At 36.1% G+C, this 72,089-nt stretch overlaps 2 long non-coding RNA genes across 2 annotated transcripts; both read left to right on the top strand.

Moving 5' to 3' along the window:
• The first annotated feature begins 12,462 nt into the window (after positions 1-12,462).
• On the top strand, positions 12,463-13,559 carry LOC115922711. Its single transcript, XR_004063570.1, has 2 exons — positions 12,463-12,548; positions 13,048-13,559. It is a non-coding gene; the product is annotated as an uncharacterized LOC115922711 (long non-coding RNA).
• Positions 13,560-31,195: 17,636 nt separating this feature from the next.
• On the top strand, positions 31,196-59,493 carry LOC105438039. Its single transcript, XR_970810.2, has 4 exons — positions 31,196-31,771; positions 34,235-34,500; positions 48,338-48,392; positions 59,080-59,493. It is a non-coding gene; the product is annotated as an uncharacterized LOC105438039 (long non-coding RNA).
• The last annotated feature ends 12,596 nt before the right edge of the window (positions 59,494-72,089 follow it).

The following is a 72,089-nucleotide window of genomic DNA, read 5'->3' as shown; positions in this document are numbered from 1 at the left end:
AACATAATTGGTGCCTCCCTACCCCGAAAAACAAACAAACAAAAACAAATGATAAATAAGACCGCCAAATCTTTGATTCCTTTTCTTAAGAAAGATTATCCTAACTTCCGTCCATTCCTTTTAGTTGTAAAAAATATGTATTTTAAAAGATTTATAATTGCTATTAGCTACATGTATTTTGGGGAGACACTTTTTCACTACACGGACACCTTTTCATGAGACATGGATGTACGTAAGACGCATGTAAGATGCCTAGCTTATGTCCAAATCACCGATTAATAGAGATCTTATTGCTGAAGAGGGAGAAGTGACTGAAGACATAAAATGGGGAGGGGGGAAATATTTTGAGAAAGCTTGTGAAAGACAAGGGTAGGTCGAGATGGACGGGGAAAGTATAACTGAAGAGGAGAGGTGACTGGAAAAATAAAATGGGGGGAGGGAATATTTTGAGAAAGCTTGTGAAAGACAAGGGTAGGTTGAGATGGAGGTGGGAGTTAATAGAAGAAGGGAGAAGGTAAAGAGAATATTCGGGAAGAGGTCGATTAAGAGTATTGGAAGATGGATGGGAGGATGGGAAAGCATAGTGGAGGAAGAGATAAGGGAAGGAGAATGCTCGGAACAAGCTTGAGAGATATAGATAGGAGAAGATAGAGAAAATACATAGAAAATGTGAGATAATGAAAGAAAAGAGAAAGTTCGTAAAGAGTGAACATTGTTTTAGTCTTATTAAGAGAGGGGATCATTGATGTTTGATTTTTTTTTAATAACAATTACAAGAAAGTAATATCTACATGATGAAAACTCACGAAAATGTTAAAATACGTTTGTTTCTATAAATGAACGTTAGATATACCATGTACTAAATATCAACATGTGTCATTGAATATTTATCTCATATCTGAATCCATGCTTCTGCATGAAACAACAAAACAAATGAAACGATTAAAAACACTATAAACTACATTCTAATATTTAAAAAAAATATATAATCCAAGCACAAAGCCCCCGTCCTACTTTTTTCTGTGACCATTTATTCTCTGACGTGCACCATAGAAGGGCAACACGTGACAACTCTTTCAAGTAATTGTTCCAAAATGTCGGCTTCTCCTCCTTCTATCCTTGAGCATCCTCCGCCCCTTCTTCTTTCTTTCCTACTCTCCGGAGGGTTTTCAGAAAGAAATTAGCTCGAGCAACCACCGTTCTTCGCGCGCGCCCCTAACATTCGAACAACAGGGCATCAAGGTCGCGAAATGAATCGCCAGCTTCCAATTAGTTGAATGAAGTTGTATGGATAGGATGGTCGCCACTTTAGACCTTAAAGATTGATTCAGAAAATATCTGTGATAAAAAAAATTGCGAAGATGCGCGGGGCGCGGAGAAATCGGTAATTGGAGAACACTTTAATTGGGAGATTACACTGTTTCCCCAATGCCTCTCTGTTGTTTGATAGACGCGTATCAATGCGCTGTCTTCTACGCCAATTTGGCCAATTAACGATAATACCAATATTCACAGATCGCGCTTTGATGTGCAGTGCGCTAGGCACATGCACTTCATTTCTTGTTTTATTCTTAGCTTAATTATGAAAACAAGAAAACCCTTTTCTCTGTATTTATGTCTTTCTCTCTCTGTCCCTGTCTCTATTTCTGAATTTTCTATTCTCTTTATCTCTCCCTACTGTCTTCTGTATTCACTTCATATTGCACTTGAACTATATCATAATTACAACGAAGTATTAGAATTTTTAAAAAGCAATAAAACCTACCGTTCGAAGGTCATGAGTATGATGGAATTACTATTTTTAATACCCTGGACTAAACCCTAAACCACTTTGAAATTCTCACGATACAAACTTCTTGTCTAGTTTCACATACAGGGTTATGCTCTTATGGATAAGCAACTGTGTTTTAAAAGAGACATGACCTGAAAGTCTATGAAAATATATTACTAAATTACTAAAATACGATTTTATAGGTTTACTTCTTGTACGAGTGAAATGTGGAAATGAATTGTCCTGAATTGATATTAACATAAAAATGATCTCTTCTTGAACCTGTTGAATAGGTATGATATACGCCTCAGATATTGTTCAAATGAAGTGATTTGTGTCATTTAGCAAAATAACATTGAATACAGAAAGACGTATTAGTATAGTAATAGTAATGTTATGATAGTAATAATAATAAGAGCAATAATGATAATGATAATAATAGAATTGATAATAATAACGATGATAACAATAATAACAATAATATATGGTATTTGTAAGGCACTAAATATAAATAGAGAAGAGAAAACAATACACCAAATCTTCCATGAAAACATAAATGTATGGATCTATAAAAGATAATACCGAACATTTCAGAACGATTTCATTAGCTAACCTTGTAATGATGAATAAAGGATTGTTAGAGAACATCAGAGCGAAATTGTTATAAGTAAATACTCAAACAACCGAATCAGAGAGAAGTTTCAAATATTATGATCATCTCAACAACTATTTCAAGTATTTGATGACAAGAAAGAAAACTATTTTGATCCTAAGTTGACCCCCAAACGACACAAACTTCTACATTGCCCAACTACATTCAGATAATGTATGGCCATGTGTGCTGTACGCATGCCTATATACAATGCGGCGAGTCGCATAATATACTTCATTATATATTACTATTTGATATCAAATAACCCATCTTCTATTTGCTTTTGGTTTCAAGTCTGTCAGTTGTGTGCATGTTTTGTTAAGATATATATTATATACAGAATGATCTAACAAAAGCTTAATTGCGATCTGTTTCATTTAGTGAAGTGTAATAATAAACTTGATCTTTTTAGCAGTAGTAGGGGTAGTAGTCGTAGTAGAATGAGTAGTAGTAGTAATAGTAGTATTACTAGTAGTAGTAGTAGTGGTAGTAGTAGTAGTAGTAGTAGTAGTAGTAGTAGTAGTAGTAGTAGTAGTAGTAGTAGAAGCGGTGGTGAAAGTAGTAGATTTATTAGCATCATTGCTATCATTCTATTTTATTTCTATCATAACTATCTGCATAATTATTTGTTTAAGTGTAATGATTTTTTTCTTCATTTGCCTAAGGATTTTCTGTAAAATGATGAATATTGGAGGTATACGAATTTATGAACATATACTATCTGTTTACACATTTCACATATGTTAGTTTCATCACATATGTCCTTCTGGTAAATGGAATGAGTTAATGTGATGTCAATTCTGGCCATTTAGGATCTCAATATATCACTGTAGTATTTCCTTGAATCTAATTGGAGTTAAAACATTTCACATCTAAATACGTCATTTTTCAGCCCACATATCATATCGATCCGAGGAAAGTATCTTTCCACCCTCACAATTAATCTCTTTTATTGGAATATTGTCATTCATTGTGTAGTATCGTCTACAGCAAATTTAATCCGTTACATAAGGACAATTTATTGGGATATGATCAAGTAACTTTAATTGTTGTTAAACAACTTTATTCTATTTTTCTTCGAATGCATATATAAGACGCCATCATTCATGTTACAAGTGTATTGCATACAATCATGAACGTCTGCGCATATGCTTTCTCTTGCTATCAGAATATGTCATCTATTCATTTAATTTCCAGGGCCAAAACGTAGGCCAATAACATTACATTTACAATGATAAGACATAAATACCAAAACACAACCAATGCATGACTCGATTAAAAGAACAGGCTCTCTTTTTAATTCTGCCAACGTATATTTAAATACGTAAATCGCAGTAACTTTGCTAACTTTCGTCACCGAACTTTGCCGAAATAACCTGGCAGAAATACATATTTCTCTTCTACGCAAGCAAGCATCATAACAGTTGCGGTATACATAGGAAAATACATTTTTGTCCCTTTTCACTTCTGTACGGGGACGACCTGTTGCATGCATGTACTGCATAGGTCAATAATGCAATCACCCCCGTCAAGTGCAATAGTCCTTTGTTATGCAAATGAAAGTTGTCGCCTCATGTACGTTGTGTGGAACGTTGATGTCTAGTCGTGAGCTCTACAACCTGGTCCAAGAAAAGAAAGATACTACAAAAAACATGGTAAAGGTTCGTGCATCGTTATATTTCTCTAGTTAATAACAGTTTAACTAGGCGTTGTGGCGTGCGCCTGTAATCCAGTCATGAATGGAAGTTACAAACTGATTCAGCCGAGAACGCAGGTTTGAAACTGAGTCACGTCTTTCGGATGGTGACGTTTAATGATCGGTCCCCAGGTCGGTCCCCAGACGTAAATAATCATACACGTCTTTAAAACCCCAATACACACACACACACACACACACACACACACACACAGTGTAAAGGTTGCCCGAAATTGTTATCATATAGATATAGAGTCAAATGTTTAAGGCAACATTTGGAAACGACGACGACTATCCTGCACTTTCCCAATGTTTATAATATATTCATGTATTTACTGGACTGAATATCTAACCATTGAAAGTGTAAGCTTTGATATTTAGAAAGTGTAGTCACACCTCGGTTGTTTTAAAAGTTGGTTTTACATTTTAGTTTCCATAGTATACTTTGAAGTTTAAGAATGCAAAATGTGAACAAAAGTGGATACTTTGTTAAAATTTGATTTTTTTTTGTTATGGTGTCTTTTAGTATTTTTCGCTTTAAGACAAAGAAACCAATACAAGTTTTAAGTAATAGTTAATCGAAATAAAGCAATTACTTGTTACGAGTTAAAACACATCACCGCAGTATCACAAATAACAAGTAATTTAGTCTGTTCTATAAGTATTTTTTGGAAACCATGTAGTACGTACTTTACAGTTAATACGGGGTACATTCTCAACTGCGTTTTTTCCTCCCATTTCTTTTTCCAACACGGATTGCGTTAGACATGTTAGATAGATATAAGATACTATCAATCATGCAGTAAATGGCCCGGCCAACACCCCCGCAAGCCTAGCTCGTTACCAACTCAGTAGTGTAATATGCAAATGCATATACGGATTATATAAAGTGCAATCGTTTTTACTCCTCTGAGTGATCAGTTCGTTTGGACGCCACAGAGAGCGCAGGTGGAAATTGGCAAACACAGAGTTCAGAATGACATGACCCCTACAGGTCATTTCAACCCTAGAGAGACAACCATATTATCTATCATCTACAGCTGAAACAACCATATATTTTTAGATCTTTTTGATATTCTATATTTCTTGAAACGGATAAGCATAATCATGACTTGAAAACCATGAAATCTGAAATATTGTGGGCCATCCTTGCAAATTATACCAAAATAGATCATACAGAATATGCTACGTATCATTTAAGCGTATTTTAACAGAAGACTGCATTAATTTAGAGTTATTTACAAAAAATACACTGTCTTTAGATTGGGTACACTATGATAGTACAAGAGATATCAAATGAAATGATGTGGTTTTACTTTATTGTTTTTTAATTGTATTCATCAACTTTAAAAAAAACGAATGCTCTGCTTTTCAACAAATCTGAGTTAATGCAAGCATCCACAAATAAAAATTATATATTTTCGTCATGTTTGATAAACTTTATATAACAAAAAAAGGACTTAACTTCGAAAATGTCTTTTTATTCTTCATTCAACACTTAGATTGATTTATTAAGATAGATCTGATACATTTATTCGTTATATTTTGTATTTATCCTTGTGAAAATACTCACGTGCAGCAGGTATACCATGGGGAGGTTTGTCTCTAGCAGAATGAATTCGTCGGGGGATTAATTCAAGTAGAATAGTAACACCCGCGTGGAATAAACTAACCAGCAAATAGCAAATACTATTTCCTTTGGAAATCATCATTGTAAATCGACAAAACGAAATGCTAATTATTCTAATTGCCCGTATTCATTACCGCACTGCCCGCATTCATATAAGACACAACCCAAACATCCACCGCATAAATTCTCTCTAAGACGTCGCAATATGTTATTGATACGGCGCGCTATTAGGTTACCATGACAATACTTAATGATGTTGTCTGTATTTGTGCCACTCTAATTGTCATGGTAATGTGAGTGATATATAAGAACATTCAAAGTTTACTTATGAGGATTTTATCGCGTATAGAGATTGAGATGTATGTCTTTTTGCAGAAAGAGGAGAAATGAGAAAAATGGAACATTCACAGTTTTGTTATTCTGATTTTATCTCAGATCTAGATAGCATATCTTTTTGTATATATATATATGTGAAATATATATCAGAACATTCAGAAATTTCTTACACTAGATTAAAGTGTTTATCTCTCTTTTGCGGCAAGACTTTAAAACCGAATAACAAAATCAATACAACATTCCAATTTTTATGTATTTTTTATTCTTATTATTATAATGTATACATTTTATATAAACACTTAAGAGGGCAGAGGGGTTACAATATTTGTATATGTTATATTTTCACCTTTTCACATGCTGACTCCACGCAACAATACAATTGTTGAATAAAGCATTTGTTTCAATGACATATTAGAGTTAATAATATACCATTTTCATATTTTCTCACTCTTTGACCCTTTTCAAATTGTGATTTAACATGTAAGTATCTTAGAGTGTCTAACATCTGTAGTGTCTATGGCATAAACCAAAACAAACAAGATCTTTATTCCCGCTTTGATACGCCATATCTTATCATATTTGTCCCTATTTCCCTCACTTCCGCTATCATGACGATATGTTAAGTTAAAACAAATATATACGCTGGGTTCGTGACTCCGAGGGAAATCATATAATATTGGGCGATATCCAAGCCGTGCAGAAGCCGGTTATTACAAGGCAACGGCGAATCAGTCATGCGTCGGCGATGGTAAATTGACATTAAAGACGCCGTGTTTCGAGTCACAGATTACAGATGAATCAAGAATACCGATGTCGCAATTAAATATAAAACTGAAAGGTCATCAATCCATTTCGAATATGTTCTTAGAAGTTATCGCAATTGATTTTTCTTTAACTACAGAATAAATAAACATTCAGGAGCTTAAATATATGTTCATCAACATTTTGTATCGAAATGCATATTTGATATAGGTATTAGGCCTTCATTTTGTTATTAGAAGGAGTTATCAGCCTATGTTTTAATTATAAACAAATATGTATTTTTATTCTAAATGGGATATCCCTTATCATTCTGATGTAATGAAAGCTGTTTCTAGTCTAAGTCATGTGTTTTAATAAAAATAAATTAAGAAACATCAGAAATATTGTGGCTTCTCTCGAAGCGTCCTTTAATTTTTCATAAATCTCGTAAGATGCAATTTTGATGATCTTGACATGTCTCAAACAATAGAGAAACCCTCCGACCGGCATGCCTATTTCGTTCGTGTTGTCTCAAGACGGGAATGGGTTTGATCTAAGCGAAACGTTCGAGGCAAGACCCGGGAGAGGGACGGGGGAGTGCAGGATGATGGATCGGTGTGTATACATACGGGTGATTGAGAACGGGTGTTTCGAGCAAACCCGCAAATATACGGTGATGGAATAGCAAACAAAGTGTGTATCATTATCTAGCTGAGCTGTGTTCACTTTTTTGACAAACAAGCTGCCTGTTTGTTTCGCTACTACACCGTTCAACAGGTGAGGTATAGCAAGCAAGCTTCTTTGGTTTATGGAGTACCAAATGAAGTCATGTTGAATTCGTATATGTAACCAAAACAAAGATTCATGCTTTAATTACTTCACTGGTTCCTAGAATTAAGTTTTCAAATCCAAAGGGGTAAACAAATGTATATTCAATCCATAATTAATAAAGGTATAAACATACCCACACACTCGAACAGTCACACGCACACAGACACAGGCACACATATCATTGAATAATAATGAATAAATGAATACATGGATGTACACCTGTATGGATTCATATTAGGTCGTGTTAAATATTAGTACATCCTTCAACAAAATTAGGCTTCCCTTTTTTCCTAGATTATATTGTTTTCACAGCGGAATGGATTTGTGGGATTTGTTTTCTTCCGAAAAGTTTTCTCTTGTGAACAGTAAGACCATATGAATCACACAATTCCAAGTAACTTCGTGCATGGGATAAGAGAAAAGTCGCGCTATGCATGAGTAGACCTACATAGTCATCGCAAACACTCTTTCTTACAATGTCTTGAGTTGTCTTTCTGCATTGTTCAAAATTATCAGGTGGGCTGTATCTATACAGACCACCTTATAATTTTGTTAAAATTGCCTTTATTATTATTTATTTATTTTATTTCTAACCACTTTTTTGTTAACAAGATAACTTGAAAATGGCTAAATCAAATAACTTGAAATTTGGCACACATATGTATAGGCATATGGAGAAAACACGGTAAGGTTTAAAACCTTGACCTTGACTGATGACGTCATCTAGGCGCCATTTTGTGAAATTTTCTGAAAATTTACTCATGATCATATTTTCATAACGGTAAATCATTTCTCATTCATATTTATCATGATCAAGGTCAATATCAGTCCGGTCAATTTCATGTCAAAAAACGCGCGCGTGCGCGTACGTCCGCGCGTTAGTGCGCGCGCAAAATTTTATAATGCTGAGAATCGTTTCAAATTTATTTTGCATACGTTTAAGGCCATTTTAAGCATTTTATAAAAAATCGCGCAAAAATCGCGCACACGTGCGTGCGCGCGCGTTTTCGCGCGTAACACCATTACACAACATAGAATCTCCATTTTTTTTCTTTCATGATATTTCTCATTTTTTTTCGAACAATTTAATACCATGTTCATCTCTTTATGACCATTAATAACAAGATGAGCGTCCATTCAAGATAAATGTCCGTGCGCGCGAGCCCTTGTAATACATAACATATATGGGCAAAAACATACCTATAGAAAATCCATTATAGCTCTTTTGGGATGTACCTGGACCCCCAATTTTTTTCATATTTTGATAGAGAATGAGTTGGAGATATGATTCAATGTCTCATTTGGCTATTAACAATATTCTGACATCATCATAATGGCCTTGGAACTAAAAATACGAATTTGCATATTATGAAGTCAGCATATTTATGGAAAATTGATCGTATCTCTGTAAATATTGATCGATTTTATTCCAAATTTCAATATGTTGTAGCTAAGACAATTTTCTACAAGCTTAATTATAACCATTTTTCATTTTGATGACGTCATCAGAGTGAAATTTCGATTAAAGGCCTCATGTCAGAAATTTCATAATTTGCGTGTTACGACTATTGAAGGTGAATTTGATTCACGTAATGAATCTACATGATATTGTTTTTTAAGAATTTTGAAGCAGTATTTTGCTTATTTTTGCTCTATTTTGTCTCAAATTTTAGTTGACCAGCCCACCTATACTTGTTCCAAACAAGTATTACATGTCTAGTTCATTATTATTATTGTTTACTTATTTCTAGTATTGTTGTGGGTTACCAAGAATTCCTCGAAGGTGCAGTTGGTCACCAATGTGTTGATTTCATAAGCTTTTCTGTTTTCATTTCGGTGTATTTTGTATATCAAAGTTCAAAATAGGTGATGTAAATATTCGTGCTTTCAACAACAACAAAACAAGGTAAATGCTAATCTACGTGTGAGCAAAATAACAAAATTTCAAAAAGAAAGGAAGTTCACCAAGCCATAATCATTTTATGCGCCCTATCTTTATTTTTCTATCCATTTTATATTTGATTCATTCTCCTCTAACTAGCCTTCAGAAGCTCATAAAAATGTGTGTGCCTGTGCGTTAACAAGTCTTTTAAAATGGAAATAGGCCACGATGGCTTCCACCAGCTTGCTCCATATATTGCCATTATTTCCAACTCAAATCTCGTTCATTCACGTCCAAAAATCGTTTAAATGGAATCTCATAAACTAGTGTGTTTAAGAAACCTTTTAAAGGAAGTACACAATGCATCTTTCCTCCATATTTTCCCCCATTCTTCTCCTCTCATATCTAGTTCATTCTCTACCTTTCATACTAATGGGAAAAAATAATCTTATTCCACGGGTTCTGATAATTAACCTATATTTTGGTCGAAAATGTGAATGCAGTACTCGACTCTCCATTGACACAGGGATCGGTTAGACGGGTCCAAAGGGAAAACGATTCTCCTTCCTCGTCACGTTTCATTGTTCCTGCTAATTGCCAGATCAAATCCGCAGCTAAATGAACTGGACTTTGATGGGAGATGACGACATCCCTGTAGTCACTGACATCGTTATTTCTTCGTCTCCTTAAGATCAAATCCGTATCTATATGAACGTAAATGTGAAGAAAAGAAAAGACGACGCCGTCCCTGTAATCATTGACATCGTTTTTACGTCGTCGTTTTAAGATTAAATCCACAGCTTTTATTATTGTCTACTTACTGATCCGCTCTTTCCTGAGGAACTTAAATTCATTTCTTTTCTGAATCCCATTGGTTGAAATGAATTCAAGGTTTCGTTATGGTCAAACTATACTTGACCACAGAAATGACCATCAATAATTTTAAATGGTCATCCTTTTGTCGAATATCAATGGACTGATACGTAGGCCAAGTAATAATAGTTGATGTCTCCATCTATCCATCATACTGATGCTACTAGACATTATCAGTTTATTGTAAATTAAGTATTCTTTATTGACTGGTCAGTGGTGAGACAGTATTCTACTTCAGTAGACCTTATCACTGGTCAAGACCATCATGGATATAATATTCGTCTTTCCAGAGCCAGAATGGCGTTTACTCTATTTTAAAGTATATGAGTTAAAGCCCTTGTGTGTATTAGTAATTTCTGTGGGCTATTTTTGTGAGGATCTTCCGGTAGGTATAGGTGATATGCTGATATAATGATAAATAAATACATTTATTAATAGTTAATTAAAACTTGTTGATACCTAATTGAGATATTTTGCCTTTGGTTAAGTCTGTAATAGTATTGGAGTGTTTAGAGGTATCCGATGGGGTATATACTTCCCCCAATGGACCATATAGCAACCCCGATGTGATACGTTCTCGCCCCTGTAAGCTAGGTTTCACGCACCCATGCCTTTTTTGAAAGGCCCACTGGGGCGGGAAACAATAGCGTCAACAAAGCCATATCGACCGGCCCAAGACTTGGTAAAAGAAAGCGAAGTAAAGCTTTAGTGCCTCCTCAATCCAAAATGGTGGACCTCGAAATAAAAGAAAAGGGTACATCGCAAACAATAGCACAGGGTCTACCGTGTTTTTGTGTAGGGTATGCTTGAACGGGAAAAGGGATTTGAGTGTATAGAAAACTCTCTGTGGCTCTATAGAGAATGGCGGTTTGGCTCAATGCAAAGGCTGTTGTATAGATAAGGTCCCCTTTTTGTACCTGCACAAAAGGTATGGGCTTTCCCTGTGTCTATTTAGGATTGTTTAGGATTGAATACAGTTGTAAATCAGTGTTTTCCTATTTGATTGTGTTCGAATTATTTGAGTAGACCAGATTGGAGAAGTGAGACCAAGTGTTGAAACACACGTGCGGGGTTAACGAACGACATCTATTCTAATTGAATAAAAGTGGATTCCAGAACACAAATAACACTCCCAAATCCATCTTCATTCACCTTTGTATAATGCCTAGATACACATGATAATGGGGATTGACACAATTAAAAGTAAAAGTATGCTTCAACCCAAAATAGATTATTAGATGTGCCCGCAATAGCTTTGCATCGCCAACAGGCACTAATCGTTACATCAGAAACAAGTTATTTTGCACCGTGTTTTTCCTGTACATCATGCTTAAATAAAGTTCTTCTTACAAATTGTATTAATCTGAAAAAAGTGAGATAATTCAAACAAGTTCCATAGCTCTATTTTGCTCAGGATAAAGATAATGTCTGTCGCTCATAATTATATCAAGCTTTCAAACTTTGCATTGATAAACAAGACTGATGAAACAAGGCACAAAATATGGATATCCAGAAAGTTTCCTTATTACGTAGGATACAGAGGTACATATAGCCCTACATAAGATCGAGTATATGTATCATGTCCTCTTTTACTTTTAGCTTCGTACAGAAAATGTGTTTTTTTTTTTCAATTTAAGAAAATAAAATGAGTGTAATTCTCAGATGGTAATGGCGTCTTTACTTTCAGCAACGATATTACTTGTATTCATTTATCTTTCAATAATCTGTGGTTGGCGTATGATACGTGTGCCTTTGGATCCAGACAGGAATATGGATAGGGTACCAAGGAGCCGCAATTGCTTTCATATCATTTATATGTGATGTAAACTTTCATAAAGGTTGTGAATTTAAGTCACTGACTGATGATCAGCTAAACTGTATCTTTTTTTAAACGTTTACAACATTGTTTGATATGTACGTGATTAGATGCTTGTGGGTATGATATGATTATTGCGTTAATTAAACATTTAATGTCAGATGGGGATGATATTGATAGTAGTTATTATAGTACTGACACAATGTTCGTTTTACTTTTGTAATTTAGGGGGTCCCCTGGTCATTGGATTTCAAACCTGGACATACCTTTGTGCACCATCTCCATTCTCCGTTGCAGAATACACACTGCGAGGGCAAATAGTAAGTCAAACTATATACCATATAGCGATTTTGTTTTCCCTTCTTTCCCTCTCATTACAAGAGATACTGACATTAATGACTTCTGGGCCTCTTTCTCTTCTATTGATTTTAAAGGAATTTTCGACGAAAGGTATTCTTATACCTAATACCGCAAGGCCAACCTTTCGCCACTGTCTCCTGGGCAAAAAATGGGAAATAAAGCTGAACCTAACGCGACTGGTAACTATTCTAGCTCAGAAAGGTTATTATTGCTCGCTGAAAATTCTGAAATCTGTCTATCATATCGCAACGGATGTGTCACTTGAATGGATTGCCAATCATATTTTACAAGGTCCTCGAGTAAATAATGACCCGCAGAGCCTGTAGGGGCTGCCCATTTTGGAACAAAAAATTGACACAAATACAAATAAATCCATGAGTAATTCCGCGGCATGAAAAATGATGACATTTGGTTAAGTTACTCCCAAAACGCGTCTATTCCACTTTCCTTTCCTCCCAGGAGCAATGGAAACGAGTTTTCTACGGATTCCATTTCTAGAAGGCCGACTTGTTAAACAGTTTCAGTCATATAGCCCAGTTAAGTATGTGATAATATCTTTATAATTAAGTTTCTATCCACTGGACCGAATTTCCAGTAATTAAGGCCCGACTAGGTCCCCCTAATCACTTTGCCAATCAAAACGCTATTAAAGCAATCATTGTTTTTAACGCTACGCGCTAAAATAATGTGCCGGTGACCCGCGTCTAATAAAGCGTGAAATGGAGTACCAAATTAACTCATAATATCCGGGTCACGTGATTGCATTGCCAATTTGAGTTTCAGTAAATCTTGAAATTAATAGCTGGGCTACCCTTGGGTGACGCCGGTTTAAAACTAAAACCCATCGTCGCCAGCTTAAATACTTAATTTGTCTGTTGGTGCGTATGTATCTAAACAACATTTTAGCCCGACTATGAAATTAATCCTCCCATCCAACCCAGCAAAAATAACAAATCGGTATTTCTTTTGCCCGATCGGCACATCTGCCAAGATTCGAATATGAATTCAGGAATTTATTACACATGAATACGCTACACAAATAGAGCGTTTGTTTAGCGTTAAATACCGCTATTATGTATCCGTATTTGTACACTGACTCTCAAAATAACAAATTAATCATGAATATCATTTCAACGATTTTGTTTTTAATTTTTGATTTTAATGCAAATGATATCAACAGATGAATTTGTAGTGAAAATCGGACCTCAGTATGTCAGTTCCAAACTCTCCATAGTGTGTATATATCGTGAGGCACCTTTCTGATATTTTCTGCACTCTCCAAAGAACATTATCAATTATAAAGATGCTCTGACTAATTTATAAAGAAAAGTGACATCAACAGAGGAATTTAGTATTGAAAATGAGCCCTCGGTATAAAACGTTTTCCTTTTGGTTTCAAAGCTCTCCACAGTTAGAAATTTAATAATTTAGACCACTCTTTCAGTGTACAGATTTTTCTTTGATGCATGGAGACTGGTTCATGCCATGATTGGATCGGGGCAAAAGCAAGCATCGCCATTTAGGCGCGTTGGTCAATAAAACATTGATTTTGTTGAGAACAGGCCTTCACCAGTCTATGTCAATCGATCACAAGGTGACGACGGGAGCCTTAAATTGCAGCAATGAAATTCTAACGCCCTTACCATTTTTTTTAACAGGCTACGATTTTATGGCATTTTACCATATTAAAAAAATCCTTGCCATAATTTATGCAGGAAACAGGCTTTTCGAGTATTTCACTCTGTCCCTAGAGATAACATGAGCAAAACTCAACCTATTTTGCCTCTAGCTTTTTTTTCGTTTACTGTGTATGGTTAGGATGAGGTCTGCAGTTTGATTTGGGGTTGGTGATATGGTTAAGACAAAGTGCAATGTTAGGTCGAAGGTTGAAGTACTGAACAGAGAATTGAGGAGTATTAGATCTTGGAGCGATTGTCGTTTGAGCATCTTTGTCAATTTACAATATAACATATTACTATATTCGTGGACAAGAACAGTCCACTTTTAATATTTGGTTAACCTAATATTTCCTTCTTGATTTAGGCCAAATGCAAATAAATGAACGTCTACGCGTACGGATGACAATGATTATATGTACAACTATTTTAGAGGCAAAAACTGCACTCTTTGCAGCAATACAAATTGCATTTGCGAATTTACGTGCATGTGTGTCTTGGAAAGACAGAGAAAGAAAAGTCATCCACCTGTTGCTTAAACTTGTTGCTAGAGGGCGGTAGATCACAATTATGAGCAGTGATGTCGTTTCTCTATTTTCGCATACATATCCAACAACTCGGTCGCATTATAGACATGCGTTATTAAAGCATTATGTTATCATTGGGTAATGTGATAATGGTTTTCATTGTACATAAATTTGAAAATGTATGTATACATGTTGGAAAGGAATATTCTTAGTTGTTCAGTTTAATTCGTTTAAAGACGTAAAATATCAGTTTGCAGCCTTCTCTTATTGATATCTACTTTTGAGTTTAGTATGTCCATTTCGTTTATGCATTTATTTCAATCTGTTCTGTTTCATATATATTTATTTATGCGTATGATTTCAGTATCTAAGATTTATTATCAGTAAGTGTTAGACTGCTATAAAGTCAATGTGTATGTGTTTTGCTGATTAAGCTTAATACCGTTCTCATGTGTGTTCTGTTAGGCAACCAAATCAATTCAATATTTTCACTTCATTTAGATGCCATCTTTGCATTAAACATTTGTAAAATACATCAATTAAAGACATGTAATTTCAGACATAAATACATTTGAATGACAAAAGCATAATATACATATAGCGCTTAGAGACTTCGGTGGTAAGCGCTTTATAAGTAACGTTTTTATTATTATTATTTTTGACAAAACTAAATTGGGCACAGCTGTAAAAGAAAACAAGTTTGTTTTTTTAAAGACAGCTTCCCTGATAGAATAGGATTTGGTAAACATTTGGTAAACTAATTTCTTTGCATAATGTCATTTTTATAGAATACATTTATCATCTATTGAGTGATGGGCAATGTTTACAGAACCAGACGTTTCCTTCAATGTTCCGTAACTAAAATAAAAGGAACAGATGGACGTGTTTTTATGGGGAGAAAATTTTTGACCGCTCCGTGAAATAACTTCACACTCTTGTTTGCGCATGCATGATGGTGAAGTAAAAAACAATTAGAGCAGATTGCTCAAGAGAGGGGAGAAAATAAATATAAGACAAGGAAAAGACCAGGTGGGGGAAAGAAGCTCGTGGAATAAAGCTGGACGATGTATTATTTATTTTTCTCGGCACCCCCGTGTCTACCATTTCTGTGTTTCCTCGCAACCCCCCTGACGCTTCTTGGTAAACCGCCCGAAGGGACGCGGGGGTCATTTGCATCACCATTCCGCAGGGTTCGGGGTGCGCCGCTTGGGAGCCTTTTTGGTAGGGAACGCGGGAACAATAGGCGGGGTCAGTGAGATTCAATGGAGGGATCAGACCGGGTTGGGATCAGTTTGGAAGTATGCACGCGATAAAAAAAAAGTATGGTGCAATGTACCTTGGATGTACCAGAGAGAGAGAGAGAGAGAGAACTGTTGAGATAGGGGAAATAAAAGCGAGAAAGGGAGAGAAATTTAGAGAGATGGACAGACAGAAGGTAAAAGAGAGAGAGAGAGACACTGACAGAAACACAGAAAGAACAAAATAACCTGAGAAAACCCCTAAACTTTGAAAGTTCTGGCAATCGGAAAAAGCCCCCTATGATATAGAAGAGAGTATTAAATATGATCTAGGAGAGAGAGAATGTGAGACAGAAAGAGAGAGAAAAGATAGGAGATAGAGGGAGAAGAGGAAAGTAAATAATACATAGGAGGATCGAGGTGTTACTGGATATGAAAATCCATTTGAGAATAAGTAACAATACAACAATTCACACTTATCCACGCTATAATTAAACATGAACCGGCTCTAAAAGCACAAAATCGGGAAATGGGTGCCGTACATGAAATTTAGAGATTAGTTATAGATTGTTTGTATTAAACTTTTAGCAATATAACTCACTCAGAAATGGCACCGTAGCACCGATGTAGGATACATGTTATTTATTTTGTGCAAAAACACTTTGAGGATATCAATTCTACATTGTGGCAGTTAGAAAACCTTGTCCATTGGGCATTTTGATATACATTACTGGACTGGTAATGTATCGAAAAACCTAGGTATGGAGTTATCTACTCAAGATTCTAAGTTATCCACCTCACTGTTTCATCCGCATACATATCAGCTCCCCGATTGCCCATCCTCTGTCTTTCTCTCTCTCTCTCTCTCTCTCTCTCTCTCTCTCTCTCTCTCTCTCTCTCTCATGTCTAACTCCTTATTCTATCTTTCTCTATTTTCTTTCTCCCTCTTTATTATCTATGCCGTATTCTCTATCCTTCCCTTTCTCTCTACCTCTCTATCTCTCTTTCTGTCTATCTATCCATGCTCATATCTTTATTCGTCCCTCTTCAAATATGTATTATTCTGTTTCTCTCTCTCTCTCTCTTTCTCTCTTCTGTTCGTCTCTCTCTCTCTATCTCAGTTTCTCCCTATCTGTTTCTCTATTTATTCTGTATGTCACTTTCTCTGTCTCACCTCTCTCTCTCTCTCTCTCTCTCTTTCCATCTTCTCCTTTGAACAAACATCACATTATTTCTGTTTGCTTTAAGTTTTTGTAATTGTTTCAGTGTGCAAAGTTAAACGTTCAAAGTTGATTGATTAGTATTAGAAGTAGGAAAAGGAAAATCTCAGATCAAATGAGGAAGAAAATAAAAGGAAAAAATATAGGGTAGTGTTGAAAGATCGTCACTAAAATTGTTCGTGCGTAACGTTAAATGCATGGTAGCGAATTATTACGAGGTGCTTAAATCCCAGTCTTACCAGAGCCATCCCATAATTTCCGCATTCCAATTTCGACTTTTTCTCCTTTTGAACGAGTGGCGTTACTGTGAGGGAGCACGGGGGCACGTCCCCCCCCCCGTCAACAAGTTAAAAGAAAATATAAGATAAAGGAAGATGGAGAGAGAAAGGAGAGGGGGAGGGGAACGTGAAAATACGCTACGACCCTTCCCACACCCTCTCCAATAGTCTTGATAATTTTCACTTCATCCACCGAGTTAGAGTGGTAAACCGAATACCTCTTCCAACTCCCTGAAAAAAAGGAAAGAAAGAAGAAAAAACAGTGTCTCTTGTCTGGGCCCTGCTTTACCACGACGGGGTAGCTAATTCTATATGTTTTTGTTTTAAGTAGTACTAGGAAGTTTTATATTTCAAATATCATGATGATGCTGGGATGATAAATAATACAACATTTTAATTGACTACTTGTTAATAACTGAAAATAAACGAATTGCTTCTGCCAAAATAGATTTCATAGAATAGTGTATAGACTATAGAGTATGTGAAATAGTCATGCAAAATACAGAAAGATCAACGTTGCGAGTATGTCAGGAATATAAACATGTAGTAAATTGTTTCGCATGTGCATATCCGTGTTATTGTTTCCACCCTTGTCTGTGGCCTCCATGGTTGCAGAATACTTGTCATATATTCACATATTTAACTGATCAAAGAAAGAGCCCCAGGGGAGCTCTGCAGTTGTTTACACATGATCAACGATCCATCTATTACTAGAAAACAAGGGTCACATAACTAATAAAAAGCAAAATTACCGCACAGTTTATCAGATTCATTTTGCAATGAAACGGACCTATTTTTACCCGGCGTTGCACACGAGGCGTCGTTTCGATTGCGTCATTATGATTGCGTCATAACCCACGCTAATTAACGTTATGGAGACAGTGAGTCAATGCGCTAATAATTTAGGGCAATAATTATAATGTCCATTTTGCATTCACATTTTGGACACATATCACTCCGTCATGGTGCGTCAGAGACAGCGCAAGTCACTGACGCAAGTCACTACGTCAGCAAGTGAAGCTTCATATAAACCACGGTCATCAAGGAAAAAACACGCCGTAAAAGTGAATGGGTTTTTGCATTTAGCAGTGAACATGTATGCCCCGTTTGCTTATAATGACGCTTGCTATCTTACATCTAAGATTATATCTTTCAAAATGGCTATCGGTTTTCCACTCTAGCAGCCATGGATGGCAAACATGGCCCACTTTTTTCCCCGCACAAAGAATATCATGAATACAATTGAAATCATAACATTTCACTCCAGTACCGAATGAATTTATAATCATCAAGGTCTAATTATCATGATTAATGGATTCTTCGAATTGTGTTCCTTATAAGCATTCACTTTACATGTGCTGTAAAAGTGATATGAACTTTAAGTTGTATATTGAGATTGGTGAGGACATTTTAAGAGACATCGCTCTCACGTTGAATGCTTCTTTGATCTTCCATTTATACCAAAAGCTCACCAAGTTGGCATACGGAAGAAAAGTGGTCCATTCAGACATCTAGATATAATAATGGCACCATTATTAGAGATATCTGATATCTGATTGATGTTAATAAATTGATGTTATCATTTGCAAGTGTAATGCTAAGCTGTACTTTAATTCTGTATAGGTTATAGGCAAAACCTCATTGCATTTACAGTATAAAGTGTATTTTAGTAATGTGAGGTGAAAATGATGGATAAGCGGAAATTTGTTGTTACTTTTTTGCAAAATGATATATGCATAATCCAATGTAATTAGGGACTTTGAATTTTGCTTATGGACTCAGTTGTACTTGAAAACATATTGTGAGATTGATAATATACCAACATTTGTTTTACTATTAGTGTTTACTCCGCTTTTTGAGGCTATCATTTATTTAGACCTATACCTATGAATTACATCGTCCAAATGAGTCGTCTGCGGTAAACTGGATATCATTAACCCCGACCGATATGCTGTGCTGTTGAAACAATATCGTGTTCCAAATAAAATCCGGCAAATATGGAATAAGTGAATTTTAAGTGCCACAATTTGTTAGCTCGTGGATGCAATTAATACCATGTTACGAAATACCATAATCACGTTGATTCAAAATGCCAATGCACTTCTACCTGTGATGTACCTGTGCGTAGACAATTGAAAGCAGTGTACTACATGTATCATGATGCGTTTCATGTTACAGTGTTATACATTGTTATAGTAAAGTATTTTATTTATGCGTTTAGGCTTATAATCTACTCCCGGCGTCTCGATTTAATAAAATGTATTATATCTGGTTCTATTGAATTCATACTTGTGAGAATTCTTACAGTAAACAATAGCGTATAAAAAGGGATCAGAATTGTTAGCAATCGCGTGATAAGCTTTTCGAAACCATCGCGGTTAGAGATATGTGCCTATTATCAGAGTAAACTCTTCAAATTTGACAACTTTGGCGTGAGGATCATCTTGATATCTTTATCAATGAACGAAGTAGTATATTGATTGCCTTGGTATTATGCCTTTGTAAAATAATGATAAACCCATTATTGTGCCATCCATAAATTGATTGCTATGTTTAAGAGATGAAAATCTGAACTCGACTGGAAAATAGTTTTTCAAATAATAGATAAAAATGAATTTACAATATGCTTCTTCATGGGTTGATGGAACTGAGACTATTCTAGGAAAATATTTGTAGCACAAGCCGCCGTCTGTAACTCAGCGGTATGGAATTTAATTTTTATTTGCAAGCTACCATCGCTATTAAGGAGGGCCTGCGAGGCTACGGGTCTCTGCACTTTCCATATTATTGGCTCCCCGAGCAAGCTCAACATTCTCTTTGAGAACAAATGTAAACTTGAAATTATTTGCCTTGTAGTTTTCTAGATGAAAAAAGTTTGATGTCTTCCCCGTTTTTGACACGTTCTGTGTACCCTTCCTTGTACCCCTCCCCCGGAATTGTGACCTGCGAGAAGGAAAGGTTTGTCGACAAACTTTGTTTGAGTGATTGGGCAAAGAAAGAATGACCTCCTGGTTTAAGGGCAAAGGGAAAAGTGAAATGGCTCATTTTACATCCAGCGTTTAAAACTCTGCTACTGTTTATTTTCCCCAGAATGCTCGCACACTTTTTTTTTTTTTTTTAACAATTTTGTTTTATTTCTCCAGATGTGTAATACAAACCATGACATACAATCGAATAAAATAAACGTGTTCAATACTGATGCTTTTACATAAACATAATTAAACACAAACTTATTTGCAGTATAATATAACTTAGCAACAAAGTAAACGTATAAGTACCTAAACATAATATGTCAATTGTAAATGTTATTTACTTATATATTACAAAAAAAAACAAATCTGGAGATAATTTTACTGAAACAATCCTGCCCCCTCCCTGCCCCCTACATCACACAGACATACTCACCCTCTATCACACAAACATACTCACCCACTCACACACATACTCACCCACCCACCCACCCCCCCCCCCCCCACACACACACACAGTACTCACTCAGTGGATGTCTGCCAACATTCTCAACTTAAGAAAAATATACTAAATAAGTTATCCAGGCCGCAAAATCGAGTTACGCTTTTAACAAGCTCACGGTGGAGAAGAAAGCAAATCTTAATTAATCTTAAGCTGCTCCCACTTTAAAAAATGTGATCCTAGCTTTCCCATTTTCCTCATCCCTATACTTAAAAATGCTTTTTTTCATCTTTTCTAAAGTTAGTACTCGCCCCCCCCCCCCCGATCTTGACATAAATGTAACATACTTCACCATGAAAATGATACACACACACACACACATGCGCACAGGCACCGAGTCTGTATCCCTCTCTTGCACATACCCACGCACCGCACACCCACCCACACACACACAAACGCTGGTTCAAGGACAATGCGTTTATAACCCTTTCACTTTATTTTTTACCCATATATGCACCTATACATACACGCACACGCACAATTCGACACACATTCTCTTACCCACACACGCACACACACACGCACACAAAAACTACTTGAAGGCAGAGCGAAAACCGAAATGGGGTATTTTTAAGTCATATTTGATCTCTATCACACAGACACACGCACACACAGACACACGCACGCACACATACCAATACGCACACACTCATATTCTCTCTCCTATTTGACCTTATGGAACCTGCTCAGTTTTTCTTCGGTTTACCACTGTTTCTCTCATACACGTCAGAGGTGCTTTACCATTTCCTAATTCATCAGTAAAAAGTGCTATCAACCTACATTAAATTTGTTCTTTAAAAATAATAAACAAAACATTAACTCGGCTTAGATTTTTATCAGATATTAATTTGGTTTCGACAGGAAAATGACGTCCTGGAAGAAGAAAAAACAGTTAAACTCCTGTTTACGAGTTCACCCCGGCCATAACACGTCACCCCATCTTGTCACTATACCAAGCCTGAAGGTAGGCTGGAATATCTTGAAGAGCACCTTGCGTGCAACCGTCGCTCCTTTTCAAACCCTGGTTTACACAGGGTCTCGATCCTTTAGGTTTCTCCCTTTAAGCTGTTGATTTAAGTTTTTCAGCACGACTACACTCCTCGAAAAGGAAAGAGGAGAAAAGAAATTCTTCCATCTCTTTTGAGTTCTTTCATGAACTTGGGTGATTACAGGTATAAGGCTGAGCCCTAAAATAGAAGCGAAGAATGGAGGTCTTTGAAGGTGGTGGTGGTGGTGCTGGACATTTTAGCCGTCTTGTTTTGACGGGGGTGAGTGGGTGCGAGACGATGAGGATGATAAAATAGTGCAATTAAAGTGGTGTAACCGTGGAGGTACAAGGTTCTGATGAAATTTGTCGTATCATCTTAAAAGTAGTTCTATGATTCCTGTTTCTTTTTATTAATGAAATTATTAAATGGTTTGCTTATTCTCGAAAGAAGAAAAACACAGATATAATCTTCTGTAAGCTTAGTCTCTCTACATCTCTTTCATTGTCTGTCTCTGTCTGTCTCTCTGTCTGTCTCTCTTTCTCTCTTTCTCAAATTATGTCTTTGACTACTATGCCTGACACGTACTCTCCCTATCAACCTGGGTATCGCAGGAGGCACAATACTTAGATTGTCTCTCATTAAATTCTCCATAAAAAATAAAAATTGAATCGTTGTTGTTACTGAAAAATATAGGCCTATATAATTATGTCAACTATTGTGTGAACGATTCCTGTTATTTTTCTTTGGTTTTCACACAGTGAAATGGAATATTCTCTTAATTTTTGTTTCCTGAATATTGTCCGGCTAACAGGCATGGGTGTAATTACTATCTTTTGACCACCTCTTGTTCACCATAATATCAAATTGGCAACCAATTGGCAACATTAAATCACGTACAGAATAGTGATTAAAATTGGCAGGGGCATTAAGCAGATCGATATAGCAAGGTCCGAACGTACAGGTTAGGGGGAGGGGTACACACAACCCCGGGGACCGAAGGAGCTTGGCGAGAAAAGGTTAAACAAAAAAACAAAACGGAAAGTGGAAGGCAAATAGTATAACAGGGAGATTGTTGTAATTGGGAAATGGAAAGGCACTCCAATTGTTATTAGATAAATAGAAACAATCTCACCCGTTACAATTGATTAATTTTCAATCCATCTCTGTGAGGCATGTTGCACCTAATTCACAAACGAGCTTGCAAGGCCATCCAATATAATTGATGAGGAGATGCTGCAGACGAGAAATATCACGGGCCTCGTCATAATTTGAGTGCCTTTTTTCCCGCGCGATATTCATGAGTGCGCCATTGTTCGCGAACAATGCACCAATGCGTATTACCGATCTCAACTTATTTGTTCATAAATAAAATACTTCCTCACTTTCTGCCGCTCTCAAAGGAGACATCATTGAAACAAAAACAACCACAAACTACAGGCTAATGCAAACTAAATGGAATGACAATGTATGTGGAAGCATAGGTAATTTTTGTTCGTAATTATGCGTTTTCTTTCTCGTTCCTGCTCATGAAATTGATCAGTACATAAAGCCATGATAAAGGATGAGAGGTTATTCGAAAGTCAAGCAAATGTTTATTTTATTTTTCGTAAAATAGGTGAAAGCGTAGAATTGACACAATTCTTACAGAGCGAGTCTGTTATTTATTCGGAGAACGCATCACTGTTGGCTCGGCATAATACCTTAAACATTTGTATTGGTTTTCAAGGTTTGAATGTTAGAACCTTTTAATTTTATATACGTCACCGGGGCTAATGTGACATTTACGATGACAGATAGGTTACCGGAATTCATTTCTCATGGATTAACCTGTAAAGCTGGAGACACGGCACGCAGAAGGTTTTATGACGAAGGTAACTTCATCTCCTCTTCACAGGGTGGGGGTGAGGGGGGGGGGGGTCTCCCTGGTGCTGGAGATATTTACTCCAGATACAGGATACGATCACATTCGATCTGCCAGAAGAATTCCCAAAAGATTTAAAAGACTCTCTCATGGTCATCTTTTAGATGCAATCGGAACGAGGAATAAAGAGTCTCAAACACTTCTGAAGGACCATAGAGGGGCTTAAAACTAGTGTCGGCCTCATGGCTCGGTTGTCAATTTTCAAATAACGTCGGTAGGTGACAAACTATTATCTAGGAAAACATTATTTCTAAGAAAACAAATCAACATGTCGGTGGAAATCTATTCGAAGACTTATCTTAATTATGTTTGTACTTTTGACTAGCAAGCCAATGTTGTCCATCTATTTTGACAAGTCTAGATGTGTGTGAAGGGGATATCCTTGTTGATATCATTTTCTTGCAATAGTTTAATTTCTCATGATAGTTGTTTTTTCATAACCTTTTCTTAAAGTGCTGCATCGCCACCTGCACACGAAGCTTCATTTTAATTCAGTAAGCCTGCACCAATCAAGCCTGTGGAGCTAAACGATCATGCTCTAGTAGTTTAACAAGTATACTTTTCCCTTGACATTCTTTTTGTGTACGACCAGCTAATGACGCAAGCTTATATGGCGCGTCATAGGTTACGCCAGTCGAAAGTAGAAAGTTAACGTGCTTTATTGGTTCTAACTAGTTTTCATTCATTAATAATGATATGATGAGCATGAGGCGTCATTTTAATTGCGCTATTACCTAGGCTATCAAAGCCTGTATAAACAATAAGCCCAAACGTCAGTAATTTAAAGCAATATTTTCACCTTTCTTTTCAAATTTACTTTTTGTACAATCAGGATATCAAGCTAACATGGTGCCTCTAAGGCTGCGCCAATCAATGACGCAGGCGTAGGTCAACAAAATGACGCCTCGTATTCAAACGGGCATTTATCAGGTTGAAACTGCTCCATGTGCGTGTACACAATCACCACATGACATAGATACCTTCTCGTGTTGCAGGATACTCAATATACACAAATGAATATACAGTGTAGTTTCCCTTCAAATGAAAAGGGGGATTTCCCTTAACAGAATGAAGAAAGATACAGCCTTGTTTCAGTACATCTAATTTGATCGCTCGTTAGTAATTGTGTTATGATTGTCCCCTACTTCCTGGAACGTTTTGTGTTCAAGCTTCATCTCTGGCTGGCTGTAATGAGAAGGAAATGTTTCGTATTCAGTCCAGGAGATCGAGCAGAAGTTGAATATTTGAAAAGGAAAAACGTTTTTCTAGTATTATTGTGTGTAATTTTTTTTCTTATCATTATTGTTATTTTTATCATTATTATCATTACCATTAGTATTGATATTATCATTATTATTGTTATTGCTATAATCATTTATTTAATGAAAATGTTTAAATTATTATTACGACAGATACCACTACAAACACTACTTTTATTGTTATTATTATTATTATGATCAAAATAACTTTTTATCATGATTATTATATTCATCCTCATTGTTAGTGATGATGTTAGTGTTATTGTAATTATTCTCATATATCTGTCATCATTCCGGCATTCTTCGAAGTAATATCAGATTTCTAATTTTCTAATGAGACCTATACCTTGCTGTTTTCTGTTCTTCTTCTTTTTTCTTTTTTTTTTTTGGGGGGGGGGTTGGGTGTTTGTTTTGTTTTTTTTTTTGTTTTTTTTGGGGGGGGGCCTTCTTGAGGAATTGAACATGTGTTTTATCTTGACCAAGACCGATATTTCAGTCTCGGGGCTTTTTTAAGGGTTTACAAGGCCGGCATGGTCGCTCTAGTGGAATGGCGGTCTTATTGGTTTTAGGTTACTTGGATGCCCCTCCCCCTTAATTTCTTGTCATTCAAGTTTTGGATGTTGCTAAAGTAACATTATCTACCAATATTTTTGAATGTTGCTATAGTAACAATATCTATCAAGATGTTTATCTCTTTGCATGCGTGTGTCATTTACTAAAGCATCCTCATGCCGAGTCCAACAAAATACTCCATAATTAAGGGGTCTTCTTCCCCTCTCTTTAAATAGTTTCGAAAAGTTTTTCCCTCCTATTTTCTCTAATTAAGAAAAGAAAATTGCATCGATGTAGGTCCCTTGGGGTAAAGTATTGAAGGGGATCAAAGTTGTTTGTGAGTTGGACAATAACAGAAAAGGGCTGATTGTCATGAGAAACTCTTCCAAAGAAGATTAAAACCACGAAATATACTCCTCCGAACCCATTACTCAATTCGAATTAGCCCTCGCTTCGGTGGACTTCAATAAGTCATCAAAATAAGGCCGTTTTATTTATTTTTTTACCTCTCTCTTCTTCTTTTTTTCCCTTCATTTTCTTTGATTGGTAAAATTCCTTTTTTTATATGTAACTTTGATAGAAAAAAGAGGGGAGGAAGATCTACCAAAGAGGGGGTGATCGAAAGATTAAAAACAAAATATCACGGGGCCACTCCAAACAATGCGCTGAACCAATTTTCGACTCGATATTGCCCATCAGCAATTGACAGCTGAAAGAAAAGGAGGAAAGACTAAAAGTTTATTGCTTCGCCATCGAAAAGGCTTCTTAGTATTTTCAAACAAATTCCGCCCTGGGACAGGTCATTTTAGGGAGAAAATTGAGGAAAACAGCATTTTGCGGCTTTCAGGGTCAGGGTAATATGGGGTTGAAGAAGAAATGAGAAACAGGACATTTTGGAAGAGAATATGAGAGCTTTAGCTAGATTTATTACAGAAATGTAATGTTTCAAGTATTAATGTTAGCCTTATCATCTTTCATGACATGAATTGGGCATATGAACATCACTAAGCATACATTCTATACGCGAACTGTAGTCGAATTGACATTGTAAAAGTATAGATAATAATCTTCATATTGCCCAGTCTATACAGAAGATCAACCGACCAATATATTTCTATACATACGAGATAAATGTAAAACATAATACAGCACGAACAACTTTAACATTTAAACTGATTTTTGAATTTTGAATTTAAATTGAACTTTCACAAAACAGGGCCCAAACCGGTTTAGAAAAAGAACATTATGTTTTCGCTTTTTACTGAATTCCGCTTCATGGATTTAAGAGTGGGGCAGTGTAGTGCGATTCCAAACTAGCGTTCGCATATAGATCGCCTCTGTACATGAAAATATGATATCGTTTAGATTTTTAGGGCGGGCTCAGGATTCTGGAAAAGTGGTTGGCACACGCAAACAAAATTCTGACAAGAACAAATAAGAAAAGGGTTTCAACATTTTATTTTGTCCAGTCTAAAGTATGAAAGGAGCAGAATAATGTAATTCCAATTGGAAGCACTGCCACTGGTCGATTGTGCCGCCCCCCTCCCCTCCCTCTCCCCTTCCCCTCCGCCGAAGATAGCGTGAGTAATATGTGCTCAGTTTAGATGTTTATCGAGGATCAGCCAGCGTTTAATATATTGTTCCCACGGCCCGGGACCCTCCACTTTAATCCCACTCGGTATGTTTAGGCCCATATTACAATAATATTGGGAAAATGCATATTGTAACCGCCCCCGGCGCTCTGGCGGGCTAGGCGTACTTTCTCTCGACCAAACGAACGTATGAAAAACACGTCCATTAGTCACACTGGGCTATATCCTGATCGATGTGCATGGTAATAATGCATTCAATTGTATTTAAAGATAAGGTAGGTGAATTCTAGTAAAGATGAACAATTATTTATGTGGTTCCTCAGTTGTATTCCTATCTGGAAGAATATCGAGGTAGCAACGCTACATCAAAATGTTTCCTCTTGAAATGCCCTGATATTTCAAATGAGACTATAAATAGTTGAAAAATCAGGACCAAATTTTGATTCCTCATGTTTGTAAAGTCCCATATATTAATGTCTGTGTCCATTGCCTTTTCACGGCTTGTGTCATTTTCAACATTCTATTAAGCACTACACTGCTTCATTAGCAATGTTTCCTAGCCACTTCTAAACAGTTTATGTTACAATGCAATGGAATATCAAACATGTACACAGTTTGTCCCGTTATTGTATCACTCTACTAGTAGACCAATACACAACAATAAGATTTGTAAGTCTTGCCCAGAAAGAAAAATGGCCTTAAAATTCGCTCCAAGATCGTGAAGACGTTTCACATCAGTGGCGGAAATGGGCGTGGTCTTTATACCAGTAGCGGCAAACGGCATCCTTTTGAACCCCAGCGCCCCTGGTATATTACCATTGTACATTTCGTAAAGATGTATCTATTCCATAACACACTGTGTGCTTACGAGGACACTTGTATTATGCTTTATCAAAAGGGATTTGTGCACATATTTGCACTGATGGCCTACGAATGTAAACAGAAACTATACCGTGCTTGCCCGGCCTTGCATGTAAAAACAAACATATGAGACGCCAGCCTTGTTAAGAAAAGCATATTTACGGATGAACCTACGTCGAATGAATAAAGACGGATCTAAACTTCAAACGAATTACAATGTGCGATATTGTATTTTTACGGATAAAATCAAGATCTAAAGTATTCCAAAAATGCTACCGAGTCAAATTGAATAGCGTTACAAAACATGATTTATTGTTTGTGTTTACCAAATTCCAAGCCAGAACGTTTCATGTTATAAATCAATAATTCATTATTTACTCCACAAGCACATGGCCTGCAACCTTCTTATGTAAAAGAACCTGCTGATTTATTATATAATGTGAAGTGGAAAGCGCGAGATATTTAATCATTTCTATTCATGCTGTGTCTTTACTGAAAAATAACAAGGCACACAAACCTGTTAGTTTGGGTATCAAATTATATTCTCTGCCCCAATGTACCACTCCTAACAAAAAAATCCATAGAATTTCAATAGAAAGTACAAGGGTATTTGAAACTTACAACTCAAAATTAATCTTTTCAAGACATTAATCACCATGTAACCACTCTCCGCCCATAGGGAGTAAATGGGTATCTGATTGGATGGACTTCCCGGAGAGATTGAGCGCCTTATCATGGAAGCTCGTCTTAAGTCGGGTTAGTAGTATTTAGAAGTATGTATATCCTCACGAAAAGGCGCCTATTAAATCCGAATAATGTTAGGTAATGTAGTCAATTCTAGCGGAATGATCTTTATTTAGATTCTCAGACATTGAAATTGACATCATATTCTTAAAACATATTGCTTCACCTAACACAAATGACATCCAAGTTGAATGGCCGAAACATAACGAATAAAATTCTTGTCGAATAAATATTTTGTCGAATAACATTTAAAAAAAAAAGAAATTTTGTAAAATAAAATTTTTGTCGAATTAAATGTAGGCCTATGCCGAATATAAAATTGATGTCGAATAAAATTGATGGCGAATACAATTGTTGACAAATACAACAATGTGGAATACGAGGGATTGCATTAGACTGGTTTAGGGACTATCTTTTAAACAGAGTTCAACATACTTTTGTCCACGGTGTTTTGTCTTCTTCGTTAAATGTCTTTATTGGGGTACCTCAGGGATCAATACTGGGTCCCCTGCTATTTCTTTTATACATAAATGATCTTTGTAAATCATCTAACTTATTAACCTTCTATCAATTTGCTGATGACACTAGTATATTTTTTTCATCTAAAGATTTGAATAATACTGTCCGCGTTCTAAATAATGAGCTTAAGAATATATCTGACTGGTTAAAAGCAAATAAATTGTCCCTGAATGTTGACAAAACTAAATGTGTTTATTTTCGAAAAACTAAATATAATATAGGATCTAAAATTTCCAAAATTTCCGATATAGCTAGCAATAACGGTCCTTTAATTAATAACGATAATATTCCCATTTACATTAATAATAAACTTATTCAATTAAGTAATTCCGTTAACTTCTTGGGTGTCGTATTAGATAATTGCTTGGGATTTAAGGACCATATCACAAATGTTTTACATAAGATCAGCAGAAATGCTGGCTTGATAAATAAGCTAAAATATAGTTTGTTACCCGAAAATTTGATAACTTTATATCATTCCATTATTTTCCCTTACTTGAAATATTGTAATATTGTATGGGCCACTAATGCAACACAAACTGAATTAGACTCACTATTTAAAGTTCAAAAGAAATGTTTAAGAATAGCTACCAATTCTCATTATCTAGCACCATCAGCACCTTTGTTTAAGAAGCTTTCGTTATTAAATATATATGATATAAATAAGCAAGAAATCGCAACGTTCATGTACAAATATAAAAACAAGTTGTTACCTGCCCCCTTTTCAGACCTCTTTCAATATAATAGTCAAATTCATAATTATAATACACGGCTTTCCAACAAATTTCATTTATGGTCTGTTAAGTCTAGTTATGAAGCTAAATCAATGAGTTATCTAGGTCCTAAACAGTGGAATATGATTCCCCAAGTAATAACGAAATCACAATTCATATCTTCCTTTAGAAAACAATATAAAATCTTACTACTAAATAATTACTAATCAGCTCAGTTGTTGATTTTTTTTTTTCTTCTAAATTGTATATCTGAACCCTCTTTCATTGTTATCTTGTTTTCCTTTCCTTTCTTTTCCCCCTTTATATATTGTTTTTCTTCTCTCTATTTTAATTTCTCTTGTCTTATAGATAGTTGAAGTGTTTGTACTTTGCTTATTTTACTTAATTTATTGTTGTGTGCTTATAATATGTTATATTTCTTTTTGTATTTGTTTTTCATTCTTTAATGGGCGATCCAACTTCACAGGTTTTCGCAACCTTCATGGAAAGCCCCGCATATAACCTTTGTAAACATAGTTAAAATTTACTGTTACTTTGTATATTTTGATTTTTATATTGCGAAATAAAATTGAATTGAATTGAATTGAATAACTGAGAATTATTGAAAGGAATTCCGGTAAATAGGAATACCTCTACAGTGTTTGCCTACCTCTAAATAGGATAATCAACCCATGAATACAGGCTGTATATGAATAGCTTAATTCAATTTGTCAATTTTGTTAATTCAAACACCACCACCGCTACTTGTAATCATCATCTTTTCATCCACACGCGACAAGCGCTTAAGTAAATTGTGTGGACAGTTCTAATACCCGAAAGATCATCAATACAACTCAAACGGGTGTTTTACATTGTAAGGTTGGAAGTTTGTTAAATAAGATTTGTCTGGGGTGTAAAACACGGCTTTTGTCTCTCTTGTTTGAAATCAAAATGCTCATTCTTCTCTTAAGAATTTCCAATGACTTTCAACAATGTATACCCAAGCTTTGTTCCTGTCATTGATATTTAGCACAAGCGGAGGGAAGAAAGGGAAACGCGAGCGAGTTTTGTTCAGCGCTCAAAGACTGATTGTGGATACATCATTGTGTGCGTGTGTGTGGGTTTTTGTGAGCGTAAGAGGGTTTGTGGACGGGTTATTGAAGGAAAGGCTTTAATACGCCACGGTTTCGTTTCGTCTGGTTAAAGCTGTATAGCCCACCATACACCCGAGTTTGTATAGCCCGTCAATGCGGGGAGAATGCTCTATGCGGGCCCACAATACCCCCATTTTCCATGGGCTTTTATGCCGAGACCTTCCTATTGCAAAAGAGGAAAAGAACCTGTTCCTTTATGCTGTTCTATGCAAAACATTAACAAAAACCCAAACCTTGCCTTTTCTCTGGCAGGCTGTATGGGGTTAAGTAGCGTAGTTAAATGTACAGGGGTTTCATTTAGATAGAAGTAGCGGAGGTGATAAGATAAAATTACGGCGTGGGAGAGCAGAAAATGGGAGGAAAATATGGATTTTGTGCCAAAAACGGGTTTTCATTAACAACGGAAATTGAAGTTTGATGAATTAAGATGGACGATGGATGGAGTATTGTCGATTTATTTTGACATCTGGTAAGAGTACACAAATTATGTATATTAGTATATTAGAATATTAATAAAATATTGGTGATAATTCCTTTCTTACACGTTTTTCTACTTAATTAAAAACAAAGGAAAGATGAGATTAATGAGGAGAGTGGAATTTAATGTGATGGAATTTGCATCTTATGTGTCAAGTGAGAATGTGAATGTGATCGATAATGGACCTTGAGCTAGTCTTCAGGGATCTATAAACCATAAAACCGTATTTCTTTTAATCTCTTAGTATACCGCTTTGATCATAATAAAGCTAAGTTCTGGTCATGTAATTGCATTGTGAAAAGAAAATCCAGTAGTAAATAGGATAAGTTCATTAGGTAGAGCCAATTAACGATTATGTACTGCATGTATTGTGAGGTTTCAGTATCATCAAAGTTATAGCAATCGACTCAATCTTGTTGATGAATACATTCAGTTAACATGAATAAGTTTATATGGGACTACACAAACACGTGGTTCAAAAGTTTGGCCCACATTATTTTGTTAAAGTACATGTATTCCACTTTCCTTATGTCCACATGGAGTATGAGGGCATTTCGAGAAAAGTGTTATTGAGTAACATGGCTTCTATAGAAAATTCGGATACGTTGTAATAAAATTAAGAAAAGGCTTACAAATTATTTTCATCTTTATCAGAACCCAACCATTTTCTTCACTACCCGCGAAATATCTTTTTGGCGCGAGATTCAAATTTTATACCTGAGAGTCGTAGCCGTACCTAATTATAGTGTGACAAAATTGACATCAACGAAAACAGGTATTGGTCTTTCTTACATGGAAAATCATTTGACCTGATGACCCCTACTAATGAATGATATTCACATGTAAACCGAAACTATAAAAAATTACAATGAGGTGCTTTTTCGCAATAGAGCATACTTAACCGGTTTCTTTAGGTTTCTTAAGTGAATATACAAATGGGGGAAAAGGAATGTCTTTGGAACCATAACAAGCACTTGTGAAGGTACCAGCACAACTTCAATTACAAAATACTTTGAAAACCTTATTTCAGTTTTCGTATCGATAACTGATTGTTTGCATATTAAATCATTTCTGCATCAACAATTGACATAAATACATAGGGCTGAATAAGATGAAAGGAATTGAATACTTCAAGAAGCCTGGTAAATTTTTGTTTAGATTAAGCTAGTGTAAATGCATACGTTTGTAGTTTCTTTATTTTCATCTTTAAAGCGCATAGAGATCTTATATATATATATATATATAATGCGCTCTAAAAACATGACTTTACTAATATCATTATTAGTAGTAGTTTTGATATTACCATATAATTATTTTCATTACTATTAGCATCATTATTATCATCATTATCCTCATTATTATAATCATTAGTATTATTATTAACTTCTAATGTAGAATTAACTCTCAAAATACATGCGAAATATTTCTAGTCAATGTCTATAGGAAGACATCGAAATTACTTTCAAAACATTTTCTTTTCTCTCTACCATATTCAAAGAGTTGTGAAATCTTTGTGGTGTTACAATATTGCGTGACATGCATTTTTTTAAAGCACAGTCCACCTAGCTGTTGGATATAAACATATTTAAATGTACGTCATACGAAGAAAAGAACTCCTTTGTCATCCTCATAATTGAAGAGTGGTATGCGAAATTTTCAAAAAAATGGCATGGGCAGGCAACCTTTACTAATGCACCTTTACCAATACAAGCTAGAGTTTTCTCCTCTCGTTTTTCCTTTCAAAACAAAAATGACAAAATACTTTTTTTCGCTATGACATCCGAATGGAAAAAATGCAATCAAATTGTAGTAATCCATATATTCACAGGAAAATAAAACAAACACTGTCAAATCTATGACCGGTTGCTTTGATTCATTCAAAACGGCAAGATGAAATGTAAATAAGATACTTATATTTTCTATCTGTTTATTGAAATACCAACAATCGTCAGTTACAGTCGGCTGGTACTTTACTATTGTCCAATTAAAAGATTGAACATGTGCGTATTTCTATTTTGTTCTTAAACTTCTGTGTTTTGTCATTCTTATCAATATATTTTTGTGACATAAACATGTGCAGGATTCTGTCAATCAATATAATGATATTCGCGACTGAGACCGAAAATTATTCATCTAATAAATCTGGTTTCGCACCATAATTATCCAAATTATCATCTCCATTATCACTTCCCTAGTAGCTTTTGTAAAGTGTATTGAAATTTTGTTTTTCTATTTTGAAACCAACTTTGCAAATATTTTACATCTATACACGCTGTATGCCTAGAACCAATACATACTTGGGCAATGATAGAACCAATTGTTTATACCCGAATAAAATAATCAAATGGTGAATATAAATGTATGTCTTGAAAACATCTACTCCAACTCTTCACACTGTATGATTTCCATGTAATTTATTGAATGTATGTATCTGTTTTCGTTAATTTAAAATAGATTCTCAGCGACAATATGAGGAAGTCTTGAAGAGCAGCTGCTTTTCCAATGAGTTGAACGAGAAGCTACCGACCCTGCCGGCCTAGAGCTTTAAGGTGCGGCAGGTGGGAGTATGGAACAAAAAAGCGGAACGCGCTGTACCCCTCGTTGAACCCCTTGGGACCATGGTATGGTCGCCCGATGGAGACGGGATAGATAGTGGTCCATGTATGCTTTGGTATGCGGAGAACTTGAGGAAAACGCCACAATGTATTATAGCCTAAACGGTAAGCAGAAAACAACAGGGACATATTGTATATTTTCCATAAAGATATTAATGACGAAAGATAAGGTCTTCAATGTAGGAACATTATAATTCAATAATATATGTTACACCTTAAGAGCATAATACATGTTCCTCAAATTATGTAGTTTATATTATCTTGTGTATGAATAAGATAATAAGATAAACCTATTCACAGTTTTCCCTCTTCTCAATAATAAAAGGTCTTACCAGAATGATTCAAATCAAATTAATCTCTTCTGTTTATTCATTTTTGTTTAAATGATGGCAAGTTTACCATTGACAGGAAAAATGAATCTGAAGAACTTTTTACCTAATCAGACAAGTTTGATGAAAAAAAGGTCACAGATTTTCGGAAGACCTCTTTTCTGTTCTTGCTCCATTATATACATCATATATATATATATATACACACACATGTACAAGATTACTATCTATACATTAAGCGTGTACCTATGATACGAAGCATTAATCTTTATAGAGCTGCAGAGCATACCATTTATCGAATGCGTTCCTTTAACTCAAACTTTATGCCTAGAAATGTTTCCGATCGATGATTATTGATCCTTATCGAACTCCTCTTTGCTTGGGTCGATAAGAAAAGCTGAGGACGAGAACAGACCCATGTCTTCCTCATCATCAATATTGATGACAGGAGAAAGAAAATCGTTGATTTGTTTTTATCGGTCCCTCACAAGATAGGGCCTATATAGCTAAAAGATAGAATAACTATTTCTGTGATAATGCATGGCTTTATGAGTAATCTTTTGTTCAGCATGTATCTATATTTGTTCATGTTTGGGCTGAAAGCATTGGCAAATACAGAATAATAATGAGACCGGGAAATCACCATATTGAATTCTGACATAGAATTCGAAGTAGGCATTAGAAATAACATATCCACATGATAAAAAGTTTCTTTTAACATAAAATCAACTAAATGTGCCTTATAAATTTGCCTAGTGACATGAAGATAGATTTGGAAATAACCTGAATTTATTTTGAAAATATGAAATAACTAGATATGAGTTGTGATTTCATTTTCTTTACTTATTGTCTCCTCATGATGCATCTATATGAAGGAATTTAATTAGGAGCCATGAAATTGTTCATTAAACAATATATTTAATCTATCACTTTGTAAACTGTAAATTCTGATGGACATCAATGCCCATCAATGACCTCTGCAGTACTAAAGTAGGACAAGCACATTTTATGTAAAAACAAAGTGAATCGTCTGTTTGATATGATTCATCAATAATAAATGAATGATGATCAAATTATGTTTACAATATTGTGGGCACCTGTTTTCTCAGAATTCGGCTAGGAAAGAAAGGAGATGGCGGGCCATATCTTAGGTCCACACTTCTGGTTGATTCTTCTATTCATAAATTGTTCGATTCCCTTTTCTAAAGCAAGTATTCTCTATTCATATTTATATCCTGGAACAATCTTATGTATAAAATGCATCGAATAAAATATTTTAGGAAAACAAGAAACACATTTAGAGATGAGCATGACAACGTGGTTTTAAGATAAGGATTACTTAATGTCATTCCCGGAATCTGATATTATAACAATTAATTTCGAACGTCAACGCTTATTAATTGTTCCTGCAAATCATTGCGGGGAACCTGGGAACGAAGCATTGTGGAGAAAACAATCAAACTAATTTGAGTAATCAAATATTTCACTTTGTAGTGATCTTCCCCTTTTTCGGGTTTGAGTTTAACAGTCTACAAATTGATATTTGCGAAGCATTAGGAGGAATACCGACTCAAAAACATCTCCGAGCCCCTGCCGATTCACATGGCTAAGTATCCATATCGAAAGGGAGCAAAAGGGATGAAAAGGAAAGCTATCCTTCGGAACAATGCCCGCGATGATTCTAAATCCCCAAACGATCATACCACCCTGGAAAAAAAAGAGAAGGGAAAACTAAGTTTCGACTTATCCCTCGGTTTGTTGTCGCTCACGGTGGCAGGACATCAAACGGACCGGTTGGCGCCGACGAGCTTCAAATCGATTTTCGGAGGGGGCTTTGCTCCACGACTCATAATTACTCTACCCCTTTCTCGATCCTCTTTTTCCCCTCTCTCTCTCTCTCTCTTTCTCTCTCTCTTTCTCTTTCTCTCTCTCTTTCTCTCTCTCTCTATCTCGCTATCTCTGTCCAAATTACACCTTTGCTGTTTCGATTTTAAGGGATGGTATAAGTAGTGGTATAAGGGACACTACTTGTAAATACATCCAGCACCCCTATTGCGTCACTGCGGTGCTAAGAAGATTCGCAGGGTTCATACACAGGGTGGTGGAAGAGTCTTAGGGGTAATAAGAAGGGGTGCGGTATTAGTATTACCCCTGATCCGGTCAGGAGGAATAGGTAGCTTCTTAGGAGAAACTGTAGCTAGTTGCGGTGCTCATTTTCCGTATTTTCCAACGATAATTATCATGTTGATCCTGTTTAGTAATTTGTGACAGGTAAAAGCGAAACTTCTTATCAAGTTTAAGATGGAAAAGGGTTAATTTGAAAGAAATGTCCGCATTTTTTAACGATTTATCAATACATTTTTACCACATCCTCCCCATCAACGTGCCATGTTGTTGATTGTTTTTGTCAAGGTTCGTATGATTGATATGTTTGAAAAAATCAATACGACCAATCGCGTCGATTTCTGAAGCCACAAGTATCCTCTTTAATTAGAAAAAATATAAAGAGAAGCAATAGTTGTCGAGAAACAGTTGTAATCCTGACCAAGGTGACATAAAAATGCAAGGTTAATAAAGGTTAATGTCACATACAAATGGAACATACAAATTTCTACCACTTTAGCTGTGGTGAACAAACAATATAGTTATTCTATGGTTAACGCGCATGAAGTATGTGTTTTTTTAATTATAATTGAGTAATATTTACCACGGCGTATACCACTGCCCTCGCCCCCTTCCTTAATATTATTGGTGGAAATTGAATTAGTTGGTAAGCATGTTAATCACTTGAACTCATTTTGTGCCACGCCTTAAGCCCTATATACCGTTAATTGCCTATTAATTAAAAGAGTCACACTTGCTTAAGCGAGGAATGGTATAGAAAGACCCCTTTTCTGTTTGATTTGAGAGGGAAAAAATAGTTATATATTGTTATAACCTGTACATAAAGATCGCCTGCTTATACAGTCCACGTTATTTGTCTCTTTTAATTGGTCTTTATAAAAAAAAATATATAACATTGTCTAGCATAAAACTTTTACTGAAGATCAATGTCTTTACGCTCTACTGTTCCATAGACCTACAAGATTACTAATTATCATTACAAATGCTCTCGTATCTATTTTGGGTAATATAAATATCCTATAATCTGTTCGGTGCCAGAAGGGCTTTAAGTCGTATACCTTACTACAGAGTTAACACCCATCTGACTCTGACCATGCAGACGACATTTTCTAACATTATTGAATGATTAACTTGTCCAGGTTTCTCGAAAAAATGGGGGAAATTATGTTCTCGACCATAGTTACGGAGCCTAGGCCATAAATGATGGTTCAATGGTCAAAATGGCTTTAAAAAATCCCTGAGCTTTCTGTTAAGTAATATTAATTGCCTGTTTTTCAGGTAATTTATAGGATAAATCATGACCCTCTTTTTATTTTGTTTTCCTCCAAACCGCCATGACCCACGCATTATACTAAATTATATCGTTCCGGGTCAGTTGATTTGAATCATCTCAGTGCATAGATGGTCATCACCGAATTCATAACCCCGAGTTTTGTTTACTGTTGTTTTTTGTCCTAGATCTTTATATTCCCATGTCTATTCTGTTGTACGGCATATATCGTACGACACATTCTCCGAAGGCAAATGCTCTACAATCATTACCCTCCACACATTGTACCTTCTTACGTCACCTCAACGATTCCACACCGACCACTATTTGGCCATGGAGTTAAGTAATTTCTTATTCTTATGTGGTCTATAGTCGGTCAGTCTTGTCGACGTGATTGTAGTTTTAATATTACATTCTTACACGAACAGAACCAACAACATACCAAAAACAGACCGAACAGAATACGACACTTCCACGAATGGCCAAGAATTAGTCGTTTGGCAGTCGATGTGGAGTCGTTTCGGCAGTGTGACTGAGGTATAACAGAAGTCTTGACTTCAACCCTAGACCATGGACCTACTAGACATAGTAGGTCCATGCCTAGACCAAACGCTATACTTCACCCTATATCCAAGAATATGAAGCCCCTAGTAATTGTCGTCAGAGCAAATGTCGGATCACGGATCTATGCTAATATGTGCGCATAGTGTTGATGTCGCGTGTTAGTTTGTCACTAATAACCGAAAGTTACCATATGAAGAAGAAAAAACGTTATTATAAGGGCGGTAAGATAAGAAATTGAATTAGTGAGGTAAAACCTTTTCTTGTTGTCATCATAAGTTGCATTCAATTGATTATAAAAATAATGAATACTTATAAAGTGCACTTATCTAATAACTTTCTCAAGGCGCTTTACAAAACAAAAAGCACGAATCTTTCTAAAAACATTGTAGCATTAGAAGCTCTGAGTAAATAAAAGTTTGTTAACCTGTTTCTGAAAGGTTTCTAGGCATCGAATGTTTCGAATGTCACTTGGTAGCTTGCTCCAGAGGACTGGTGCATAATACACAAATGTACGATCACCATAATGGATGGGTCGGGTTCTGGGGACTTCTGGGACGGTAGGGGTAGATGAACGGAGTGATTAATGGGATTGCTTTATGGTGAGGAGGTCTTTCAGGTACTCAGGTGCTCCGGTCCTATTCAAGAATAGGACCTTTCTGATGTGGAATCATCATTCCTCTGCGAATTGCATAACCGGAGATAGTGTCCATTACTAAATGACATGTGGTTCATGTTGAGATAATTGTGTATTCTAAAGATTATCATTCCTTTTCCGAAAAGATTTTCAATTTGGTTGAACGATCAAGTTGCCAAACTCGTGATTAAGGAAAAAAAATATGGTTTGCACTTAGCTACCATATTTCGTAAATATTTATGATCTGATATTGTCTTGACGGATGCTTAAGTCATGCTTCTGGTATGCCCTTATGTTTGGGCAATGGTTGACAATAATTTTCCCCAGAAATGTTTTCCCGAGAGGATAAATTGAGGTTATATGAGGTGTTATTTCACAGGAAACATTTTGTTATTATAAGACTGATGACTCGTTTTATCATATGCCTATTTTCATCGGGGACCTTTTTATGAATCTTCCCTTTCGATATATCTTTTTTTCTTTTCTTTCTTTTCTTTTTGCATGACATCCTTGGATTGGCACCTTTTACTTCCTCTCTTTCAGAAAGTTCAGTCCTCCTTTTTGATGGAAAAATAATAAAGTACCCCCTGCCGAATAGATAAACTCCGCGTTTCAATTGTCCCGAATCTTCAAACGTGTTTGCCAACTCCACCGCTAGCACGCAAAATATACAGACATATGTGTGTATGCTCCCATTTCACATTTTATGCTATTGTTATCCATTTTTTCCCTGCTGATCTAAGCTCCGGAATTCGTTGCAGCGGGCCTCTGATGGAAGATGATGTGCATAAAGCCGTGACACTCGGGAGACTGGGTCACTGATTTAACTGAATGGATGGAATATACTTTATGGTGGAGCTGATATATTCCTCTAGCACCTGGGTTTATACGCAGTCGGAACGAATTAAAGATTATGAAAGAAGAGATATATGATTATAAACGCCCACTCGAAGTAAATTCTTGTTCGTTGACGAAAAACCTGTCGGTGAATTGACATATTGTACGGTCATTGCCAAGACCTTATAGTTTAAACATCCAAATGTGCGTTTTTGTTAAAGAAAATTTGAAGAGGCAATAAAACACGGTTTATCTATTTAAAATAAATCATTTAATCGTTAATGGAAAATGAACATTGAACGGTATAGAATGAAATTTAGACATACTTATGCTCAAACTGTTCAGAGAAGTTTTGAAGTTATCTCCTCTAGATACAAAATAATGGGTTTGCCCTATGGCCCTTGTATAGTTACGCAGTGTCAGGTATTTCCAGACATTTTGATACAACTTGTATTCCATCTCGTCATTATTCATGAAATATGTATACATCAAGATCAATGACAGTATATATAATGCCGTTATGATGAAGCTTCTGCGAAACTCATTATGGGCATGCTTTCTGGAATATTTTATCATTATCTACTTAGCTTTTGTTCTATTCTCTATTCATTGTCTCATTTTCAAAACATACCTACTATACTGATTGTTTTATAAAGTTTCTATGTACCATCGAAAGCTGAGACTTTGAATTATTATACACTAATTGCTGTTAAATGAGGAAGGAGAATCGATTTCAGAAAGGAGTTTATGCCCTTGAATCGTGCCATTTGCTTTTGTACCGAAGTTTAATGGTGTTTTGATCTTTGTGAAGTAATTTTGTGCAAGTTTCATGCACTTTCTTGCTAGGGATGTCTCTTGAAAATTATGACCCAAAGAAAATACATGAAAAAATAATAACTTGGCAGCATGCCGATGCATCAGGGAGAAAATCCCATACACTCGCACACCACCCTTGGCTGAAACGTGCATTCTCCTGCATGCAACCCACGCACATTTTAACCGCACGCACTCCCGACCCTTTACTCACCCACACCCTCACCCCGAAATCGCGCACACACCCATCTGGTATAATCTGAGGGAATGGATGATCAGCGCTCGGCACTGTTGAGGGGCTAAAAAAATAATAACCCGGTGCAACAGGCTATACAAATCCGCCACGGGGAGAGGCAGGACAATTCGCCATACTGAGTCGCTATTGTTCCCCGGGATTATCGACGCCAGCGCCTCAGGCAATTTGTTTAAACCCGATCGATGCTGCTAAAGAAGAAGAGAAAAAAAGCACTCACTTCTTCGATCTGGAAAAAACAAGAATGGGATGGAGTGATAGAATAATACTGGAAGAAAGAGAAAGATGGGCAAATGGATTTATAATTAGGTCTAAGGGGGAAACAAATAGTAAATCTTACATTAAGAACTTCGAATGCTTCTAATTTCCTATTTGTATATACAGTTGGAAATGTAGGATGTATATAAGAACATTTCCAATGAGTTTTATTTATTATTCATTTGATTTGCTGGCATTTTCTCTTTTTACTAGTCCTTAATTCGCTCTATTTATGGAAGAGAAATAGATAAAAAAATCAAGCTACCCTCTATAACAACTTTCCGTATTTGCGATACCTTTCCCTATGTATTAATTTGTCCATCTATCTCCTTATCTGAAAATCCTTCTTTTGTATTTCGTATCATAAATAAATTACCGAACTAATGAGTGATGTACTTGCCTTACGCTTCGTAAATATTGGAGCAAAAGAGTATTTCGGTAGATAGCTGACACAGAAAATTGATGAAAGAGCACAATTTTTTATCTGCCAAAAAATTGTTTTGATCTGCCCCTCATACTATTAGAGCATGAAATTAGACGGAGTTGTTTACCGCCTCTCACAAAGATCGCCAATGAATAAGCTCCTATTTAGTACCCCCAATAGTGGATTCTATGTTTGTATAAGATCTGCCAAAATTACATTTTATGATAGATAATAATTATGTTCTTCATTATGGATACATCCCCGAAAAATTGGTGCCAAGGACTTAGAAATACCGTTCGACAGCATATTTGTGAATTGTTAACGACAGCCATTTTTATATCTATGTTCCGAAATTTGACTCGATTGAGCTATCAGGTTAATATAAGCTTTAAGGATTGTTGTGAAGTTATGTTTCTTAAATTAACCAGTTTGCATAAATTTACAATTTTAAAAACGTATAAGAGAAAATGCTTATCAAACTATCATTCTTCTGTTCATATATGGCCTCCCTTTTTATTTTTTTTGTCATACTCCTATATGAGGTGGTAAAATACACAGATGGTATAGCATTTGATGAATGCGCAGGAGACGAAATCGTTTACAAACTAGTCTGACTTCGACCTGTAACGTATGAATAGTAGAATTGATGTATTTAGCTTTTCAGTAACCAAACATCCACATTCTTAGCCCTGCAAAATATAAACATCGCTTTTATCTAATATCAATAAGCTACAACTGTAACACTTGTCCTCATCTCTAAACACGTTTTATGTTCAATACAACCACTATAATTGATACAAAGCAGAGTTTACACAAACCGGCTATAGAAGCTTCGTGTTGCGTTTCGAATCCTCATTATTGTGGACCTGTATAGACCAGTGTTCGGCCGCTATACAAGGCTAAGAGAACCACATTGTTAATTGCATTGTTAATGAAAGTTTACCTATCCTTGAAGTAAATGCTTAGTGCTTTGGAAAGCGGTGTTTAGTATATTGGCGAACGTCTTTCAAAGCCATACACCCGTGCAAAGTATTCTACAGTAAATTACGAGGAAATACAATCGGTGAACTGGTGAAAGGGGGGAAATGTGTTAATACGCTTTGATTGCCTGGTGCGAGGAATTCTGAAGGAGGATGAAAGAAAGTAGCACTACAATGATATGACTCAATGCTGCTAAAAGATATAATACCTCACAATCTTCGATACAATAGGCCACCTACAGGGCTGGGAACCGAATGTGAGAAAGCCCCAATGAACACCTAAATAGGAGTAATGTTTGCGGAACATTACAATGTGACCTGTTACCTAAACACTGCTTTTTATGAATACCATAAACCACATTTGTATTTGTATCCCATGGTTTATATACTAACAATATACATGTATAATATTGCATGACATCACTACTTAAATTGTGCTTTCATATAAAAACATAGACGCTAACCCTAACTCTCTACCTATCATAATAAAGTGCATTTTGAATGTGACAATATTTGGTTATTTAGTGCACTGTAAAATAATGTTGGGGCTGGGTAAAGTGCATGTCTTTGCGGTAAACATAACCCTAAATTTAGTTGAAGTGTAACCAAATCGGGTAAATGCACGACTATCAAGTTATCAAGTTAACAAGCCTTTGAGGGATTCACAAAACTATATATCATTCTCTTTATGAATTACAAAAAGAATGCCAGGTTAATTTGTAGATGCAGATAAAAAATATATTAAAAAGTCGGAGAAAGATTGATGGCATTTGAAACCTTTTATCGAAATCGTATACGATACCAAAGAAGGAAGCAGAACCATACTTTGACAATTTCTTAATTACTTCCCAATCCTGTCCATCATGCTATTCCATGAACCCTTGTAATATCTTCGAATTCGTGTCGATCCGGGTTTATTGAGCAGCTATACACCTGGAATATTATGATAATTATGTCTGTTTAGGAAGAGCCTCCATCCGAAATCGTTATCATTAATGTGTGCTTTTGTAGGTACGTGTCGTCATAATTGGCCGGACAAATTTGACCTAATATTCCTCTCCTAAGCGATAAATAGATCTCAGCCGTGTCCCATTTTTAAAGAAACTCTTACATTAATCTGACAAGTGAAACAAAGAGCAGAACATCACCAAGACTGATATGGCCTCTGTGTTCCAGTTCCAATTTCGGAGTTTTTATGTTTACGTGACTATTTCCTAGCTTTTGCTACCTTAGGAGAAAAGGCCCTTATTCTTGTAGGTGTTTGCTTTAGGTTATATGAGCAAATATAGAGTAGGCTACTGGTTTGGAAGAAGAAGAAGAAAAAAAAGACGACAAATATTTGAAGATAGAAGAGACCACGGCAGAGTAAGTTTCCATCGAAGGAGAAACCGTCGCTCACGTCGGCCTGTCAGTCCCGTCATTGCCCTACTGCACGTCGAGGAAGTTTAGAAGATTATATTCCACAGTGCACAGGGTGGAAGAAGATATGAAATAAAAAGTCCTTTAACTCACAGAAGAAAAGCGGTTGAGTTATTATTTTCTGACAGATTAGATCAAGAGTTGTTTATTAACTTGTTTATTTCTGCTTGGTACAATGATGTATTTTACCTTTTTATTTCCTTCATGAGGATTTTTTAATAGCAAAATCATGATCCTTTTAGTAAGAAATAATTTCGTTTACTTCCGTTTTGGTATATACATATTTTGTTTCTTTAAAGATTTTCTGCTAAAAGTTATACCACGATATATATATTGGCATTACTATAACACTGGACTGTTCAGAAGCTCTCATTTTATCCGGCACTCATGCCCTAACCTATAGCTTAAAGCGAACAAAACTTATTTTAAGTATACCAAAAAGTAAGTAAACTAAATGATTCCTTACTAACTAAGCGCATCATGATTTCACTATGAAATTGTTTGTCATACATTGATGGTAAAAAAAATGTTCATACATTTCGGGAAAAATGTCCATACAAATGATCTTGATTGTCAATAAAACATATTTGCCCACAGAATTGGCCGATGAAATATTAATTATGCTTGCAGCAAATGCCTGGCGCAATTTAATCGTCATAAGTTTTCACTTCATATTAGTGTTATCGGAACTTCCCCCCCCCCCCCCTCCTCTCTCTCTCTCTCTCTCTCTTTCTCTCTCTTTCTCTCTCACTCCCTCTCTTTGTACACCATCTCTGCCTGTCTTAATTAATTTCGTTTTTACTTGTTTATCTTTATTTACATTGCAATATCATTCTTTATGTTGGGGCTTTCTATTCTACTCTTCCTGTCTTTCACAAGCCCTTCAGAAATTATTCCATCCTTCTCTCTCCTCTCTCTCTCTCTCTCTCTCTCTCTTCTCTCTCTCTTTCTTTCATTTTGACCAAACCAACACAGCGTGTATGTACACCAAGCAACGTGGTAAATATCCCTAAGGCAAAAGGGTTCTATTACTTCACATCAACCAGGCAAAATGGGAGAGGGTGAAATCCTAGACAAGTTTACCATCAAAATCATAAATTTGAAAAGAAAAAAAAAACGCTATAGGAATCCCACGAAAAACCAAATGATCGGCAATATGGTGTCGCAAACTAGCCGTGACGGCAGGCGAAGGTCCCACATGACTGCGCCTATTGCCCCCGTGGCTCTTTTCCGCCTTGTTTTTCCATTTTTTATTTGCACCATTGCGACGGTGCCTGCACTGTGCTTACCCGTCAAAACTTCGTTTTAAAGAGCTATAGAACAGATCCCTTTGCTGTGCAGAAATTATGAAACTTAGTTGGGATCTTGGTGAAAGCGAGCGTAGCTGTTGTATTGTTGTCGCCACAAACCCCGGCGTAATGGGCCAGACATTCTTATCTAGATTGTGATCGTGCTGATAAAGATCTGTCGTAGGGCAAACAATTTTTATGCGTTAAAACTACTTTGATAGAAATTATATTTCAATGATCAGTCAAACAAATCTGTCTTGTTTATAACCATAACAAATTTCACAGACCTCATTCCTTTGGACAGATTTAAAACAAAAATAATAATCAAATTCATTCAATCACCCTTAAAATAATTTGAAAACCCAGTCTCTGCTCCTAAATCATACTTACCTACCATAAGTTTAATCATGCAAACAAAATCATTTCATTAATGATGTGAAATCTTTACAAATGGTGGTATATAGACCTTCCTTAAGTTTACTTTTGTGAATTTAACAAAGAGGCTGTTAATAAAAGATACAAATTACAAGTTCAGCGTAGTGCAGTGTATTATATATTTTGTCAGTATAAGATAACTTTAGTTGACGAAAAAAGGTATAAGTTCAAATGCTTGACTATCATGCCGAATCAAAATTATTGTACTCTTTAAGCCAATGCACTGTTTGTTTGTAAGCTCGCACAACATTTATTGACTTTGATTTGATATTATTTGATAAGTATGAAGTTATTCTCAGGTCACAATTCTAATTTGCTCACAAACATCATTAGAAGGTCGTGTGTGAAACGAAAGGAAGGTGAAAATAATCTACATGCTATGAGCGTGACGAAATAAGGTTCTTATATCCTGTATTTGAAACTGGTGTTGTATATCAATAGAGTGAATATCTACCACAAAAACACTTAATAAATAATGTCAGAATGAACATTGTTTAACGAATAACCATGCATGACATTGAAACAAATGATTTTTGCAATATTGTGGTTCAATAGGCCTTACTATTGAACGGATTTTTGTACAGCAACAAGTGTTATTCTTCTGCGCCTTATATCTCTGCAAGCAATACAATAATTATGCTCTTTAACAATATGTGATTCTAAAGCTGAGCCTACTTACATACACTTCTTTTGAGCACTCTATAGGTAGTATTTATGTGGGAGTGTATCAGTTTTCATATTACATTAAACACCTCATTAAGCAAATGGCTGTTTCTAATCGTTATACTTCAATAGAATTTAATCACCAGCGGGCCTTGTACCGCTTTTAACGATGCCTTTAACCTGGTTTAGAGGCGTTGCTTTTTTCTATTCTTACTATTTCAGGTCACGCTATCGGTAATAAACTCAAGGACGATTATTCCATACATTTATTATGTCATTTAGTTCCTGAGTTATTAACCCGTTGCTCGGTTATAACGTGCCACGTTTCTGATGAAAAATACAAGTTTGACCTTCAATGAAAAATTAACATTTATAGTTAACTGCCCAAGACATTTTTCCTTCTAATTGTCGATACTGTACATATCAAATCTCTCTATGGGTGTTATTCCGTTTCTATTAAGTAGCACGTTTAAAAGCAAAAGTTAACTTCATTCTTCCCACGTAGTAGCTGATATTTCTGGAATATTTTACATAGTGTACGTGTGTATATGTAATTATCATAGTATCGTAGAGTGATACTGTATTAATGATTGCCATAACTATTGATAGATCGCAGTAAATAATTTTATTTCCTTCTTCGGTGATGACAAATCTTTTCATTATTATCATGGTTATAGGCCGTCTGAACAAAGATATTGTTAAAATGGTAATAATTCACCATAAATCATTCGGCTTATAGAAATCTAAACACTTATTGATTCGTGTACTTAAACGGATATAAAGATAGTACGCGGGGCTATCATAACTATATGGACTGCTTTGTTAGGAATCCTACCTGATATTAACCATGAAGAACTTTACATGCCCTTTTGCAATTTAATAGAGTTCATGTAAATAAGCAACCTCTCACAATAACATCGCCGTTAAGAAAACTTCTCAAAAGTTAATTTGACATAAGTTAAGTTAATCTTACAGGTTTTAACTTCTTATTACTTGTTTTTCTGTTCAAATTTTAAAAATCTACATTTTAATCACAACCTTTGTTCTTGAGGTTAAAGCTTTGTCTGTATATATTACATCTAACTGATATCATATGTTAACATTTTGAGTTTCGTTTCAACTATAGGCCTATATATAATGTAATTTTATTTTATTGCCAGTGTCTGTATATTTATTAAGTTGTTTATTTATTTATTTATTTCTGATATTTAGGCAGGGTGACTTATTATCATCAATAATGGTGGTCTTCCATGAGGCCCTATTAAACACAATGAGGAACAATAGTTTAACAAATATATGTATAATAATAATAATAATAATAATAATAACAAAATCATGAACATAAATTCATAACAGCAAATAAAAAATAAGTAAGAACATGTATAAAGATTAAACACAAAGTATGTGGTATCCTCGTAATGAAAGAATGGTTTGTTTGTTTGTTTTGTTTTGCTTTGCTTTCTTGTTCAAGAAAACGCATATTTATAATATCTTAATGTAACATATTATAGACGGTAATCAGTTTTTAAATCATTGTTTCATACTTCCCAAACACAATATCTATGAATACTTTCACAAAATCTATATAACCCTCATAACCGGGAGATGAATATTTCTTTCTTTATCCTATTTTATCTTGATTTTTCTCAGGTATCTTACATCAAAACTGAAAGTCACGCACATGGTCCTTCATTGCCCGTTAAAGGTAAACATCTCGTTTAATGCGAAATTAATAAATTCATTACCTTTATAACATAATAAGTGTAGTGTGTAATATATACGGAAGTCTGGCACCACAAGCCGGCAAAAGATTTTGTGTACAATGCGATTCACTGTAATTTCACCCAAACGCCAGGATGAAGGCTAAAATTAACTTTAGAATATAATATGTATTTAGTATTGGTATGCCTTATCAGATCTTGAATAAATGTAATTTAAATGAGCACTTCTACTAATTAATATAGCAGTGTATTATGACATAATTCATCTTTGTGAAATGCCAAAAAGAAATATAAGTTATGACAAGATATTTTGGTCTGGAAATAAGGATTTAATTATTTACTGACATCACATGATTTATACCATTTAACAGAAAAAACATTTGTAGTTTTTTCTTTTCTAACGTCAAGAAATCTGCAATTCCTCATTTCTTTCTCTACTAAAAATAAGTATAGGAAAATTATATTACTTGCACTACATCCTTTTATACCACTAAGCAGATGAAGAATTCCAATGTTTTGATCATTTCTATCAAAAAACCTTCGCTTTCCTATTTGTTCACTTAAGGAAACAAGCGTTTCTAAATTAGAATTTATTACTTGAGGTGAGAAAGGATCCAATTTATATAAATTCTAGACCCATTCGACTTTTTAAATCCATCTGACATATCCTAAAATGAATTCATTCATTTAAAGCGGTTACCTTTTTCTTATTATCATTTTTGGGTGGGAGAGGCTGAAACGGATTTAACGTTTCGTTTGGTTGTATTGATTTTTAAACATCCAATAAGGATCTGAATACATTTATAAATGGGCGGACGAAAGCCTTATAAGTAGTAATGAAGGCTGCGTTTCCAAAATCCCCGTAGTAAAAATAAATTGTGTCCCATTTGAATTGATCAATTTACTATGGTTTCTTAATCCCTACATAAAACCCCACATTTTAAATCAATTTGTATTGGCTAAATGAAGAGAATTCAATTACTGAAGCCATTTTGATGTATGATAAGATCCGACAGCAGTAGTATAGATCAAATATGTATTTTGATGTGGCTGTTATTCGATTGATTTCTTAAATATTTTATAAAAGTTTCCGTCTTTATTATGAAAAAGTTTAAATAACATTAACACACATCTGTATACATGTACGAACCTTGAACGTATAATCGATAATGTTTAAAAACATAACATTTAATGTTAAGTTCATACAAAGTAATATTCGAAGGGTTTCATTGTTATTCCTCCTACATCCTTCAAAAGTATACATTTCATCCTTTGTAAGCTGTGTTTTTAAATTCAGTATTCATTGTATTAAATAAATTACACAACACTCAACACAACACTCATACACAGACATGCACATTGAACGCACATTGGTAATGTCTTATTACATAGCATTTGGTGTTAAGATCGTTTGGAGAAGCAGAACAAAATGATAGGCAAAATGTACTAGCGTGACCCCACCCACACATCCTTCTTAAAACGAAAAAGATAAATGAAGTAATAAATAATTTTTGGCATCGTAAATGATGGAGCACCTCCATGGGGTAATTTCTATAGGGGCTTTGGAGACACTCATCAGTCAAAATTGGACCATTAATTCACTTCAGAAATATCAAAGTTTTTTTTCTTTCACCTGAGAGGTTACTTTTTGATGGGTTGTCGTAACAATTGATTGGACTCTTGTGGTGCTCTGGGGCCTCTCCCTCTCTCTCCCTCTCTCTCTCTCTCTCTCTCTCTGTCTCTCTCTCTCTCTCTGTCTCTCCCTCTATCTTTATATCCATCTATTTATCTATCTCTCTTTCTCTCTGCTTTATTCTTTATTTTCATCTCCGTTTCTCTTTCTTTCTTTCTGTTTCTCTTTTTCCATCCCTCTTTCTCTCTCTCTCTAACTCTCTCTAACACTCTCTCTCTCTTTCTCCCTCTTCTCTTCTCTTCTCATATCCCCAGTCGGGTTTTTTTTCTCGGCGGTGGGAACAAAAGAAAGAGAATAATAGAAGAGGATTATTTCGTCTCTTCTGTAGGGCTTGATTATCTCCCACCAAGAGAAGAAGATAATGATTTGGGGGAGAAAGGATTAAAGTCGAGTACGTGTTTTTGAATAACAGTTCGGTTCAATACTCTGACAGCCTGTGAATAATTACCCCGACTCCGACCCGCCCCACCCCCATCCGTATAATTTCCCATCGAAATGAAAAAAAAAAAAAAACAAGTAAATGTCACCAAAGATTCCAACACTTGATGGATAAGCAATGACAGATAAGAAAATAGGATTCTGAAGAAAAAAGGATATGTACATTTTGCAGAAATTATAGTATTACGAACGTAGTAATTCATCATGCGAAAATGTCGTAAATGTACAAATGAAGCAGCAAATATAAATGAGATTTGATAATCTTTTCGACAGGTGAATTCAATGCACTCTTTGGGGCATGTGGGGCAGGTAGTAGATTTCCCCTCGAGGAATGTTAGGTATTCACCCCGGTCAGTGTTATTTACATTTATGTGCGTGGTAAATATGTGGTAAATTGCTTACTGGATAATAATAGCATGTGAACCCCATATTTGGGTTCACATTTCATGTTATTCATGATATTCAACAATAGCAAAAGGGTTTATCGTTTCTGGGTGAGACATAGAAGGCGTAGAAGTTTAGAAAAAAATATTGAATTGAAATTAAATATATATTAGACAAATCCTGAGGAACGAAAACAAACAATCAGAAACGGAACATCCCAAAAGATCGACAGCCCACTCCCCAAAGATGTTACATAACTATGTCTCTACCCTATTATTTTGTACACGTATCGTTATGGTATGTTATAAGTTGTTGTTTCATGTTATCATATAATTACTAAGGAGGGAACAGACACTAAGAAAATAAACGTATTTGAAAATCACTCCAGAAGATATTACAAGAATATGTCTATACCTTACTATTTTTTACACGTATTTTCGTGATAATTAGATACTTTTGCTCTTTTTGTACCAAATACTCACCGAGGAGGAAAACACACATTTAGAAATGAACGTATTTCAGAAGTATTCCCGGATTACATAATCATGTGTTCCTTACTTTTTTCTATTGGCATCATCATGTTATTCATTAACTTTTGCTATTATCTATAAATTGCGATTTTCAACTTTCATTCCATTAATCTAGCTTCAATACAACGCGTTTTTAAATTTAAAAAAATTTGATTAGGACACTCCATTTATTTTTGTTGGTATTGAAAAGGATAATGGATATGCACTTCACTGTTGATTTTGTATAGCGACTATGAAAGCTACCTTTTTTGGTAAAAGCATACAGCTAGATTCTATCGTATACATACCCATTCAAATTTGTGGCAATTATTTCAATGTGGTATTAATAGCACGCATTTGACACATTTTAACTATGCATACCGGTATGCAAAAATATCTCAATTATAATAAGTAGTGAAGAAAGATCATTCAGAAATTAACATATCAAAGAAGGACGGGTCATAATAGACCGATGTTATTGGGAGAACATTTCTAATACTTTATACTAGATGAGAAATGCCGTTTTACTAAGTCGGAAAATATAATTTCCAAAGAGCGTTTAAAAAAAACTTATTATGTTTAAAATTAGAGAAAACATATAGTTTCCTCTGTATTGTACATAATACAGTAAGTTGGGGGAATACATCTTTTCAAATTTAACGAAGGTTTATCATTGCAGTGTAATTTGTGTTTTCGGAGGGCCAAAACAAACATTTTGTATCAAAGAAAGAAATACTATAATTTACCTGAAAAACAGAGAAGGTTTACTTAGTTGATGTGTTTCTTCCTTAATCACTGCCTATTACAATTTGGAGTATGGTTTTAAAAGCTTAACTATTTTATCCTTCAACAGTTTAAAGTGTTGAGAATATTATTTGCCAATCATAGAATTTTCAGAAACGATTTTGATAACTCAAATACTTTGAACACTTTCTGTAGTTTCTTTGCAATACTATTAGTAAATGTGAATGTTAATACTTTTTTGTGATCACTGTCATCACAATCAATTCGTATTTTAATCATTTATTTTGTTTGTGAGTAATTTGTTTTATTGTTCAACAATTCCCTTCTAAAATTATTGAACCTCCGCTTCAAAATCATTCCGGTTTTCAGACTCATGATTACTCAATTCGAGTGATAGGAGCTGATTCTTATTTGTTTCCGTTTTCTTACTTGAATGTGACTTAAGTTTTCTGCATCTTTCACCACAAGTAACTCAGTGATTCAACACTTTCTCATGTGAAACGGATGTGACGAGCATGTCATCTCATGGTAAACCAACAACATTGATGGATTATAAACATTCTCTGGTTTTTCTTCGGAAAAGTACTTCAGTGGGCCATTTTCTAGCTCGCTAAGTCCCGACTGGGTTTATTACGTGATAGCCCTTACCCCAGCTATTGATTTACCTTTCAACTCTGCAGAAAGGAGAAGAGTCATCTAATTGAAGCCGAACAAAACCGTGGGAGTGGATGAAGGGGAGTAAGAAAGAATAAGGAAATTACGGTGCTACTTAAAAGACCTTAAGCCAAAATCATTTCTCATCTCCCCTTCATCCCCCATCTCTCGTTAAGGAAAGGTAATCGTTCTTTTGTGGAGGGGTACAGAGAGAGGGTTAAGGGAGGGTTAAGGGAGGGTGCAAAGACACCAGGGGTTGTTCTCTGGGGCGCAATGACTGGATTAGCCTTCCGCGTGAAAGGGGTGGTAGCACCTTCGAACAAAGCTGCGGGATCAATTTTGGCGGGGTCCATTTTGGAGCCGAGTTACACTTATTATACTTATTATTGAACGTAATCAATAGGAAACCAAAGCTTGTTTGTTAAGGGACGGGTCAAGCCCACACTAATGCTAGTAGCTTAATTAGTGTATTTACCAATTAACTACCAAATATTTTTAGTTTAGAACATCACAAAATCTTATAAAAACAGTCTGTTTTTCATAATGACATTCGAAGGCTTTTGGCGGCCCCATTCTTACAGCAAATTGTTTAAAGATTCCTCAAGCTATTCACATTTTTTTTGTAGACATGACATTTGTCGATAGATATCATATTCCATTCAATGTAATATACTTCTTAAGGATGAAGCTTTTCATTCATAAAATAATTTTTAATTGTTCACAGTATTACACATATCTGTTAGGAAATAAAAACACACTATACGGATACATTTGTAAGCGACTTTGGAGTTAAACAAGGCATTCATTGTCACACAAATAAATATCCATGTTTTTCAAGTCTTAATAGTATACAACTTGTTCTGAATTATATATCCCAAGTTAGCCAGCCATTAATAGCCTTATGTAAATCAACTTTGAGAAGTTGTACATTTTCCGTTTTCCCGGCTGTATGTTAGTATCAGGCCGAGTGCATTTAGCTGTTGTCTATTGGTATATTTTCATGTTACAAATGAGCTACACATAGTTGTATGTGAAAGTGTATTCACTCAAAAAAAATTCACTTAGGTAAAATTTTAAGCGAACATACATTTTTTTTAAGTTACATGACTTTCATTGTGGCGATCACTTTATATGGTAATGAATGAAATAAGATTAAAACCATTTTGTTACTTTACTATTCTTCATAGCAAATACATTTTCCAATCTTACTCGAGATTGCTCAACTTTCCTTTCTCTTGAGACCAATATGTCAACAATAGCATTATTGTGTTATCTTTTCAAGAATTATATTTGTGATTCAAAATATCCTTATGATATAGGTAGTTTCCGGTTTTTCGGAAAATGTACTTTGTGGGCTAATTTTCATCCTTCAAATTTATCTTCTGTTTCTACTTTTGTCTTTTTTACTTTGACCGCTTTTTCTTTCTTCCCTGTCTTTTCTTTTTCTATTGGTTTTTATTGCCTTATTACTCCTTTATTCTCTTTTGCATTGAAGTTATTGACCTGTATTGGATTTACTTTTCATTCTGAAGGATGCTCTTTCATGAACCATTATTAGACTACTTTTCAGATCACTTGCTTTTCTTCCATCCGACTGCTTTGACTTTTTTACACTCCCAGTCTTGTTTTCTCTTTTGATACCGGCACACAATAATTATGAATAGGTGCTGTTTGCCTATGCGAGTAGCTACGAATGAGGCTTATGATGGGAAGGCGTCGCATCTTTTTGTTCCATCGTTATGTTCGCTCTAAAAAGTTCATATTCAGAGTTTCTTAATCCGATTTCTGTCTTTCTTTTGCTCCTTTGCCGGGGCTAACAATACGACTAAAGACTTGACATTCAAACTCCAGACGGGTCAATTCATTGCAATTCAGTCCGGGAAACGCTAGCGTAAGATCGATGTAAAGGTATGCCCTCGCCTCGGCTGTTTTTTTTTATCACAGAAGAGAGAGAGAGAGGAAAAAAAGGAGATAAATAATCCGCTCAGAGCCCCCAACCACCAAACGCGATTTGTAATGAATGGGACTCATGAAAAGAAGTTCCCCATTTTTGTGTGGATGGCCCCGGGGCGCGATGGGGGAGAATCAAGAGCGGGACTGAAGAGAATCACAAGCGGGCTTTCAAACAAGCCAATACCCCCGAGGGCTTGGAGTTGTGCGATAATAGCTCTTTCTATTCATAACGATCAGAGATTTCACCAACAGATTCAAAAGTGTCGAGGAATTCTGATTACCATCTTTTCAAAAGAAGGGCAAGGAATCTCGGGGTCCCAGTCGGTCCCAACAAGCGAAAGAGAGAGAGAGAGAAAAAAAAAGAAGATGGATGGGGGATGAAGTAATTACAAAAAAAGACCACGAAACGAGCGAAGCCATTAAGTGCTAAAAGTGGAGCTACTTTTCGCAGGTAATTTGGCAAAGAAACCTCTCAAAACCTTCTAAATGGTCCCACCTCTGATTTTAGAAGTAAACCACTAGCTTTTGTGGTCAGTTTGAAGACAATCCAAGTAATTATCTTGGGCATCCCTCATTCTTTTGACCTCTCCCAAGGGCCCCAGACCTTCACAGGTACGAAATACAGCAGTCACTCTTAAATGAGTGAAATTTACCCAATATCGGCTTTGAAAAAAGGAACATGCATGTTTTTTGGCGAATATATTGACTAATATTGGGTACATTTATGTACTCTTTAACCTTTCATAATTATTGTCACGGTAAAAAAAACGGGAAGCAATGTTAAGTACCCATCATTATTAACAAATTTGCTTTTTATTGTTCGAAGTAGTTTGGATCCAGATATTTCTCTTGTAATGTACGTGTGAAATCTTATTTGTAATGGAAGGTAAGGAAATTGGAATATATCTTCGAACGAGTGCCAAACTTGTTCTTACTTTATTTCTATTTTGCAACCGACACTGATCGTTCTTCCCTGAAGTATCCAGCGCATTATGGAGCTCCTTTAGACTCTTAGAGCCTCCTTTTTTTTCTCAATTACACTTTTAATTGGGCGATTAGCTTAATTACGACTCTTAAAAGGAGCTCATGAAAGCGCTTACTGCCATTTAAGTCCCCTCATTATTCTTCAAGTAGTCTTAACGGTTAACCTGAATGAGGAAATAGAAAAGCAAAACCCATCTATTCAGTTCCCTGGCACACACTGTGGATGTGGGTTGAGTGTGTGTTTTTTCCTTGTATTTTTTTTTACAAAAATCAGTTACCTTCAAACCGTTAAACGTTTTGTGAACATATAAAATCCATTTGAAATGATGCATATTTGCGTAAATATTAATAATTCATCTTATTCCTACATACATTCGCATGCTTTGTTTTTCCTTTCATATTCAGTATCATTCTTGTATTTTGTATAACAAAATAAACTATCTGAATTTAGTTCCGTAATAGATAGATAGATATAGATACAATTACAAATTAATATATTTGCAATAGTCCATACTGGTATAATGCATCAAAGTGTTAACTTATGCAAATCTTAATGCTTTCTTTGGTAGATGTTTATCCCCTGGGACATTCTACTTAAATGTGCATAGTTTTTTATAAGAAAATGTCTATGCTATTTTAGGTTTTTTATCGTACGATATGTATATGTTAACCGATTTCTCTATGCAAAGCGCAAATAAAAGTTTTTATTAGTGTTAATCAGGTCTGTAAAATGAACATTTTTTATCATGATTATTGTTTTTTAATAATTATTATAATGATAACATCTAGTCATTAAAAGGCATTTTTGATAAACATTTCAAAACGCTGTACGATAATTAAAACAATAATAGCTATAATAAAAACACTAATAACTAAATTATTTAAACAAACGGTCGATCAGTATACAAAGTATATCAAGAATATTTATAACACTCAGGATTTAAATCATTAAGCGATGGGGTTTTATCATAATTCTCGTTATTATTTTAATTTTAAACATATTACCGACGCGTTTTTTTTTATTCAAAGAGAGGGTAATTGTGCATGGACCACGTCTGGAAACTAAGACTTCTACGTCCATCCTCCTATTGTGTCTCCGATTTTAACAACTATCTGAGAAGCTCGTTAAAACGCCGTTTGTTATGCCCCTGCCACATTTCCAACTCTTTTTTTTTCTCAAGAGAAAACACTGATCCGCGGACCCCCATCAAACCCCTTTCGCTGAAATTGATGGTGGTTTGCGACATTCTTCAGATTCCATTATACCCATTATTCCCCTTTTTAATCACTGTCTACCAGTTTTGGCTCCTTCCTATTGTTTGCCCTGTTATGATGGGGATTGAGAAGTGGCCCTCTTTTTTTTATTTTTGCACTCCAGCGTGATTTGGGGGTAGATTATCCCCTCCTATTTAATGCCTTTTAACGACCCTGTTTTCAGCTCTTCCAAACACTTTTGTTATGACCCTATTGAAACGGGTGGGTTTCAACACTTACGCCCTTTTGAATAACAGAAGAGCATTTCCCAGCTTTGAAGTGAAAATATTGGACAGTATTATTCGGGGTTCATATAACCGCTACGCGATTTTATTCCAAAGTTACCTGATTAAAGTCTATCTTTTATCTACGTTTATCTTGTCCAGTAAATCTCGTAAATGTGCAAATATCTTCGTCTATGAAATGCAAAGCTGACGCAAATGGTCATCTAATAGGATTCCATTTAAGAAATCTAGAAATCTGTAAAAAGAAATAAACATATTTTTATATCAAAGTCCTTAATGTATCTTGATGGACAGATGAGAAAAGATGTGCTCGGACAGTGACAACAAATACATGAAATGGATATTTTATTTTGGACAAATGCTTACTTTTATCAAAATAGGGTTAACAGCGCTGCGTTAGTCCATCGACCCCAGTGACAAATATTATAATATAAAGACAGTATTAAAAAGCAAGATGAGTTTTAAAAGAAGAAGGAAGACATTTGAGGAAGAAAATTTGAGGAAGAAAACTTTCATGCTCTTATCAATTTAGCCCTATTCACATTGATACCCATACAACAAGGACAACAACCACACCACTAAAAAAGAACAACAACACCATCACTATAAAAATGATTAACAAAACTATGTTTTAAAGGAAGTAATTAGTCTAAAATGTAATTATGATAAGTAAGGTCTACTATGATATACTGCGACCATTACAACTATACAACAAAATCTATAACTCAATCAATGCTACTGAAATCTGATTATGTGCTAACTTCTTGAATCCACATAGAAATAAGAATGACTATGAAACAAGAACTAAAATATTTTAATTTACTTCGCTATTTCTCGCTTAAATATAGTTTATGGAACAAACAACAAACAAGGCAACGCATTAGAATGTCGAAAAAACGAGCACATTATTTTACTTTTATTATGACCTACGAAATACTTAATACACGCTTAGAGGAACAGATGTAGTCAAAACGCTAAATCCAGTGGAAATGTTATAGTGTTATTATTTGCTTAAAATTAAATATTGTCTTGTGGATAAAGAGAGGATATATTCTATAATTTTCCTTTTAATACCATCGCTTGAGGAAACTGTGCAGCTATTTAAATCACCTTCGATCCCACTCAAAAAGGGATTTGAGTTTCCCAGGGTAGTGGGTTCATTTTAAAAAGCCTTCGCCAAAAGATGGCGCACTTTGCCAAAAACTTCTGGAACTTCTTGTTCTCGCGTTTAATGGGAAAGAATGATTTCTCCATAACTACAAGTAGAAAATTTGTCTATAATTTTGAATCTTCCATCATCTATATTTGCTTTGCTCTGCTCTACTACCCTGGTACCAGGAAATTTAAAGTAATAATTTTGTCACCAAAAGGTGGCGCACTTTGCCGAAAACTTCTGGGAACTTTTTGTTCTCTTGATTTATGGGGAAAGACTGATTTCTTCATAATTACTAGTGAAAAATTGTCTATAATTTGTAATTTTCCATTATTTCTATTGTCTCTGCTATACTACTATGTTACCAGGTAAATTTAAAGTAATACTTTGGTTAGCATTGTACCAAATGTACAAAGGTAGATACATAAATGCCTAATAATATCAAGAAAAACGATGAGGAGAGTTTGGAAAGGTTGTAATTATGCAATAATCCAAGGCATTACCCATGACAATATATATTATATCGTAATACTAGATCACATGGTGATCATCGAACGAAAACATTGAATCAAAGACTCTTCAAGTAAATATTTCTATCACGATGACTATCTCATTTACTACAATAAAAGTAACATCTTTCATTCCTTTTTTCCTACACAGACCGTATATGTACTGGCACTGATGCAGGTCAAGCTCGTAACATCATGGACATCAATCTGAGAAGGGTCGAACGTAAAACATTGATGACGGTAACGGTCGTCATCACTGCAAGAAGATGTGTACACCAAGCCTTATAGAAGTATATGACGACCAAGCCATTGCAAACTGGGAAAATGAATGTGATAGTAATATAGTTACTATCTTCAATAACGTGTACCCATCTCAGTACTAGAGACTATTGTATTTGTATGTGTAATAGTATACAAATAATACACATCAGTCAGGGCATTAGTAAGAATTACCCACACAAGGTACCTCTAGAACAGTTTAACACGCCCGATGCGGTAGCCGAGGGTGTTTGGACCATTTTGAAGGTACCGAGTGTGGTTAATTTTACTAATTCCCGAACAAAATGATGTGTATTATTTGTTTTATAAGATTATGTTTTATTTATTCCATAAAATGATGTTTAATAAAATGATTTGGATAATGACCGGTCATTATCCAAATTACGCGTTAGGCAAAATAAATGTCTGGTCACGTGTACGCTTTTAACCAATCATTTGATAAGGATCCACGTCATTATCTTATAATAATTGCTAAATTAATCCCGTAGGTACATACGCATTGTATTTTTCGTTTTTGTTTATAAATAAGGCAATAACGGACTTCTCAATCAAAGCTGTCACAGAAAGATTTTTCGAGGATGACCATTGATATAAATGAATTTGTTTAAGGTTAATTTATCTGAAATTATCTTTAAAAGCAGAGTAGAATAAAATGTTATGATATTACTTAAAAACACATCAACATATTTACGTAGAAGTTCCGTAAGTAAAAGTAGTTTTGTTGACCATTACGTATACACATATATTGAGAGATAGGCCTGTAATAAGTAGATTATATATCGAATTTCATTGTCAATGTCTCCTTTAACGGTCGAATATACTGATGCACACACTGACCTCACAATAATAATAAACAAAAAATATCAAGTTTATTTTATATATATATAATATATTGCTTTGGAGTATTACCACCTGCTCCTGTAGAGGCCCTACACCTTTCAACAACCAATCTGTGTAATTAAATGCAGTCGTAAGTCAATGGCATCCATCAGCGCAAATAAAAATGGATGAATAATATTCATATTACAGAATAAACACCATTAAGATGCGAAATATTACGATATATTATATTGGAAAATAAACATTGTTTGTAAAGAACAATATCCCATTTAAGGTCTTTTAGTATTACGTGTCATGGATTTTGGATGATTCAGCCTACATGTATGTAAATGCTTCGTGTAGTTGTGATATGGAACAATATTTGATTGATTGCCAAACGGGTATGATGAATTCAGCTTTTGTTGAGGTTTGAATGTAAGACATGAAGTTAATGCAGATCATCAGAATATTATCGATGCGTTACCTTATTAATGATGAAAAGGTTAATCATATTTTCTGACAATGACTTATGAGCTCCAAGGTATATACATTATAAATAAAAATGTACAATGGGAAAATCTATCCAGCATCGGGATGATTATGTCCCGGGATTATGTGTTCGACCAATTCGACAATCTTACGAACTCTGCTTATATCATGTTGCCTATTTTGAGGTTTTGTACAGCCCAAAATAATAATGAGAGGGAAAAATAAACGCCATATTGACAAGAATAAAACTGTCTCTTAAATCCGTTGAAATAAGGATCGTGATTGTAGTGGTATTATTTCTCATGACATGTAGGATAATGACAACAATTGCAGTTGCATGGTGATGATAGGAGTGGGAGAGAGTAGAGTTTGGTAAAGTGATAGAAAGTAGACATTGTGGACAGAGGGAGGATAAGCAGATGAGAAAGAATGAGAATGAGGTAAGCAGAGAGAGAGAGAGAGAGAGATGATGATGATGAAGTATAAAGGGTTGTGCTGGTGAAAATGGTGATAGAAATGACAATGGTGATGGTGATAGTGATAATGATGATGATGATGATGGTCATAATGAGGATGGGTTGGGGTGATAATGATGTTGATGATGATGGTGGTGATGATGGTAAACGATGATGATAATGATAACGATGATCAAAATGATGATGATAGTGATGGTGTTAATGATGATAAATGATGATGATGATGATGATGATGATGGTGATGATGATGGTGATAAATGATGATAATGCTGATGATGACGATGCTTCGGTAGGTGTTGATGTTGGTGAGCGTGGTGAATAATGATTGTAGTACTAATTATAAAGGTGATATGGTGATGGTAACAATTATGATGGTAGCGATGTTGATAATTTTGATGATCATGATGATAGTGATAATCATGGTCATGGGTTTGACAAATAAAAAACGATTGATGATTCGACACGTCCACGACTATATGAGAGTGATGATTGTGGTAGTGGTGATGATGACGACGATGATGATGATGATGATGATGATGATAATGATGGTGGTGGTGGAGGTGGTGATGGTGATGATGATGATGATGATGACGATGATGATGATGGTGGTGGTGATGATAATAATGATGATAATGATGATGGTGGTGACGATGATGATAATAATGATGATAATGATGGTGATTATACATAAAACGTTGGTTGGTATGAATTCAAGATAATGAGAACATGGGGCTCAAAAAGAATAAAAGAAATGTTCACATTAAATCCCTAAATACGAAAATGTAATATGTTTCAATAAGACGGTAGTCATTTTAAGAACTGAACATAGTCATCTAGGAATCATGTCAGAAACAATTTTAACCCATCACCTAGAAAACCCATCCATCTCACTTTAGAAATCTCCCAGACGTTTATAATTCGATATCAAAACTAAACGGCGTTAAATTGCTTTCATGATACACCATCCAGCATTTTACATCACGACCGGTCCCAATTAAACCTCGCCTTTTGAAATGCCAAAATCCTAAGCGAGAATTAGCGGGATTGTGTGTTTTCCGGGCTTTTGTAATCGCACCCACGGACAGTGGCGTACCTATGGGGGGGGCAGGGGGGGCAGAGTGCCCCCCTGACGGGCTCCAGGGGAAAAAAAAGAAAAAGGGGAAAGAAAAGAAAAGAAAGGAAAGGAAAGAAAAAGAAAAAAGGAAAAGGGAAGAAAAAAAAAGGAAAGAAAAAAGGAAGAAGAAGAGAAAAGGAAGAAAAAGGGAAAAGAAAAGGAAAGGAATAAAAATGGGGAAATTAAAAAAAAAAAAGACCATGGCCGTACGCACCAGGGGGGGGGGGGGCAGTTGACCCCAGATATTTTGAAAACGTACAGTTTTTTTCCTGAAAATGTAGTGTAGGCCTTTACCAAATCCTTCAATTCTACTTTTGAAAATGCAAAAGACCCTCATGACCAGTTCCGCCCTGAAAAATTAAAACAAATGAAAATAGGAAAATATAAGTGATATAACAAATTCGAAACTCTTCGCTGGTGCGAACTGCGTGCTAGCCTATTTTGTGTTAAATGTTTTCACTTGCTCGTCCCCCTGAAAAAAGAAAAGGATTAGTATTGCCTAGAATACAATTGTGCCTGCCCCGACGGGCCCCGACCTGCAACCATGGCAACAATAACACACAATATATGTACCAAATGTTACTAAAAGAGACTAATTCATTTTTCTCGCTCGCGAATAAAATGAATAGACATTGCTTTGGAAACAATTGTGCCCACCCTTGACCTGCACCAATATCATTAAAAATGGAAGAGTTTTTTCGCTCTCTCGCCAAAAGGAATTGAATCGCGTTAAACGCGATTGCGTCCATCCTGACCTGCACCAATAAAAACAAGTTTATTTATTAATTTTTATTAAAAGATAATTTTTTTTTGCTTGCTCGCTATGCTCGCTCGCCAAAATGGAATTGACACCGCTAACGTGCCCGCCCCAACCTCCAACAACCAGTTTAAAATTATGTACCAAATGTTATTCAAAGAAGTTTTGGTGTGCTCGTGCTCGCCAAAACGGAATTAACATCACCTTAGACATGATTGTGTAAGCCCTGCGCTGCAACAAAAAAATCTGAAATTTATGAACCAATTATCATTACAAAAATTTTGCTCGCTCGCTACGCTCGCTCACCAAAATAGAAATAACACCACTTTTAATAATCACGTCCCTGACATGGAACAATGAACCCAAGTTTATATACCATATTTTCCCTATAAAAGAGAAGTGATTTTTTTTGCTCGCTCGCTACGCTCGCTCGCCAAAATAGAAATAACACCGCTTTTAATAATCACGTCCCTGACATGGAACAATGAACCCAAGTTTATATACCATATTTTCCCTATAAAAGAGAAGTGATTTTTTTTTGCTCGCTCGCTACGCTCGCTCGCCAAAATAGAAATAACACCGCTTTTAATAATCACGTCCCTGACATGGAACAATGAACCCAAGTTTTATGTACCATATTTTCCCTATAAAAGAGAAGTGATTTTTTTTTCGCTCGCTACGCTCGCTTGCTCGTGGAATTATGTGCCCACCACTAACCTGCTACAATATCATTAAAAGAGAAATGTAGGGGGTTGCCTGCCCGCCAAAAATGGGATTGACATTGCCTTAAACACGATTGTGCCCGCCCCTACCTGCAACAATGAAACAAATTTTATATAGCAATTCATTGAGAGAAAGATGTATTTTCGCTCGCTAGCTAAAATGGGTATAAAATCACCCTAAACACAATATTGTTCCCGCGCCCTGCATGGGACAATTGAACCAAGTTTAAGTGGCAATTCTTAAAAAAGAAGTGATTTTTTTCTTGCTCGCTACACTCGTTTGCAAAAAAAATAAATTAACGTCGCTAACAAGTGAATGTTCCCACCCCCAACTTGAAACAATACCAGTTTATATACCAAACGTTACTTAAAGATTTTTTTTTGCTCGCTCGCTCGCCAGAAGTGAAAATTAGCATCGCCTTTTTTGTTTGTTTCGGTCGCTTGCCCCCCCTGACGGAGTACCCCAGGTACGCCACTGCCCACGGATGCAAACGAGTCAGACAAACGAAAAGACCCCGTACGACTTCTCAAATTTTCCCCTTATTTTCTTCCAAATCAAGAAATCGTGGCCAAGTAAGTTCGCGTGGCCGAACCGTGTCTCGTTCTTTGTTATCGAGATTCAAAATGAACCTTTTTTCGCCTGCAATGATCTTCCTAAATTACTTAGTATGGATTTCACCAATAAAACGCTGATTTTTGTAATGCGGGGGATATCATTTTACATACTTTAATAGCTCGCCTCGCAACAACCAATATCCTCTCTCTCATTACGTCTATGCTCCTACCTGGGATAATATTCACCACCTATGTTACAATAATTTGGCTTTTTTTTCTTCCCGGATAGCAGTGATTTCTTGAAAGTTTCCAAGCCTGATTGATCGCAATGTTTGACTGGAAACTTCTTATTGATAGAGTATCTTCATTCTGGCCCATCAGTCATTCTACCTGTAAACTGATTTAAAACTTTAGTGATCTTTTTACTGTTCCGTGAAATTTGTTATGGCCTGCAACATTTTGAATCATCTGTACTAACAATGGAGTAAAGATGTAAATTATAAACAATTTAGGCTTACTGTGATAAATACATGTAAACTTTTTCACAACTATACAAGCTGTTGGGAAATCGTCTCTTGTAAAGATAAATGATTATTATACTACATTCCAAACGCATACGCCAAGACTAATCAAGAATTAATTACATTAACATTTCTATCTTACAACTGATATAAACTAAAACTTGTTGTTGTTACCATGGCTACAGTTGCTTGATAACTACACTTTCCCTACTGCGGTTGCTTCTAGAGCTAATTACCTCAATATTGCAACAATATTATAACTGTCTCGACGTCAGTTTTCCCAGAAAATCTAGATGTGGGTCCAATCGAGACAGCAGTGAATGCGTTTCGTACGTAATAAGTCTAATGAATATTTTCATTGCTAGGTCAGGTGGTCATGACCACCTGTACCTGATGTGAGCATGGTGGTCTATTGGTGGAGACTCTTGACGCTCAAACGAGAGTGGGCCTAGGGTTCGAATCCTACTTGGTTCTTACTATCCTTGGATAAGGCATCTTGCCTGCATTTGACCCTCTCGACCCATGAAAGGGCACCTGTCAATTCTGGGTAATAACAATAACGGGGCCCTCCGGATTACTGATGAAACTGGGTGATGAAAACGACAATGTTATGAAATTAAGGGTCCTACACGGCACGAATGATGATTGCCAGATTGGGGACCTTATTTTGGTGCATAGGTCGTATTCTGACAGTTGTAAATTCAGTTGATTAGAAAAGGACGATATGTCAATTATCCCAACTTCACTATTTTGGACAAAACTTTGAATATAGGCTACATAATAATTTATATATATATATATATATATATATATGCTGAGGAAAACGGGACATCATCAAGATATCAAGAGAAAAAATTGGGGAGAGCTTGATCGGTGAGTTTGCTCCGGACAAACACAGTATTTAGGATGCGGAGTAGATTTGTCCTCGGGTGAAGGAAAACGGTAGCATTTTAAGCTCAAATTTTTAATATGCGTCTTCCTGGCTTTTGTAATATTCGGAGCTGTGGGACTTGGCGGCGCGCGGCGTATCGTGAGGGGCAACGGCGTCGCTTGGAATAATGTTGACTTTTATGAGACGAGGGCCTCCCTCCACCTAGAAAACTTGCTCTAGTCAAGTCTCTCTCTCTCTCTCTCTCTCTCTCCCGCTTTTACTCTTTATCCCTCTTCCCCTCTCTATCTCTCTCTCTATGTCTATGTTTCTCATTCATCTTCTGTCTGTTTTTCTTTTTTTAATCTTCTATATATTTTGTTCCTCTGTCGCTCCTTCCTCCATGCTCTCATTCTCTCTCTCTCTCTCTCTCTCTCTCTTAAAACACGCACACGCTCTCTCTTCATCATTTATCCTCATCACCATCAATCAACCTTCTCCTCCTCATCATCATCATCAATTATCATCACTCCCGCTTCTAATCCCCCCCCCCTTCCTCTCTCTTCTCTTTCTCTCTCTCTCTCTCTCTTTTCTGTTCTGCTCTCTGTATAACTAACAGCTATCTATATATATTATATACTCTCACTTTCTCTCATCCCCCCACCCCCCCCCTCTCTCTCTCTCTCTCTCTCTCTCTCTCTCCCCTCTCTCTCCCCCTCTCTCTCGCAACCCCCTTCCCATCTCAATCTCTCTCTCTACAAATCATATCCCGCTTTGGCAGAAAAGATACACCGATTTTCGACGTTTATTGGGATCCAGGCAAGCGATGGGTAAACACCGGGAGAGTGTACCGATAATATTGGGCTGGCGATGTTTTAACAAACTCCTGCATGTCGAGTGGGAGAGGGGGGAGAAGGAGGCTCATAGATGTCAGGAGGGGGAAAGCTGCTCTCATTGGGGCGGATATTTGCTGTCATTCACCCTGGACGAGTGAAGAAGATGAGGACATTTATAGAAGGGAAGAGTAAAAAAAATGATTGACAGAGTGAAAGAGAGAGAGAGAGAGAGAGAGAGAGAGGAAAGGAGAGGAGGGGAAAGGGGTAAGAAAAGAATAGAACAAGATGAAAGAAAATCAGGATAGGGAGAGAAAGAAGGAGGGAGATATATATATATATATATATATATATATATATATATATATATATATATACACGTGAGGGGGAGAGAGACGGGGGAAGTGAGAGTGAGAAGGGAAAAGGCTCAATTTATTATTTGGAATGAATTAATTAAAAAATGAATTAATGAATGAATGAACAAATAAATGAATGGATTATTATTTCATTCATGATTGACCGCTGTTATAGTGGTATAATTCATGCTTTGTAACAAAAATGATAATGGAAACATATTCTTTTACCAATAATTTACGGTGTTGAAAATTAATAAGAATACTTTCCCTCCAAATTTTTCCTCCGATGTTTTTCTTAGCTAGTCCCCCCCCCCCCCTCCCCTGCTACAAGATTTTCATTTTTAAAGATAATTTAACAATTTTACTCCATCGCTTCACTCCCTCCCAGGGATTTAGAAGCTGGATAGTTTATATGTGAGGGGAGACATCAGCCCCTTAGGGTATTGCCCCCCCCCCCCCCACATGGCTAAATGTCTTTTTCTATTTTTTTTTATTTTTATTATATTGTTCAGAAAATATAATATATTTCGTACCAATTCAATAACATGAAATAAAGTAAGATTTAGTTGTACTTTTCTTCATCTCCATCAAATGGTAGTATACTTGCTGCATACTTTCAATTCTATGTCTTCTCCAGCTTTTATTCGATCCTTACACAAAGTTTGTTTATTTCTATTACGGAAGCCATATTTATATTGCCGTTTGGCCAGCCGCAACAGGCCTACGATTAACCCCCACAATTTCAAGTTCAAATATAGACATAGAAGTATTTAATTATTCGATAAGCTTTGCTTACGGTCATTGAGGTTAGATTTTTGCTTCTCACAGCTATTTTCTCTACGATTTACTATATTTCAGTGACCTTACCCTCATTTCGCTCCTCTTTCGTTTAACTTTTTCCAATCATTTTCGTCCTAAAGATCTAGCATGTAATTTCTTTCAGCAATTCATTTTCTTCTCTATGACAATCTTCTTTTTCTTTACTTCTCTTCTCCTATATGCCTCCGTAGTCTCGTATCTCTCACTGTCTCTCTCTGTGTCTCTCTGTGTCTCTTGTCCGTCCCTCTCTCTCTCCATCTCTCTCTCTCTGTCTCTCTCTCTCCCTCATTCTCTCTTGCTCTCCCCCTCTCTGTCTCTCTCTCTCTCTTCTCTCTCTCCCCTCTCTACGCGTCCTTCTTTCGTTTACTCAAACCATTAAAATGTATTTAACTAACACTTTATTTTGAACCGTTCTCTCCCTCTCTCTCTCTCTCTCTCTCTCTCTCTCCCTCTTTCCATCTCTCTGCGACTGTTTCTGGTTCCCTCTCCTTCTCCCCTTCTCTTTCTATTTTCCTATTCATGTATCCACCTATCTATCTATCTGCATTCTATCTATCCATTTATCTATCTATCCATTCATCCATCTATCCTTCCCTCTCAAGGCAGCCATACCCTCACTTTAATAGTCTCGACTTTTTTTCTTTTTTTTTCTCCGAAAAATCGAGTGATCCCTGTTACAATCCGCTGCCCCCATAATTGCTGGGGGCTATGGTATAATATCCCGATAGCTGTGCCAACATTGAGTGTTTAAACAAGCCTTTGCTCGATTTCATCAAGTTTCAATCACAATCACTATCAGCAAGCGAGATAAATGACGTGGCCCGTATCGGGTAAATGATGAAAAATGGTTTGGGAGGGGGTTCCCTAGGTTTTTAAAGTTGCTACGGTGATGTGGAGGCGAAAATGAAGAGTTGGGGAGAAATTTATTATGAAAAGTAACTTTGAGTTTTGATCATGACCTTGAAATGTGTTGATAAAGAGAACATTGAAAATGTGTTTATTGCAATGTTTTAGAATCATTAAAATTGTAGTCAAATTCAAGCAGTCTTGGTCGATATCACTTGCATTGAATTGAACTACACACAATGAATAATGGATCTGTGGGACTTCACACACACTTAGCATAATATGTATCTGCTTCCAATTAAGTCCTTGTTTGGTGTCACCAAGTTTCAAGCATAGTCATTATCATCAAGTAAAACAGATGACGTGGCCTAGATCTGGTAAATAATGAGACACGGAAAGGGAGGAGGGGAGGGATGCCCTTGGGTCTTTAAAGTTGCGGTGTGGTGTCTGTGGTGTCTGAGAGGGAGATGAAGGGGAGGGATAAGATTGATATTACTAAGCACTGTGGAGATACATATGATTTTTGTCAGTTTTGTATAGACATATCGTAAAAATCAATGACGCATGTACAGGGGCACGGGGCACATGACCCCTCCCCCTAAAAAATGAAACAAATGGTCGTTAAACCACGTCATTCAAACGGAATATGTTATAATCCCACATGTGGAAGGAGATGGAATTCTTAGGGTTTGCAACGTAAGTACCGGACTGTGGAACATCTTGTCCGGATTCGAATCCCAACAACGGCGCTCATTCCCTTTTCGAAGACAACTTGACTCTCGACCCGCGCCTTATTTAGCCAGGGAGCATAGGTGCATTGTGTCCCCCAATCCCCATTGGTGCGGTGACGAAAAATAAAGAACAGGGAATAATTCATCAAATTTTGAAACACTACCATTCTAATGACGATTGTTATTCTCAATCGTGGTTCCAATGTAAACTTCCCCCGGCTCCTACCTTTACTTTACTCATGCTTCGTCAATGATAAAATGGTGCTGATAAGATCAATTGGCCTATAAGGATCGAAGAAAATGCATATCATAGTGGGGTAATGTGAACTAGTCTGGTGGTTATGTCCGTGGTACGATCATCTCTCTGTCTTCGTCTACAAACTGACTCAGCGGACCCCGGTTTGAGACTGAGACACGTCTTTCGGATGGTGACGTTAAAGATAAGTCCCCGGACGTAAATAATCATATCAGATTGGTACACGTCTGTATAAACCCAGGTTACACACACTTTTTTTTAATTTTTTTTTTTAACAATTTTGTTTTATTTCTCCAGATGTGTAATACAAACCATGACATACAATTGAATAAAATAAACGTGTTCAATATTGATGCTTTTACATAAACATAATTAAACACAAACTTATTTGAAGTATAATATAACTTAGCAACAAAGTAAACGTATAAGTACCTAAACATAATATGTCAATTGTAAATGTTATTTACTTATATATTACAAAAAAAAACTTAAACAAATCTGGAGGTAATTTTACTGAAACAATCCTGCCCCCTCCCTGCCCCCTCCATCACACAAACATACTCACCCTCTATCACACAAACATACTCACCCACCCACACACATACTCACCCACCCACCCACCCACCCCCCCCCCCCACACACACACAGTACTCACTCAGTGGATGTCTGCCAACATTCTCAACTCAAGAAAAATATACTAAATAAGTTATCCAGGCCGCAAAATCGAGTTACGCTTTTAACAGGCTCACGGTGGAGAAGAAAGCAAATCTTAATTAATCTTAAGCTGCTCCCACTTTAAGAAATGTGATCCTAGCTTTCCCATTTTAATTGCTATTTTCTTTTCCTCATCCCTATACTTAAAAATGCTTTTTTCCATCTTTTCTAAAGTTAGTACTCGCCCCCCCCCCCCGATCTTGACATAAATGTAACATACTTCACCATGAAAATGATAGTATTACACATTTTTATTCTATATGAACTACCTACCAACCCAACAAATATATCTCGCCATTCTAAATCTTTAATTTCATCTAACTCAAAAAGTTGTATTAAAGCCTGCCATATCCTTTGAACACACGCACACACACACACACACTATATTCCAATAACAGTTCCACATCTTCGTTAGATTTCGGCACCCTAGAAGTGACGTCTACCCCTTGGGGGGTGTTTCACAAAGATCGAATTTAACTCTTAGTTGGACTTAATCATTATGGAGAGCCAATTTAGCCTTTAAAAAGCAAAATTTCAAGTATTTTAGACTTTTCATAAATTCCGTATCGAAAACATGAAATCTCCTTGATAATAGAAAAAAATGAATGATTCAAATCAACATTTTATGCCTTTTAAAATAACTTTTACAAAATATTTTCAAAGATGCTAACGGTTTTTCATCAGTTTTAAGTCCAACTTAGAGATAAGTTCAACTTAGGGTCTTCGTGAAACACCCCAGGACAACTACCCCATGGAACATTACGCCCAGACAACCACCAATGGAAAAACTACTTCGAAGAAATTCACTCTGACAACCTTTCATAGGATAATAACCACGTATTTCGTATGTATCGTAGGGTCAAGCCTCAAGGTGGTATCATCCAATGGGTGTATTTCTGGTTACAATTTGTGACATTTTGACATTTTGTGAGGGCTAGTTGTCCCGGTAGAGGTCAAAGGTTATCGCATAATATTACCTTATTGCACTTATCTAGAAATACTTTAAGAATGTTGGCCTAACGTACGAGCCAAAGTGCTCCATATCCAAACGCACAAACACACCATCAACACACACTCATCAACACTCCCCACATCTATACCCGCCCACTCACACATACGTTGTGGTTTGCAAATACCCAACTCGCCTTGCCAAGTTAGTAGCATGTGTGCATAAAAGATCAAGTATGGGGGAAATACGTATCAAAACTTGACAACACTTTCATTTCGTTATTCCTCTCTCTCCCTCGCTTTCTTTCTTTGTATTTATTTCTATCTATCTAGTTTCTCACACCTCCCCCCCCCCCTCTCTCTCTCTCTCTCTCTCTCTCTCCATATTTATTCTCACACGCACGCACACACTTTCTCTTCTTTGTCTCCCCCCCCCCACTCTCTCTCTCTCTCTCTCTCTCTCTCTCTCTCGGACACGCACACACACACTATTCTCTCTCGTTCTCTACTTTCTCTTTATCTCCCTTTTTCCTCTCTCTCTCTCTCTCTTACTCCATCCCTCTCTCTCTCTCTCTCTCTCTCTCTCTCTTCCTCCCCTTCTCTCGCTTTCCCCCTCTATCTCTCTCCCTCCCTCTCTCCATATTCGTCTCTCTCTCCCTCTCTCCCTTTGCGTTTCTTTCTCTCTCTCTCTCTCTCTCTCTCTCTCTCTCCCTCTCTCTCCATATGCGTCTCTCTCTCTCTCTCTCTCTCTCTCTCTCTCTCTCTCTCTCTCTCTCTCTCTCTCTCTCTCTATCGGTGCTAAATCGTGCTAAAGACCTGCTTGATTCGGATTAAGCTAAACCTCAAGCACCCATTTTCCGCTGATTCCCATGAAATTGGTCAGAGATTTACTAAACCACATAGGAGCACAAAACACACATGGAAGGCAGGGGCGGAACGAGGATTCCATGACCAGGGAAGCAGCCCCCCCCCCCCCTAACAAAAATTGACAAGATGAAAAGAAGTGGGGGGGGGGGTCATCATATTTTCACTTTGGGGTCTTTGTTATCCGTACCTCT

The sequence above is a fragment of the Strongylocentrotus purpuratus genome, unplaced genomic scaffold (assembly GCF_000002235.5).
Source record: "Strongylocentrotus purpuratus isolate Spur 01 unplaced genomic scaffold, Spur_5.0 spur5_scaffold_12, whole genome shotgun sequence".
Taxonomy (NCBI): Eukaryota; Metazoa; Echinodermata; class Echinoidea; order Camarodonta; family Strongylocentrotidae; genus Strongylocentrotus; species Strongylocentrotus purpuratus.
This window is presented reverse-complemented; position numbering and strand designations above follow the sequence as displayed.